This window comes from Lolium perenne, chromosome 6 (genome assembly GCF_019359855.2).
Source record: "Lolium perenne isolate Kyuss_39 chromosome 6, Kyuss_2.0, whole genome shotgun sequence".
NCBI lineage: Eukaryota > Viridiplantae > Streptophyta > Magnoliopsida > Poales > Poaceae > Lolium > Lolium perenne.
The window spans coordinates 27302811-27373926 of NC_067249.2; the positions used below are offsets into that span (position 1 = coordinate 27302811).

Consider the following 71116-nt stretch of genomic DNA (forward strand, 5'->3'; position numbering starts at 1 on the left):
CCGCATTCTTCCAGTTAAGTGACACACAGGCTCAAAAAGTGTGAAGTGACACACAGTTTCACTATTTGGGGTTATCTCCCTTTACTCTGTTTCGTATTCCATGAATACAACACCCTTCAACATTGTTTCTAATCTGCATCGTTTGGACTTCTAGGACTTATTCCGGAAGGAAAACATGTTTTGTTCATGGATAAGCTGGCCGTTTGGACAGATCATTAAACAACACAGCAAAGTATTAAGTGCTGATACCCGCAAAAAAAGTGGCAAGTGTTGATATTTTTTGTTATTTGTCGTGTTAATAATTACAATCATCAGTTTTTTAAGCCATTAAAAATTTCTCTATCATCATCGATCATAGAGTTATGTAGGCAACATAATTCACGGCTTTATGCTTTCTATAACAGTAACCAAGCGATTATCCTTTTTGTGAACAGTCACAAGGCCCTTTTTTTTAAATGAAATCAGGTAAAATAGTTGCCTTATATATTGCTATAGATGGTGTAACATGGAATGTAAGCAAGTCAAAATAAAAGGACGTTAATTACCAGGGGAGAAACGAAGCAATTAGTGATGTTATGCTCCATTAAAGACTCGCGCCATCCTTTCGCCCTTGGTCTTCTAGAAGAAAAAATGTCACTAGTGGTAAATTTGCTGTTGAAAATCTCACATTATATTCTTTTAAGATATTGCAGGCAATCAAAGTGCTATGAATGATCTCAAACACTTGGAAGATGAATTATGCGAGCAGGTTAACATGTGTCCCAATATTGAAGCTTACACCAGCAGATCTTGCATGATAGTGGCCGCAGAGCCAGGTGGCAATCGTCACCCAAAATCATCAGCAATAGTGCCATTTAGAGATCAAATGTATTATGTTGCTCATCCTCTGTAAATAAATAGTTGTTGCACTAACTATTTTTTAAATTTCATCCCTATATATTGTCTCCCACATTTATATATTTTCTACTCTGTAATGACTAATAGTATTAGGGTAGTCACTTTGCAGGGTGTATCTACAATCTACAACAATAATCTCCGCAGCAACGCGCGGGGTATTATCTAGTTTATGTAAAAGGGTTGTCTATTATATATCTCTACTATTAAGAGCAAACTGGTGAATGCCTGGTGTCACATTTTCAGGATGGACAATAATACCCTCACGTCACAAAGAAAACGCAACTAACAAAACAACTCCAGCCTCGAACGGCATGGCACATCACATCTTAATCCATACTTCGCGCTAATTAAGCTAACTAACTACTAGCTCCCGTCCCTCACGCGGAAAAAGAAACAAAGTTCCAATCTGCTCCTGTATTATGTCAAAAAAAAAAAGCCGTCGATCTGTTCTCCACCACTCAGGATGCAAACGGACGCTTCCGTGAAATCCGTTGCATCTGCCGACTAAGCCGCGCAAGCTAATTTATTTGTTCGTGGAGTCCGCGTAACCACGTTCAGCTGCTCGCGGAGTCCGCTGAACAATACGGACAGCCGAGGCACACTAGCTAGCTTTAATAGTTTGTCGCAGCTTTTCTTTGATCAAGAGCTCGTATACACTGCTAGCTTAGGCGCTGCCCTGCACACTAGCTACATTGATCAACAGATTGCAGTACATACTTTATCTTATATACACGAAATGATTCACAATTTATACTTCAGTGTTTGGTACAGACTATGAAAATAAAATAAAATAAAGTCTTCCAAATATCTCCATTTTGTTGAGTGCGGACGAATAGCGCCCGAGCTGGGGTGATCCGGAAATCAGGATACGGGTTGTGCGGCTATGTTTCGCTGCAGTGGCATTAAATGTTACATTGTGTGTCTCACAAGTACTACTAAATACGGGGTAGGATACATGGGTGAGGCCGTGAGGACGAGGAATATGTGGGTACGCATTGAATGAATCGGTTGTGAAAGTGTTCCATTAAATGAGGAGGGACAAGGTCGACGCACCGTGGAACAGGAACAGGACCTAATGAAGGTGTTCCACTAATATATTCAATCAGCTACAACTATTATAGTACATGCATTTTGGATATGCCTGGTTTTTTCATGCATGTTAGTGGAGAATTTCGTAAGACCTAATAAATTGCTTATTCGTTCTCAGTTAAGATTTCTGTTTACAGTTTGTACCATCGGCAGCGGAATCCTCTCGCACTAAAATTTGGCGCGCTATACGTTACTGCGATCGTGCTGTAAACGCTTGCCGCGCGCTGCGCTTATTTTCCCCCATCGGACGCTCTATTATGCAGCGCGTGCTTGGGCGTTAAAAATGTTCCTTCGCCGGACGCTCCATTATGCAGCGCGTAGCGCGGCGCAAATAACTTTTTGATCATATTTTTCTACGGAATAGATCAAACAAAACACGAAAAATTAACTGGAAATACGAAATATATTTGAAACTTCGACGCTACAATGACATTTTATTTCGAAACTACCCTAAACTATTCGGAGTCCCAGTCGAAATTCGACGAGCGAGTGGTGTCCGACACCGGAGTGGATGTCCACTCGAAGGAGGAGGAGGAGGAAGAGGAGGAGAAGACGATCGTCGATGGGCCGGCGCTGTTTTTCTTCTCCTCCGCCTTCCTCGCGGCCTTCTCCGCCCTCTCCGCCTTCCTCGCCACCGACTTCGCCCGCCGCTCATCGCGATCCGCCTTCTTCTTCTTCGCCGCCGCCGCCACCGCCTTCTCCTCCTCCTTCTTCGCGTAGAAGGCCTCCATCGCGGCGACGTCCTCCGGGAACTGCCGCGCCCACTCGAGGCGGAGGTGCTTGGTTACGGCGCTTGAGCGAACCCTGCGTGAATTCCCGTCAAGGATCGGTGGGGAGGTTATTGTGCCAGAGGTGGGGGTTTCGTTCGATTCGATTCGATTGGAGAGGTTTACGACTTCTACAATCTGTATTCATGGGAAAGGGGATCTGGGGTACGATATGGCAAAAGGTGTCTCAATGTTGATCGGGTTAAATGCATGCAAGAAATAGTCTGGGGCTGCTCGGTGAGTACTAATCCATTACAAGCCAGACAGGCGACTCCAAAAATGTGATTAAATAACACGGTGTCTATTTTGTACGAAGCGCTTTCAGTTCAATTTGAACTCCCTTGCTAGATGACACCAACTTATAGTTATTCAAGTAAGTCCTTCGATGCTGATACCACAATCTACAACTCTGCCCCATGGGTGCATGGGGCTAACATGCGGCACGGTGTCTCGGTGATATGGTGGCCATGTGCGGCATTTTCGTGTTCCTGATTGCCCCTTCCGGAAAAACCCAGTGGCTTCTCCCACTGAGAGGCCGGTCCGTTTGATTGTTAACGGAACTTCCCCCGGTATTGCAAGTGTAGGGGATGTGGTGGAAAATGTCCAGCAATTCGTGTGAGCCTAGGCGGTTCATGTCTCGGGCTGGTGGTCTGAGTTTGTAGTTTTGATGTTGGCTGATACATTAGTTGGTTTCTCCCATTTACACAGATAATATATATCTCCAAACAAATAGTTTCTCGGGGGTCTTACAGGTGGAATCATATAAAAGTGCTAGGTAGACATGGGAATGGGACCCGAAATAAGCATGAAAAGGTAGCTGCTAGCTTGTTCTACATCTATCCATTTAGGGCGATGCCGTCGATCTTGGATGCAACAAGGTGTTCGCTGGGCAGTTGGGACGCATTCCCTTGGATTTTCATGACTTGGTGTAGGAGCATGTGGCGGTGGTTATTTATATTGTCCTGACAAAAAAATGTTGGTGATTGGAAAAAAAAAACATGTTATGGATGAAAAAGTGGCATGCTGCTGGGTGTGGGGTGCAGTAAAGGCAAGGTAGCTTATTTCACCTTTGAAACTCCGATCTTCATGTCGGTGCCACCGAAATTCTTCACAAAGAATGTTGTGCATAATCCTAATTCATCCCTATTTTTTGTGCAAAAGTGAAAAATAAGGGGTATGCTCCCAACAAATCAATCAGAAATGAGGGTAGGTAATTGGCTTGAGAAACAATTTGTACCTGCTGTAATGGGTGTCCATTAATATTGGATATTTCTTTGACCAGCCATTCTCATCAACTGGCCAGACGGTGAAGGTGTTGAGGCATTCGAAAAGAGACTTGTGCAGCTTGTCGGGTTGCTTGGTCCAGGATCGATTCCACCAAACCGCGTACAGGTTCCCGACCTACCGCGTAGCACTGTTGCTTTCGACATTGCATCCGAGTTTTTTCACACGGTGATGGTGGTTGGCTCTGCCGTCTAGCGTATTGTCCAGATGCTTTACTACAGCTCCTACGGATACAGACCGTGACGTCAGCGAATGATACCAACGGTTTGATTCAGAGTAGATATCCAGATCACTCTAGCTCGGGCGTAGAAGGGAGTTTTCGCATTTTGTTGCACTTCACTCGTATTCTTAGTTGGTACGGTTGTTCAGAATCTGAACTTCAGATACATAACTTACAGTAGCTGCCCAAATGCAATCTAACCACCAGCTTCTTTAATCAAGTGCTAATCATCAGCTTGGTTGATCATCCATATTCTTCTTTGATGAAGCTACAAAATATAATTTGGCGAAGAGTCGGGCAGGCGGACCGCAAGCTCTCCTCTTGCAGTGTCGCCCCCGCTCGGGCTACACCGGAGGGCGCAAGTCGTAGCCCAATCTGGGCGTGTGCGGGGCCTCGGCTTCAGGACGTGGTGGCGGTGCAGGGTGCAGCGGCTGTGGTGGTCGGCAGGTATGCTATGTGGGTGCAGCTGTCGTGGTGGTTGGCCGGCATGGGTGGCCTCCTCCCCCGAGCCCATGCTGGCTGCCGGCGAGGTCAGTCGCCGCCAGCACCCCTCTTCTTCGACCGTGAGGTCGACACTACTTCATGCCTCCCTGATGGTAATTGAAGCCGGCAACTGCACCTGCATCCCTCGTCCCCAAGTCACCCGACTCCGGCAACATTGGAGTCACAGGGAAGGACCGCAGCGTGTGTGCTTGTGTGTTAGCAAGAGATATGTGGGTGACCAATATCACCAAGAATATATTAATATTTATCGGATAATCAGAAACCACGAGAGTGTTTGTCTGAAGTGCTTATAAACTTGTTGAATCCAGTGGGGCTGACTTCCTACATGGACCTTTCGCTTCATTAAAGCAAGACGTGAAATATGGCTCCATCCATCGGTTTGGTGGCTACTGAATCAGATTGAGGGGGAATAAGTCCATGCATGTCAAAATCTGAAACCCCTTGAATGGAATTAACTGAATATGACATAAGAGAGAATATGAACTGCTGCAAGTTGCCTCTAGAGATGGTAAATGGAAAATAGATGTCAGGGTTTGTAACATAATCACAAGGTTCATGCACTTTCACATGTGTGTTTTATAGTGAAAAATAAGTGTAAATATTTATTAATATTCCATCGCAACGAATGTCACTTTTAAGTGTTGAGCGTAATCGCACGGACAAAGTTGGAGTGAAATAATGCAAGGAGTCAAGCATCATCATAGGGACAAATGTGGATGTAGAGTGGAGAGAAGAAAAAAGAGTATCAAATATTCAAAAATTAATTCTCCAAGGTAGGAGAAGGTACATGGAAAAGAGATGCCAAGGAGGATGGCAACATAGCGGAGAACAATAACAACAACATGCAAAAGGTAGAGTGTTGTGGGGCTACCTGGTGAGTTCACCGGTAGGGGCTTCAATCGCGGAGATTCAATGATTAGGAAAATGTACGTATACGATGATGAAATGATGCAATATACGATGTTGCTGGTTGGAAGTAAAAAAAAAACATTGGCTCTATAGCCGATAAGAGAATAGATGGACATCCGAGAGGAGGAAGATACCTACATGGAAGAAAAATATATAATTTAAAAGGTTGTGATGCAGCAAAATTTGTGGGGAATTGATTATAGACTCATTGTTCGTGGTTTTAGTTACCATGTATGATGAATTAAGACGGGTTTATTAGCCTTTTCATATAAGTGGGACTGAGAGAGGGAGTAAATTGATTCTACGACGTGCCACTGTAGATCGGTGGCTGAATGAAGAAACAAGTCCGATACTTGTTTTGTACCATGTATGGATACCATATCAAATAAGGTAGCATTGTGAATCAAAACTTCTTTCCTACTGTATTCCTTTAATAAACATTTTTTTATTGATTTATAAACATTTTACAGAACGTGAGAAAAACAAGAAACTGTTGAGGTTGTACAACATAGCTATAATAGGACATAATTCTTGAACTAAAATTTCATGCGATAAATTTTGTTCTGCCAAATAGTTAAGTTTTTTTAGCCGTGGCGAAGCACGGGCATTCAACTAGTGGTTATTAATAAAAATAGGAAAAGGTGCTCTCTTTTTTTTTTTTTTTGAGGGAAAGGAAAAGGTGCTCTCGGGACGGTCGATCGGGGCATGTGCGCTCGCTTTGCTCATAGTGGGCTGACTTCCTGCTTCCGTCGGTTCGTGGGCCCCAGTTGGAAAAGAAATGGACTGTACGTGAGCGATCGGTTCAGAAAGGCGGAAAAGAGAGAAAATCTCTCAAATCGAATCCGCACGACGCCGGCGGCGGCGACGGCGAGGGGTGGCTCCTCGGGGTGCGACGAATTTTCCTCGCCTTTCGCTTGCCTTTTTCGTTCAATTTGCTGCTCGTCTCTTTCTCCCTCCCAACTCCCCAAAGCCGCCCAACTGGTCTCTCCTCTCGCGCTGCTGTTTCCCTCTCCTCCGCACGCACGCACTCCATCGCTCTCGCCCGCCTCCGCACAGCTCCTTCGGAGGCCCAAAGGGCGTGACCGCCGCGCCGCTGGATTTCTAGCCTCCTCCTCCACGCCATTGGAGCCTCACGCGACTGCCCGTCCCGTTCCTCCCCCCACCTTGGCCGGCGGCTCGTTTCTTGAACCGCGCGATCAGATCTTTCTACAGGTACCGTTCTTTAATGTTTTGTTTCCCCATAGATCTTCCCGGTGGTCTTTTTTAATCACCCTCTTCTGCCCAGTTCTTGTAACCTTGCCATTCCCGATTTCCCTCTGGATGCTCTGCTTTCTTTCTTTCGTTAGATCCTTCATGGTTAATCTCCGTGCTGTGCAGAGCCGGCGCCGGGATGGCCAAACTGATGGGCGGCGCTGCTGGCTTCCAGCAGGGGGCGATGCATGCGCAGAGAGCACGCATGCAGCCGTCTGGCCTGCCTCCTCTGTCCTTCAGAACGTGCGCCCAGCTTGAGATCTCAAGGTGAAGTCCCCCGCTCTCACAACCACTACTCTGCAGTATAGTACTACTTGTTTCAGATGGTCGTATGCTTGTTGTAATTCCATGGCCTGCCGTCTGAAATTGTTATGTACGACTTGGAGCCATGTTTACCATCCAAGCTGCTGAAACTTTCAACTTCTAAAAATCCTCCTCATTCTTTTCTCCGTGATTTTTTGTTTTGTTTAAATGAGTTCTTTCTTAAAAAGGCAATACCATTATCAACCAAACTTTAAGCTGATGATGACAGCATGCTGGTCATGTTGCAGATTCTGCAGTATCCCCCGTTTCGTGGGCGCGAAGGCCGTCAGTGTTCCCCAGCAGCAGCATGCGCGGCACAGGGTCGGCTCCATCAGAGCCTCTGCCCTCTCACGCTTGCAAGATGATACCACGAGATATTTTGATTTTGTGGTCATCGGCAGCGGGGTTGCTGGCCTCAGGTACGCTCTGGAAGTTTCCAAGCACGGCTCTGTGGCTATCATTACCAAAGCAGAGCCTCATGAGAGCAACACCAACTACGCACAAGGCGGTGTCAGTGCCGTTCTATGCCCCTCGGATTCCGTGGAAAGCCATATGCAAGATACGATTGTTGCTGGGGCTTATCTCTGTGATGAAGAGACCGTCAGAGTAAGTCCAGCATCTGTCATGAGCGCAGTGGTTGCTTTCTTGTCTGTCGTTATACGGGTGAATGGATCCTTACCTGTGATGAACTTTAATTCATTCTTCTTGATCAATGACCTCCTTCCTCAGATTGTATGCACAGAAGGTCCAGAGCGTGTCAAAGAGCTAATAGCCATGGGTGCTTCATTTGACCATGGCGAAGATGGCAGACTGCACCTTGCAAGGGAAGGTGGACATTCTCATAACAGAATAGTGCACTCCGCTGATATGACGGGAAGAGAGATCGAAAGAGCACTGCTTCAGGCGGTTGAAAATGATGAAAACATTTCTTTGTTTGGCCATCACTATGCAATTGATCTGTTGACCTGTCAGGTTGGTATTTATGCTTCTTATGCATTCATTTGCTGATTCATATGCTGCGTCTTGTTTCATTGTCAAACCTTGTGTGTAATTATACTGTTGATTATTTGATGGATAGTACCTTCTTTTTGCTAATAATGTTGTTCACCTCCATTTGTTGCATCTATGTGCATGCATGTGTTTCCATTTTCCCGCTATTACTTTGGAAACTTGACCGTTAATTAGGTGATATCCTTCAGACTAATAAGACCACATGAAACCAAAAACTGGACTGAATATTGGTTGGCACCTGGTAAGAGTACGTGGCAATAATTACTCGTAATATTTTATACAAGCTGCTAGTGGACTTGGCTGGATGAAATTGTTGGGGATTGGTCATTTTCTGCTTAAGACTGAATAACCATTTCCTTATAGTGACTTGACAAGCAACAACTCGTCGAATAAAGTAGTTTGTAGCCAAAAAAACTGAAGTCTTGTCATTGAACTGCTTTGTTTTCAGGAAACAGACTTGGAAGTGACAAGGTACTGGTGATAGATGTCCTGTTGGTTTCCAAATGTTTGTCGATAGTGACATATTAAGTGCAACCTTTAAATGTTTTTAAGTAATGCTAAATAAACTGTAAGGCACCTTTTCTAGATTTGATGTGGCACTACTTGGCTTGACAAGTTGTCACTTTGTTTTTTGCGCCTATTTTTCATCTTTCATTTATTTCGTTCCAGTCACATTCAACTTCATGGGTTGTTTTGACTGAGTTACTCCATGACCCGAACAGTTCATGTTCCATAAATGGAAATATGTTTGCTATGTACAAATGCACAATTAGCACCTCATATTGGAGTTTCCATTCGAACCACAGTGTCTGAAGTGAAGTGTTTTACCGCAGAACAATGGCGAAATATATTGTTATGGAGTGGATTCATTGGACACCAAAGCTCAGAAGGTACATCAACTGGAATTCTTATGTCCTCCTCAGTATCCTTATTTTCCCCTCTTGTCATGTTTGTCATTTCCAGGTTACTTACCATTTTCATCAAAGATTACTTCAAGCTAGATCACTTGGGTCTTATCATATTATGTCATATACAGGTAGTCCGTTTCATCTCAAAAGTAACATTGCTTGCATCTGGAGGAGCTGGCCATATATATCCCACAACAACCAATCCACCGGTACTTTAAGCACCCGTTCTTTGTTATCTTTGAATATGGTGGATTTTCTTTAATGCATCTCAGTTTATCTGATGTCTTGAATTACAACATAGGTCTTAAATGGTCTAAGATAGATGGACATATGACTGTGGCATATCATCTGATTTGTCTTTCACATGAAATAGGTTATTTATGCAATGCTCACGATTTTCCTAAGACTTTTTAAATCTCAATGTTTCAGGTGGCTACTGGGGATGGAATCGCAATGTGTCATCGCGCTCAAGCTGTGATATCCAATATGGAGTAAGTTTTCTGCTGTTTTGATGTATATTTATTCCGTGTTAACTGAGTTACTGACCCATGCTTCCCTGATATTTTTTTTGAACGGGTTGCTTCCCTGATCAGTTTTGCACTAGTAGCAATGTATTGATCTCAGTTCCTTTATTTTTCTTCATTCCACTTTCGTAACTTTATTCGTATACAGAACTCTGGAGTTAATTGATCTCAGTTCCTTTATTTTTCTTCATTCCACTTCTGTAACTTTATTCGTATACAGAACTCTGGAGTTACATAATAAAATGTTGCTATTTCGCAATGGCAGGTTTGTGCAGTTCCATCCAACTGCACTAGCAGACGAAGGCCTCCCAGTAAAACCAGCTAAAACAAGAGATAATGCATTTCTTGTAACAGAAGCAGTCAGAGGAGATGGAGGAATTCTCTATAATCAATCCATGGAGAGATTTATGCCTTTATATGATGACCGCGCAGAGTTGGCGCCGAGAGACGTGGTCGCAAGAAGTATAGATGATCAACTGAAGAAGCGTGGAGAGAATTATGTCCTTCTGGACATCAGCCACAAACCAAGAGAGAAAATTCTTGCTCATTTTCCCAACATTGCAGCTGAATGCCTGCGGCATGGTCTGGACATCACACGGCAGCCCATACCTGTCGTTCCAGCAGCTCATTACATGTGCGGTGGTGTTCGGGCTGGCTTACAGGGGGAGACAAGTGTGAAAGGCTTGTATGTTGCTGGTGAGGTTGCTTGCACTGGATTGCATGGGGCTAATCGTCTAGCAAGCAACTCATTGCTGGAAGCATTGGTATTTGCTCAGAGAGCCGTGCAGCCCTCTATCGATCACATGGTTGATGTGGATGCTGACCCTTACCTCGCGGCGAAATGGGCCCGTCCTGTGCTCCCTATCTCTATTAGGGACAGTTCACTCTCTGACATCATTGATAGGACAAGGAAGACCAGGATGGAGCTGCAATCCATAATGTGGGAGTATGTTGGTATAGTGCGGTCAACGAACCGGCTGAAGAATGCGGAATGGAAGATTGGTGATTTGGAGTCAGAGTGGGAGCAATTTTTATTCAGGAGGGGCTGGAAGCCAACCACGGTGGGGATCGAGGCCTGCGAAATGAGGAACCTCTTTTGTTGTGCAAAGCTGGTAGTAAAGAGCGCGCTCGCGAGGCGGGAGAGCCGTGGCCTGCACTTCACAGAGGACTTCCCATACCTAGAGGAGAGCAAGAGGAAGCCTACAGTGATCTTCCCTACTACTATACAAGAGCTGACATGGAGTTCAAAGCCATTGCAGAGGCAGCTGCAGTGCAAATAGTTGGCTAAGACTCAGACCATCTGAGTTGCGAGCTCGAAGATTCATTAATTGATTACAATTACTAAACTATGCTAGAGTAGCCTTTTAATCTGGCAGTATACTCCAAGCTGGAGTTGTGATAGATTCTTCAGTTATAACTAGGCTGAAGTAGCCTGTTGTATCAGCATATTTTCTTATATTATCTACCATTCCCATCAGCTTCAGGTGTTGTAACTCATAAGCTGTGAGTGGGATCGTGAAAGTTGTTCTGATACTCGTGTAGTATAGGGCTGCAGATGATTGTACACATTGATTCGATTTAAATGGCTAGACTTCCATCAAACTAGATGACATCAATCTTTGTGATCAGCATATATAGATTCTCGTTTTGATAACTTTGGTCTCGGTTATTCAAAGCGCATGATGATCACGATTTGAGTGATCAGATTTCCTTATTTTTGGCTTCTACCATGTACATAAGTGTTTAGTTTTGTCATGTGGAAATATTTGGTATGACAAGTACATTATTATTGACTCCATTTGTTATTACCGTGGTAGCTAAAAGCTCTGGAAAGATATTTAAAAATCTGACACAAAACCAGTGCCAATGGTGGCAAAGTGAATTTAGTTTTGCAGTATCCTCACATTCTATTCATATGGCTGGTAAAAGGAAGCAAAAACATAAATAAAAAATAAAATGGCCCAGTAACCCCTTCTAAACCATTAGCCAGATCATTGGACGCACTTTACATGCTTTTCTCAGCGCTCAAAGTCATAACAAGGTCAGGATATGTAAAATGATACATACAAGCATAAGAATAATGGCTAATACAATATCATCCTCACAGCAAGGTGCTACCAAGAAACACCCAGCTAATAATACCATATAAATCAATTGACCCAATACTCTAGCTTCATGAGGAATGACCAACTGTAGTGTTTGGTGCTCTCTTTCTCCCTGATGTACACCAATACCTCACATTTTATCAATAACTAGATGACCTGTTGCGCTATCGCGCAAATGGCAGAATCCAGACAAAATTTAAATTATAAGATTTAGCTTATTTTAGTATTAATAATTAGCTTAAAATTTAACTGATTAGTATAATTGTAGACACACCATTCTATCAAGATGCTGCAATAAGATATGATAATTTTAGCGCAAAGCCAAAAGTGAAACAGTAGCTCATATATTTTTCAATGAAAAACCCAAGACCAGAGTGCTAAAGTTGACCACTTATTTTCAAATCAAGCCAGGAACTTATGGGATGGCAATTCAAGGTAGGAACTTATAGGATAGCAATTCTGCATTTATTCATTTCATCTGTAAATTATACTTTTTGTCTGTGGTCTAATACAATCCCAGGAACTTATATGATGGCAATTCTTCCATTTATAGATGACCCGTTGCGCCCCGGCGCAAAGGCAAAACGGGACATTAATCAAGCCATAAGTTTTACACTAATTGGTTGCTCCATGTTCATAAGTCAATAATAAGTTACTTTGGCACTTAAATGAGATGATGTTTAGATTCACTACACATTACAGTGCAGGCACAAAAACACATAAGCCCAAAGACCTAAATATCAAAGTCTGATTAGGCATGGGAAAACATACCAAATTCACAAAGATTGCCACAAAATAAAGTATTCTAAATTCTCATTACTTTATTTGTTTCCATCCAAACTCAGCAAAGTTTGTCCAGATTATTTTGCTGCATTGCAGAGAATGGTGCCGTTTCAGAAACCATAGCAGATGCTTGTTGCATCTTAATACAAAGATGAACTACTAAGTCTTCTCGTATTGGCTGCTTGCTGCTTGAGCTCACTCAAGCTTGTGGATGATCATTTGTAAACTGGAAAAAACAACAAAACAAGATAAGACTTTCTGATGCTCGGAGGAAACAATAATATAAGTGCATAATAGAAATGCTCAATATATCATAACCACATAAGTATATTTTCAAAGAATCATGCACTAAGAGATTCATCTCTATGTGCACTGTCCGCAGAACAAATATATACCGGAACACGCATACACAACAGCATATGCGTGCACCATTCAATGGTCAATAAGAATAAGTCATAAAGTAATACAAGAAAATAGTCTTCCTTCATGCACTGGTACATGCATATGAATAGCTCCAATAATTAAGGATTTTATAACATAACTGAAGGGTCTCGCTGTTACATAAGAATCACAGTTCAGCAAGCTCCACGGACACAATTAAAGAGGTTGGAGAAAACGAAATACATTTGAAGGATAAAAGTTTGAAAGCAAAATCTATAACCTGGAATGGAGACATTGGCACATTGCACATTACCAAACATGTTCTAAATATATCTTGGGCATCTACTTTATGCCTAACTAACATAAAGAGCACTTTACATGGTAGGAAAATGAAAACATTGGAAAAAAAGATTGGTACCAGTTGTAGATACAACTATCAAAAGGGTCAAATAATTAGAGGTTGGGGCAATTCAAAGGTCCATGCAGTCACACAGTGGTGCGACTGGGCTAGTCATTTTCTGTTAGGAGGGTTAGAGGCTTGGAGTAAAATAGTTATAAAACAATTAACAGAAAGTAGAAGCAGATGATATATCAATGTCGAAATATTCAGTCACAAGAGTTCACCATAAGCACAAAATAGTCGACAAACATACATCCGTTGGTGCACTCTAGTACATAACAATACATGCATGCCAGTATCATGCAGAAAGAGGTTCAATGTTATTTCAATGCATAAGAAGCGCAATCTATTCTATGAACACATAAAAAAATCTAAAAGCATATATGTAACTCTTAAAATTGATTAGAGCACCCATAAGTAACTCTTCATTCAGTCAAATGTCATACAGAATACATGTATCGGTCAGAACAATAGTCAACACGTTTAGATACAAGCATAGGTCAGAACAATACAAAACACATTAGGAAATTATCCAAGCATGCCCCCAATACCTACAATGGATAAAAGGACTAATGTTCCAAACAAAAATACGGGATTAACCTTCTAATCATGCTCTGCCAGAAGCATGTGTAGTACATATATCGCTGCATAGTTTTATAGCGGCACATCCGAAGATAGAGAATGCATTAATATGGAGTGCTTTGAATTTTCAAATAGAAGAACATACAAACCACCAGAAAGATTGCATTGAAAATGTAAGCAGAGAACTTAAAATGTCCTATTTTTTTTTTCAATTAACACAAGCAGATAATTTAAGGAAACATAGTTACATGCATCTGGTCTATCAATAATAGATGAAAGAAAAGCTGAAGTGAAACAAGCCCTCACATAAGCAAGGATCAAGCATGCCTTAGGCTTCCATCAAGCAATTTTTTTATCCATCGACCACACCTACCATAAATAGGGAATAAGGGGATAAAACCAAGCTAAGCATCAATTCTTACCAGGACCAAAGCAAAGGGGTACCATACAAAATGATAACCTACATTTGATACTCAATTGAATAAACCACTTAACGTGGTATATAAAGTTTTAAGGGAAATACACCAAATCCTAGTTTGATAAGCTGTTTCACGAAGCAGACATGATACGAACGGAAGTTACCAGACATTAATCTTCAGTAGAGATACCAGGACGCACATGAAAAACGTAAATTCAGAGACATATTGCATTAGCACCAAGTTCTTTGAAATTAGCAAATCGTTTAAACATCTCATCTTAATCAAAAGTAAAAAAAAAAAATACACTTTCAATCTCTTTTAGATCAAAATCTCAGAACTATACGTCTATGCCTCGAAAGCACCTAAAAATGACCAATCTTAACACGTTGGACCTTTAAATCATTACCTTATGGATGGGATCAATGATATCCATTTATAGAAATATGAGAATATCCATCACATGATATCCATGAACCTAGAAGAATAAGATGCAATAAGTACCTATAATTGTACACCCATTATGCGCAAAAGTCAAATGAACATTCATCAATCATATTCAATTCAGATCTGACCTCACATAAAAGAATGCCCTCTTCATGAGACCATGCACCTTTGTTGCCCTCCGTGCTCAAATAATTGTGCCCTTCACAGCAAATCGAAATCTTTGGTAATCAAATCATTACCCAAGATGCCCTATTTCAAACCATGTCACCTATCACCCAAATAGCAGCCATATTCAATCTAGGAACACTCCCAGCAGTCTCATGTTTGAGGCAACACAAATAAGCCTACAAAGTAAGAAACAAAATAATGAATATCGAGAAGAGAGGAATACCAGTAGCAGCAGCGCCGTCAAGAGATCGAGAGCTTAAAGGAGAACACAACTTAGTTGATGTGGTAACCAACCCAGAACAGCAACAATCGACCCAAAAAAATTTCCCTTCCTTCTTGCTCCCTGCCACACTGGACTTCGTCTGGTCCTTCTGCCGAGGCCGCGCCGCCTCCCACACCAGGGCCACCCTCACATCCAATTTCTGCAGGTAGAAAACTTCGCCTCAGTACTAACATTGCTTAAAATTTTAAATCAGTAAATGATACAAATCTTCAACAAACCATGCAAGCTAAAAGCAAATAATCTAGTACCTCGACCATTTCCTTCTAATAATTGTCACAAATACATGACTGTGCTTATAATTTAGGCCTCAAATGACCTAATAACCCTCAGATAACCCGTTGCGCTATCGCGCAAATGGAAAAATCAAAGCAACATTTAAGCTATAAGTTTTATCTTATTTTAGTATTAAAAATTACCTTGAAATTTAACAGCTTAGGTATAATTGTAGAAACACCATTCCATCGAGGTGCTGCATTAAGATATGACAATTTCCATTAAGATATGACAATTTCAACGCCAAGGAAAAAAGAAAAATAGTAGCTCATATAACTATTTTCCAAGGAAAGATCGAGGACCTTAATGATGAAGTTCTAACACAATCGCATAGTGCAGCAAGCGCGACCAGCCATTTTCAAACCGCCACCAAGCATGCATTAAGCTAAAAACAAAATAAAAACAAAAAATAGTCTTGCATAGAGCGTACACTGCATATACGTCAAGCTACATAGCATGGATCTCTACATAGGTAGTTAGGAGTAGTTTGTACGCTTGATTGCTTCACAGCCCTGCTCCGCAGCTGCAATTACATTCTCCGTTACGACATGTCCAACAAATAAACCTTTGACTGGCCAAGACTCACCCACCTTCTATCGACACCATTGATACTCAAGTTCTTAGATCACAAGATGCCTTTAAATATATCAATATAACAGAGACTTCACTTTCCCCCTTTTCCACTTTAGTGAAAGCAAGAAGAATAAACAAATTAGAACAAGCTAAATGCAGAAACAAATGTAAAATAAAAGAATCTTTGACACTCTTTCGGTAACTGCTTGTAGCTTGTTACCTTTGGCACTCTTCCTGGACCAGTATCTTAGAAATAGCGAGATATGATGTGAAAAATAGAAATGATGAAACTGGTCTTGGTTTATTTTTCAATAGTATACACTATTTGTAGAGTAAAAAACCAACAAATTTGTTCGAAGATTCCTTTAACTTGTTGTTCGAATATTCCTTTAACTTTTTACTTTGGTTATACAATATAGATGAGCACGATATATACATTACAAAAATTAGTAGGAGATTAAAAGCAGGCTGAAGATATTTATGCCCATGCCCAAAGGTATATAGTAAACTGAATTGTTACGATAATACCTTGGTTTCACACATACCCTTGAGCTTGCCCTCAGACTCCTCCCTGCAAAGTTGTTAGAAGATCAGTACTCATTACCAGAGACAACCATCCATTTTACGCAATACTGAATCTACAACCATATACATTGCTCGCAACCTCGATCTGCTCATAGGTGGTTGCCTTCTCAAGTCTCACGGTTAGATTAACAACAAAAATATCAGCAGCTGGGACACGGAAGGCCATTCCTGTCAACTCTCCGTTAAGGACTGAAGCACCTTGCCAGCAGCCTGTGAAAGGTCAACCAGTCAAAACAAAATCTATGTAAGAGAAAACAAACCGGTGAGAACTACAATGCAAGAAGCATACCATTCCGCCAGATTATACTATCCACACAATAAAAGAAAAGGCAAGCTGGATTATACTAACCTTTGCAGCTCCAGTGCTGGGAATGATGTTGAAGCTAGCAGCTCTTCCACCTCTCCAGGCCTTGCTAGAGGGACCATAAACAGTCTTTTGGGTAGCTACAATAATTAAAATTCAAACACATCAGACTAACCAGAGAAAGATAAAAAAAGTGTTCGCTCAACCTAAAACCGATCAAATGCTTACTGGCCATGGCATGAACAGTGGGCATCAAACCCTCAACGAACAGTCGAGAGTAGGAGGAGGCGAGGAAGAGGAATTGTCGCTCGGGAGGTCCCTGCTGCTGCCGCTGCCGTGTCCAGCCATCGCTGTTGCTGATTGCTCCCTGCGGCCACCCCTTCCGTGTCCAGTCGGCACCATGGCTGGGTCGCCCGCCACCGCCACCGTGGCTCTACAACATTAAACTGAAACTGGAAATTCTGTTTTGAGGAGGTTTTAGGATGGCACCAGTATGATATTTCTCACATGGAAAAACACCTACATGTATTCAATTCTAATGATCAATACTAAACCTGAGTAGTTCATTTATACTCTGTATGTGTAACCAACATATTATGTAACCAATTGGTTGACACATCATTGTATCACCAATATAAACAAGTGTAGGATTTATTAATGATTTCATGAGATGAATAAAATACATACTTGTGAAGGGGAGATGAATCTTAACCTGAGATTGAAGAAAGAAAATAGGATGAGCTCACCTTGGATCTGCAATAGCACATTTAGGAATCTATATTTGGTAATACACAAAACAAAATCACATCAAGTTGTAGGTGACACATAACCTACAGACGAAAAGAGGAGCTCACCTGCAGTAGCCGTACAGAGCAGTGCTTAACTCAAGGCAACTGTATAAATGTCTCACCCAGCAACCCACCTAATTCAAACCGTTAGCCAGATCATTGGACGCACTTTACATGCTTTTCTCAGCGCTCAAAGTCATAACAAGGTCAGGATATGTAAAATAATACATACAAGCATAAGAATAATGGCTAATACAGTATCATCCTCACGGCAAGGTGCTACCAAGAAGCACCCAGCTAATAATATTATATAAACCAATTGACCCAATACTATAGCTTCATGACGAATGGCCAACTGTAGTGTTTGGTGCTCTCTTTCTCCCTGATACACACCAATATGTCACATTTTATCAAAAGTTCAATCTTTTGGAACGACACAAACATAGCAAGGCCCACCCAAAGCTCCTGTTGTCCATCATATATGAAGTATGAAGCAATCTTGGACACATGGAATTATACATGAAAACACCCAATCAGCAAGCTCACAATCCACCCTAAATTTTGCACTGCTTCGAGAAATGTCGAACTAGACAATATATCTAACTACCAATAAACAGCAACTAAAAATTAACAACCATAATACTTGATTCATTAGACCAATCATAATAACAAAGCATTTGGAGAACATCAAGATAACGAGAGCATAACCATGCTAAGGAACAAGTCATGAGGAATAACATTAGTGCTCATGCCAACTGATACCATAGTATCAACTACTCTGAATGCTTTCTCCATCTTGGCGACTAAGCAATATTCATCGATCATTGAAGTAAATATAACAGGATCGGGCCTCTAACCAGCACTGATAATAAAGTCAAACATAATATGTTCTTCCACTACTCTTCTGTGGCCTACGACGAATATCCTTGTTCTTCATTTCGGTAAACAATTCGTTGGCTTTCACCAAATCACCTTGTCTAAAGTAACCCTTGATCATGCACTCATAAACATCAGTGTCATGTGGTACTCCCATATCAATCATCTCACTGAATTTGTCCATGGCATCATCCATCCTGCCCATTCTGCAAAATGCAGCTATCACAATTAAATATGTGATCTGATCAGGGTTCACACCATGCTTCAACATATCTTCGAAGACAAGCATTGCTGTGTCCATCTTTCCGCACTTAGCATATGCACCAATCAGTATGTTGTAAACACCGAGACTGGGTACAACTCCGTCTCGTACCATCTGCTCACGGAAATTATTCATATCAACAAGGGATCCTTCTGTAGCATAACCATGAAGCATAATCCCATATGAGACAGCATCAGGTTTATGGCCCTTCTCAGCCATGGAATAAAATAATTCTGCAGCTTCTTTGATTCTTCCGGTCTTGCAAAGATAGTCCATGAATGAGTTGCAAGTAAAAACGTCCCACATGATACCTTGAGTTCTCATTTCTTCCAACAACCTAGCAACTTCTTGCAACTGGCCCAAAGTTGAATATCCATGGACCAGGCTATTATATGTCACGGTATTCGGCCGAACACCATTATCGACCATTTGCCGAAGGACCCCCTCTGCCTTGTCCATTGCTCTTGCTTTGCACTGCCCATCAATAATGGAATTATATGTCACCACATCAGGCTCAATCCTCTGCTGTATCATTTCATGGAATAGATCACATGCTTTGCTTATTTCACCCACTTTCAAGAAGCCATCAATAAGCGTGCTGTATGAGACAACATCGGGTTTATGGCCCTTCTCAGCCATGGAATAAAATAATTCTGCAGCTTCTTTGATTCTTCCGGTCTTGCAAAGATAGTCCATGAATGAGTTGCAAGTAAAAACGTCCCACATGATACCTTGAGTTTTCATTTCTTCCAACAACCTAGCGACTTCTTCCAACTGGCCCGAAGTGGAATATCCATGGATCAGGCTGTTATATGTAATGGTATTCGGCCGAACACCATTATCGACCATTTGCCGAAGGACCTCCTCTGCCTTGTCCATTGCTCTTGCTTTGCACTGCCCATTAACAATGGAGATCCAAAGCTTTCCTTATTTCACCTTCCTTCAAGAAGCCATCAATTACCGTGTTGTATGAAACCACGTCGGGAGAGTGGTCAGATCCTTTTTTGGTCATCATCCGGAGCAGGTCAAGCGCACGCTGGCTCCTCCCGTTGTTGCAGAAGCCCTTGAGAATTATTGAGTAGGAAATGACATTAGGCAGATCGTCGGGCATCTTGTGTAGCAGCACGTCCAGAGCCTCCTCCGTTCGCTTCATGTCACAGAGGCACTTCAATAAATTGTTGAAAGTAACAACGTCCTCCCTGATACCTGTCTTGAGGAGGTGCCCGAAGAAGGCAGGCCCTAGGTCCGGGCGGTGGGTGTGGCAGCAGCAATAAATCAGTATGCTGTATGTGTAAATGGTGGGTGCGGTCACCGGACGTTGGCCTGCTCGGGCCATTTGTTGGAAGAGGGCGATGGCGAGGGCAGGGCCATCGGGGCAGGCGATGGAGGGCGGGGCACGCGCGAGGGCGGCGAAAAAGCCGTTGAGCGCGCGTGCTGGTACCTTGACGGGTTGACGAAGCAATTTGCCGAACAGTTGGTGCGCAAGGTCCGGACTGAGCGTCTTCGAGGCCAGGCGATCCTTGAATTCGTCCAGCAGCTGATAGCCGGGTGAGGGGACGGGGTCGTAGAGAGAAGGGGAGCGGGGTCGGAAGCGTGGCATTGCCGCCGCCGCCGCCGCCTAGGATAGGAGGTCGCGCTCCCTCCTCTAGCGGCGCGGAATGCGGACGGCAACGACCAACCGCCGGCCCTCGCCCTGGTGGAGGACGACGACGGAAGACTCCGCAGAGCTCTCCGTCCTTCCTGCAGCGGCCGTGAATGCTGGAGCGCGCCGGCGACGAGGAACCGCCGGCGCAATCCCTGGTGCTGGTGGGAGGAAGGCGGAAGTGGGTGGGGAAATTTTGGATCGGAACGGGATTCGATTTGGAGGTAATGGTGAGTATCATGCATTTTGGCAGAGATTGGGAAGAGTTCGTACCTGGAGCATGCGTCCTGCATTCTGCTCCTCTCCGTATCGGCGTGAGTGTCGTCCGCTCCGGGTCAAACCGTCCAAAAGTCCTGTTCAAAACAAAAACAAAAAAATCGTCCAAAAGTGTAAAATAACCGCCTTTTTTACACAGTTTCTTTTGTTCGATTTCTCGTTCGCCGATCAGATCCCTTAAAAACCATACAAATTTAGGGCAATGTTTGATTCATAGGAATTTCGAAATAAATGTCTACATATTTTGAAATTCATTTATTCATCTATCTACCATACAATATTCGTGGCTTTCAATAAAGTGTATGTATATTCCGTGCAATTAAAAATATAAAATATATGAAATATTAGTAAAATGTGTATGTATATATTATACTACCTCTGTTCATAAATAGATATCTTAGACTTATCAAATTTTGGATGTATATAGATACTATTTAGTATATAGATACATCCAAATTTAGACAAATATAAGACATCTATTTATGGACGGAGGGAGTATTAAACATTCACAAACTTCAAAGAAAATGTTCTTGTGTATCTAAAAAATATAGTGTATTTACCGAGACTACTGAAAACATAAATACTCCCTTCATACCAAGTGATTCAAAGGATTCAAGAAAAAAAAAGTAAGAATAGGGAAAAGTCAAGGCTATGGAAAAAAATCATATGGGAAGGAATCTCCAATGGGGGCGACGCAAATGGCCGTTGAGTAGTTGTTTGCGTCCGCACAGTCGAAAAATGCGTCAGGGAGCAGGCCCAACGCATAGTGATCGGGTTGTCGGCTGTCCGCAGAGACACAAACACTGCCTAAATATGCGTTGAATGGACGTTGCGCGTCGCGCCGAATGTCCACCGAATCTCACGTAGGACCTGTGCGTCTGTGGCTCGGACGCCACTAACATTCCCACCGGTAGCCATTCCCAGCCTAAAATATCAAAGTTGACCGGCGCCAACACTCTAGCCCATTGTGATGGACGTCCTCGTTGCCGCAGCCACCATGGATTCCCAGTAAACCCTCGCAGCCATTGCCTCGGACTCCCCCATAGCCACCACCACAGCCCTAATGGAGACCGCATCGCCAGTCGACTCAAAGCGTGCCGCCACCGGCGGCCGGGAAGCTAAGCCGAAGGCGCCAAAGAAGCTTCTATCGAAGGAGAAGAAAGGCGTCAAGGCCGCGAAGCGTCGTGGCCGGCACAAAATTCTGAAGGAGAGGAATGCAACGGTGGCGGCCGCCCAGGAGGCGCAGGCCGCTGCCCAAATGGCGTGGCAGATGCAGGTGAAAGCCGACGTCCACGTAGGCCTCCATCCGAGCCTAGCGGAGGCCATGCTCTTCATCAAGCAAGAGAGGATCGTGGGCGTCGCTCTACTGGCCTCGTCGGTGAGCTCGGTAAGTCTCCGTGGGCTGGAACGCTTGCACCCTCGCAGGTCCATGCGTCCTCGAACGCCTGCACCCTCGCAGGTCCACGCGGCGTCGCGGTTTGCCTCCAGCGCTGCGTCGGTCCAGTTTTATGGGGCTCCGGTTCCCGCCCTGAACCGGACGCCGAGGAGCGGTGACTCGTGCCCAGCCGTGACACAAAAGACGCGACAGGTCCCGGAGGAGAGCATGCCGGTGGACTACACCATGTTTGAGGAAATGACACCATCTGCCCCGACGATGGAAGACCCGGTACGTTTGCTCTCTCAGTGTCTCGCTCTGCAGTGTCATTCGTCTGACGTCCGGTGATTCGTAGGCCTATTGGACGGGACACAACGAGGGCGATATCCAGGCCATGATTATCCGTGCCAAGGACGGCTCCGCGCCCTGCGCGTGATCCTCCTTTGCGTGCCGCTGCGCCCAGGCAGGCCCTTTCGCCCGCCGACACCGCCGCCCCATCGCGCGCGCCCCCCACGCCGGCGGCTATGGACGCCATGGCGTCGCGCGTCATCCTGTCGCGGACGGTGGAGATGGAGCGCGCCGAGGAGGCCCTGTGCCGCTCCATGGTCGCCTCCATCACTGGCACCAGGTCGGTGGTCATGGCGAGGGAGGTGGAGAATGTCCTATGTGACTCCTTCGAACTGCGCGACGGCGAGTTCACAATGCACCTGCATCACCCGGAAGATTTCCTCATCATCTTCCACTCCAAGGAGGCTCTGGATTGGATGGCTGGCGACCACTTCATCAACGGGCCCGGGTTCTGCCTCTCGGTCCGCCCCTGGTGCAAACTGGCTCACGCCGGCTCCGGCCACTTCGAGTACCACGTCGACCTAGAGATTGACGGCATCCCACCGCAAGCATGGCACCTCTCCACAACGGAACACATCCTCGGAGCTAGTTGCTGGATCGAGAAGCTCTACCCCACCACTCGCACGCGTGACGACCTCGCCACCTTCCGCCTCTCCGGCTGCTCCCATGACCCGCAGGAGATCAAGTGCTCCTCCACCCTGGAGATCGTCGAGCTCATCCCCGCCCAAGGCACGGCCTCGTCCCCGACTGTGCGCACGCTCACCTACCCCATCTCCGTCATTAAGAAAACGGGGGAGTAGAGCGAGTCATGCGTGAGTAGGTCATGCAATTATCCGCCCCCTCAATTGTTTTTTCCAAGTTATTTACGCGATAAGTTTGTTAGGGGACACTTCGCACAAGGGAGATATTTAGGGGAGAATTTACGCTGCGGAAGGGTTTGTTAGATGTTTGTTTCCGATAACAACTCGTGGTTCACAGTTAAATAATTTGATTGCGGTGGCATTTCTTAGGTAAATAGATGGAAGTGTGACATCGCGGAGAGTGTGACATCGCATGTTTCACTTTAATAGTAAAGATGTAAAAAACAAAAAGTGCACCATGTTTATTATTCTATTTTGTAGCCAACACATTAAAATAGAAGGATGCACAAACAAAGATACAAACGTGTACACATCGAAGACCCAGCTTGCATCCATGGTTATCGGTGTAATTGTACATAAGAACCTTGAAAGGATGGAAAAAAAGAGATAAGAAAACTTTCAGGTACGAAGAATCGGAGACTGCCATCGCCAGGAAATATTTGCCCTTTTGGGTTCGAAACCGCCTGCACACATGAAGTCCTTCTGTTTGTAGGCTGTTTACTATAAAGGAGTTATTGCACACGAGATAGATCTCTCCATGAAGACCATCCTGTGCGAGATGATGAATTCTCTTGGATGATGAATTCTCTTGGATGGCCTGAACCTATATTTAGTGTTACTTCTGTAGGGACCAAACTATATGTCTGTGAGACAACTCTTATTCGAAGGCAGAACTATGGTGACAACCTGACCGCCAATGTCAATATTGTTGGGCCAGAATCATGTTCTCAAACTGATGCTTTGGAGAGCGCCTGTAGGGCAACCATCTTGCTTATGGAAAACAAAATGGGGATCTGTTTGGTAGGTATGAACTATAATAGAAGATCAGAAGTAGAGCTTTACATTTCAAAAGCTGAAGCTGCTGTACAGGCTATTACTTCGGTGGGTAGCGAGATACTGAATGAGTTTGGATTGCTCTTTTTTCCTTTATCGATCTCAGAAGAAGGGCTTTGTAGCTCTTCATCACACCTTTTAACTCACCATAACGAAGATCTTCTACCTCCACGTCTTCGGTTGTTTCGATGTGTCTGATACTTTCCCTAGCAGCAGAATCTTCTGCCGTCTCAAAATCAGTAGCTGGAGCTCCTCCAATTTTGAACTGCTGAAACAATTTCCCTGGTATCTCCGAAGGACCGTAATAGGTGACGATGGCTGACACTTCGCCATCTTCATGTGTATGGGAGGTGTATCTTGCATTGGGAAGACCCAGGTCATGTAACATAATACCAAATATTTTTTTTAGAAACTGGGCAAAAGCTTTGCCCCAATCGATTAATTAAGAAGAAGAGTTTTGACAAGATAGTCCGAACAAGTACAACAAAAACATGGAATGCTTAGCACCCACGATAACCCACAAGCGGGCTTCATTCTTAATTTTTTCTAAGATAACGGCGACGGTGGCATGCTTGTTGTTGAAGACCCTTACGTTGCGCTCATTCCATAGCTCCCAAGTGACAAGGAGAGCAAGCGAGGAGATGGCTTTGCGGTTGGGCATTTGAGAGTTCGGCATGTTGCGCCACCAAAGCTCAATGGAGAGACCCACCCAATCCCCCGGTTGAATGACGGAGTTATGGAACCATTCGGCCACCTTTTCCCAAAGCCGGGTGGAGAATCTACAATGGATGAAGAGGTGGTTGGCTGTATCCATGGTTTGTTTGCAAAGGGGGCATAGGCCGCAATTTGGCCACCCACGTTTTTGTAGACGGTCGGCGGTCCAAATACGATTTTGGGTGAGGGCCCAAGCGAAGAATTTAGCTTGGGGGGGGGGGGGGGGGGCAAGCCTTCCAAACCGACTTGTGGAGGAAGGAGGTGACGGACCCCAAAAATTGCACCTCATAGGACGACTTGGCGGAGTAAGTGCCGCTTGCCGTGAGGTTCCAAGTAATGTCATCATCCACCGCCGCATCAAGGTGCACATCTTGGCAAAGGACCCAAAGATCGATGAATTGTGCGAAGTGATCCATGGAGAAATCGTCGCCCAAGTTGATAATGCTAACCCGAGCATTTGCATTTAAGGCTTGGTTGACATTCCACTTTTTGCGCTTGGAGGTAGCTAAGATGAGCGGTGCGATGTTCTTGGGCTTTCTACCCCCTAACCAAGGGGCGTCCCAAAAAGGGGTCTTCTTCCCATTACCAACGGTGATGGTAGTCGAGGCATAAAAAATGTCCATGTCATAGTCGGTGCATGGGTTGCCATACCCCACCAAAATCTTTGAGGGGTCCTTCCACTCATGTCAAGGTCTTTAGACGGAGAGTCGTGGCGAACTGTCCAAATCTTTGACCCCAAGACCACCAAGTTTAGTGGGTCGACAAATTGTTTTCCAATTAACTTTGCATTTTACGCCGGTGGTTGTTTCCTTAGCCGATCATAGGAAGGCTCTTTGTAGCTTGTTGATGAACTTGATTGTGCCGGGGGGATGGCAAGGGAGTGAGATAGTAGGTTGCTTGTGAGGTGATGACCGACTTGACAAGAGCCGTACGCCCGGCCGTGGTGATGAATTTTCCGCTCCAAGTGGGGATTACGCTTGAGTTGCCAAACCGAAAGAGGTAGACCAAGGTATCTCATGGGGAAGGTGGTTCGGGCCGCCGGAATGCCCTCAAGGATGTCATCAAGGTTAATGTCCCCGCAACGAATGGGAACCACGTAACTCTTGAGGAAGTTTGTGCAAAGGTCGGTGACTTCACCAAAGCTATGGACGATGGATGCCAAATTTTGAATGTCTTCCTTGACGGGGGCAACAAAGACAGCCGCATCGTCCGCGTAAAGCAAGGTGCAGAGAATGCTTCCGCGCCCCCTAATTTTGTGAAGGAGCCCATGGGTCGTGGCGGGATCGAGGATTTGGGCAAGAGGGTCGATGGCGAGCACAAAAAGGAGGGGTGAGAGGGGATCCCCCTGCCTAAGACCCCGGCCATGCATGATGGGAGAGCCCGCAATGCCATTGAGAAGCACCCTAGAGGAGGCGGTGGTTAATAGAGCGGTGATCCAATTGCGGAAATGGCTTGGGAACCCGCGCCGTTGGAGGAGGTCCACAATGTACTCCCAACGGATGGAGTCGAAGGCTTTCCTAATGTCAAGCTTGAATAGGAGTGCGGGCGTCTTGGAATTGTGTAGTCGTTTGGCGAGATTTTTGACATAGAGGAAATTGTTATGTATGCTTCGCTTTTTGATGAAGGCACTTTGGGCATTGGAGACGAGGTCATCCATGAGAGATCCCAATCGAAGGGCAAGCACTTTCGCAATAATCTTGGCGATCCCATGGATGAGGCTAATAGGCCTAAAGTCCGAAATGTCGTCCGCCCCGTCCTTCTTAGGGAGGAGGGCAATGTTGGCGGTATTTAGCCAATGAAAATTTGCGGCATGTAAGTTCCCAAACTGGTGGATCACCCTCTGACATCGGATTTGATAATGGCCAACTTGCAAGGGATCTTCACATGTGGAACTGGCGGGTGGTCCTCATTGGAGCTCTCGGTCGGTGGCATACCATATTGTTGCTGTTAATAGAAATAAAGGGATTGTCCGTTAGTGACTTTGCAAAAATCACATAGATCAAACTTAGTTTGTTGGGAAGCTTGTTTTCTGTAAGCAACATGCCAACTTAGTGTTTTCCTACCTAACTTTCATGAATCATAATATCCTACAAAGGGTATGAAACACCAACACGGACAGCAAGATAGAGTAACTAATAGCATCAGTAGGTCTGAAGTTTAACTAACCTTTCTGACAGTATACTGGAGTACCACAGTATCAGCAGATTCATATAATGGGACTAACGGGTCTGGTTTGGTAGCACCTATAAAAAAAAGACGTGCTAAATGTGACGATGAAAGAACTTAAGAGCACAGTAATATGTAAGCAGAAGAATGATGCATAGAGACAACAGTTTCTATTTACTTGGCCGTGTAGCATTGAGTAAATCACAGCAGTGGGGGCTCAAATATAAATCATATTTGTTTCATTAGGCCTACAAACAAAATGGTGCGGCTGGTTCCATCAGCTAGGACAAAAAATCAAAGTTAACCTGATTTACTACATATCATTATAAGTAGAATACGTATTGAGCTTTTTATGAGATCTACATCCACTTTGACAACAATTATACATAAGTCATGCTGAGAAGAAAAAGAAAAATGGACACTATGAGAGAACTATTTTTCTCCGATCAAACAATAATTGTCCATATTGGCAACACACTGGGATGGGGCAGGAACAGATCCATATTACGACCATTTAAACCCTGGATATGTCTCATGTATTTATATCATTCTGCGTCTTTATTCCATTTGGTATCACATTTTTAAGTTTGTAATCCTATATTTTGGCGTAATGCAGACACCAATAAGTAAAGGACACTAAAACAACAAGCTAATATGGCAGATGTAACAATACATAATTCACAATAAGTAACTCATACAATCTGTAATGAACCACTGAAACAAGATATGTTCATACTGTCTCTGGACGTTGGATGGGTTGCGCGGATTTCTGTAGAGCACGTCCGCACATGTGCTGCAGTCTAAAAGCTGGGCTTGTTTTAAGCTACACGGCATGGCAACGGGAGCGAATATAACTAACTAACTAACTTGATTACACAGGAAGCGAGAAGCTAATTTGAGAAAACCATAGTATGACCAACACACAGGGGTCGGAAATGATAGGGAGAACTTCACAAAAGGGATATACAAAGATCGCCACAAGCGATAAAAACAGCTTCAACCAATGGTTTGTACTTTCTAAAGAACTTTAAAAAGACCAACTAAAAGAGGATAAATATAGAGGCATATAAGCTAATAAATTAGGCAGTGAAAATCCATACTAAGAACCTGAGTCAATGCAACACCTCACCTCACCAGCCAAGCTAGAAATGCAATTCTGGAAATGGAACAAAAAGTGAGAACCAATGGTCATACCAATATATTAAAAATATGACTAATAATCTATCTAGGCCATCGTGAGTAAATCGCATGCATCAAAGGCAAAGGAAGAGAAACATACTTTAGGCTCTTTTAATGCTGCATCTGATAAAAGGTTGGCTTTGTCCAAGGAAGAATTGTCTAGACTATTTTCATATTCAGTAAGCTGGTCTGGTAAAATTCCAGAAGATGGTGGAGAAACTGATGGAACTTATACTTGACTGTGACTTATTTAAAATCCCAGAAAATCCATGGGTGGATCGAGAGCTTCCTCGGTACAAGCCAGCGGTGATGATCAAATACAACATCATCTATGTAAGCTATGAATCACCTGCAAGCAGTTATGGGATTAGCCTGTGATAACGTTAAAGATCAACTTAGAAAATGCAGCACTTGCATAGATTTCGTAGGACAAATAGTTTTGGCCAGTTGGACGGTAGATAAGTCATATATACAAAGTATGGAAATGCATGGGACATCAAATAAATAGTCAGGGACATAGAAATATATAATACATAACATCCAACTCTACACGAATTAACCAAACCAGATAAGTACCCGCAGCTCAACTATCTATACGTAGTCATATAAAAGCTGAGAGAGCAATCCAACGGAACCACAAAAAGCATATATTGCATTTTCTGACCAGCGAGATTAATACACTCAACATGAGAGAACTTTCCATGCATTCTGCAAGTAAAAGACATGAGGTAATATCAAAACATCTGTTCATGACATACAAAATAGCACCATGGATGGAGAAACAATGCAAGCAAATGAGCACACCTGTTACAGAAGTTATCGGTATCTGATAGGCCCTTGTTGATTTACTAATGGCATGCAACACTGCAATTGATACCCAGCCCTGTAGAATAGAGAGGCATATCCCATGGACGTGACAAAACATATATTGAGAAACGTAAATGTTCCATCCACAAGTCGATCATATAAACATACTAACCATCATATGTCATCACCTTTGAGCTGACAAATAAAACTATGACAGGTCTTTGTTCACCAAGCTGTACGACTTCATCTGCATCCAAATTAAAAGTCGATTCACCACACATCATAACACTGGTCTGCTGACCTTGGCGAGGAGAATCAAGCCTCCGTATCATGCACCAATTTACCAATTTACTACATAGCATCACCATGTCGATCAATTGGTTGGGGCCATCAAACCACCTACTGGGATTTATAAAGCTGTAAATATGTAGCAACTAAATGTTCTTTATACTGTTATAGTCATACCCAACTATTGTTCAGATGTAACTGAAAACAGAGGTATGTAACTGCGAATAACCACTCTGTAGTGCTCAAGGTTAGAACTTAAAAAGGGAACTGAGCAAATACTGGCACTTGATTAAGAATATACTTAGACTCTTCTAACAGCAGTAGCTAATATTTCCTAAAAAACCATTAGCTAACAACAAAAAATTATGCCTAGTAAGCCATTCTGCAAATAAGATGGAAAATTACAAATATCTATTTTATTCAAATAATATCCAAGAGCAGATAACTCTAATTCTCACACGCAACATATATGCAGGTAGAAAGGAAAAACCTTGCTACTGTGACCAGGTTCGATCCTTCCTCTTTTGTTTCATGCCAAGAAAGGAAAAAAATTAGTACCATGCCAACAATTCAGAGCAGTGCACTCTGAATAATTACAGAAGCAAAGCACTCTGAAATTTATAGCAATCTATATTTGGTAATACACAAAACAAAATCACATCAATGTGTAGGTGACACATAACCTACAGACGAAAAGAGGAGCTTTGCTTGATTCATTAGACCAATCATAATAACAAAGCATTTGGAGAACATCAAGACAACGAGAGCATAACCATGCTAAGGAACAAGTCATGAGGAATAACATTAGTGCTCATGCCAACTGATACCATAGTATCAACTACTTTGAATGCTTTCTCCATCTTTGCGACTAAGCACATCGATCATTGAAGTAAATATAACAGGATCAGGCCTCTAACCAGCACGGATAATAAAGTCAAACATAATATGTTCCTCCACTACCCTTCTGTGGCCTACGACGAATATCCTTGTTCTTCATTTCGGAAAACAATTCGTTGGCTTTCACCAAATCACCTTGTCTAAAGTAACCCTTGATCATGCACTCATAAACACAAGTGTCATGTGGTACTCCCATATCAATCATCTCACTGAATTTGTCCATGGCATCATCCATCCTGCCCATTCTGCAAAATGCAGCTATCACAATTAAATATGTGACCTCATTAGGGTTCACACCATGCTTCAACATATCTTCGAAGACAAGCATTGCTGCGTCCATCTTTCCGCACTTAGCATATGCACCAATCAGTATGGTGTAAACACTTTGACTGGGTACAACTCCATCTCGTACCATCTGCTCGCGGAAATCATTCATATCAACAAGGGATCCTTCTGTAGCATAACCATGAAGCATAATCGCATATGAGACAACATCGGGTTTGTGGCCCTTCTCAACCATGGAATAAAATAATTCTTCAGCTTCTTTGATTCTTCTGGTCTTCCAAAGATAGTCCATGAATGAGTTGCAAGTAAAAACGTCCCACATGATACCTTGAGTTTTCATTTCTTCCAACAACCTAGCGACTTCTTCCGACTGGCCTGAAGTGGAATATCCATGGATCAGGCTATTATATGTCACCGTATCAGGCCAAACACCATTATCGACCATTTGCCGAAGGACACCCTCTGCCTTGTCCATTGCTCTTGCTTTGCACAGCCCATCAATAATGGAGTTATATGTCACGATATCCGGCTGAACACCATTATCGACCATTTGCCGAAGGACCACCTTTGCCTTGTCAATTTCGCTTGCTTTGCACAGCCCATCAATAATGGAATTATATGTCACCACATCAGGCTTAATCCTCTGCTGTATCATTTCACGGAATAGATCACATGCTTTGCTTATTTCACCCACTTTCAAGAAGCCATCAATAAGCGTGTTGTATGAGACAACATCGGGTTTATGGCCCTTCTCAGCCATGGAATAAAATAATTCTGCAGCTTCTTTGATTCTTCCGGTCTTGCAAAGATAGTCCATGAATGAGTTGCAAGTAAAAACATCCCACATGATACCTTGAGTTTTCATTTCTTCCAACAACCTAGCGACTTCTTCCAACTGGCCCAAAGTTGAATATCCATGGATCAGGCTATTATATGTCACGGTATTCGGCCGAACACCATTATCGACCATTTGCCGAAGGACCCCCTCTGCCTTGTCCATTGCTCTTGCTTTGCACAGCCCATCAATAATGGAGTTATATGTCACGGTATCCGGCCGAATACCATTATCGACCATTTGCCGAAGGACCACCTCTGCCTTGTCCATTGCTGTTGCTTTGCACTGCCCATCAATAATGGAACTATATGTCACCACATCAGGCACAACCCCCTGCTGTTTCATTTCATGGAATAGATCCAAAGCTTTGCTTATTTCACCCTCCTTCAAGAAGCCATCAATTACCGTGCTGTATGAAACCACGTTGGGAGAGTGGTCAGATCCTTTTTTTCTCATCATCCGGAGCAGGTCAAGCGCACGCTGGCTCTTCCCATCATCACAGAAGCTCTTGAGAATTATTGAGTAGGATTTGACATCAGGCAGATCGTTAGGCATCCTGTGCAGCAGCACGTCCAGAGCCTCTTCCGTCCTCTTCATGTCACCGAGGCACTTGAATAAGCCGCTGAAGGTGACAACGTCCGCGGTGATGCCTGTCTTGAGGAGGTGCCCGAAGAAGGCAGGCCCTAGGTCCGGGCGGCGTGCACGGTGGCAGCAATCAATCAGTATGCTGTATGTGTAAATGGTGGGTGCCGTCACCGGACGTTGGCCTGCTTCAGCCATTTGTTTGAAGAGGGCGATGGCGAGGGCAGGGCCATCGGGGCAGGCGATGGAGGGCGGGGCACGCGCGAGGGCGGAGAAAAAGCCGTTGAGCGCGCGTTCTGGTACCTTGACGGGTTGACGAAGCAATTTGCCGAACAGTTGGTGCGCAAGCTCCGGACTGAGCGTCTCCGAGCCCAGACGATCCTTGAATTCGTTCAGCAGCTGATAGCCGGGTGAGGGGCCGTGGTCGTGGAAAGAAGGGGAGCGGGGTCGGAAGCGTGGCATTGCCGCCGCCGCCGCCGCCTAGGATAGGAGGTCGCGCTCCCTCCTCTAGCGGCGGTGAATGCGGACGGCAACGACCAACCGCCAGCCCTCGCCCTGGTGGAGGACGACGACGGAAGACTCCGCAGAGCTCTCCGTCCTTCCTGCAGCGGCCGTGAATGCTGGAGCGCGCCGGCAACGACGAACCACCGGCGCACACCCTGGTGTGAGGAAGGCGGACGGGGCTGGGGTTTGAGTGGGGAAATTTTGCATCGGAATGGAGGTTTGCGTGTGCATCATGAGACTGTGGGAAGGGTTATTCTCCTACAACGAGGCGACAGTTGAATATAATCTACAGTAAAGAAAAAACAACCGGATAGATATATAAAGCATTGGATTAATAAAAAACCAACCGGATAGATAATATTCCACTCATCCTGATTGGTAATGTCAACCGTTCTAGCATTTATACAGTGAAAATACTTTTATACTTACATGTATATGTATAAGTATTTCTGTCACCGTTTGTATGGTTACGAAAACTTTCTGTTTGTGTGGCGACTCTGAAAAGATGCTCTTCTATTCCAAAAGCAAATGTTCACGACTCTGAGAAAATGTCCGTATATTTTAATTTGGGATAATTATGGTCAAAGAAAAAATATTTAAGTATTTCGTAAGAATGTTCCTGAATTTCGAAAGAAATGTTTTCACATACTTAAATTCATTTATTCATCTATTTACCATACAATACTCACTACTTTCAAATAAAGTGTATGTGTACTCCATACAATTATTAAATATAAAATATATGAAATAACAATAAAAATGTATGCATATTACATTAAGGGTTCACAAACTTCAAAGAAAATGTTCTCGTGTACCTATAAATATATTGGCATCAAAACATAAATAAGAAATATAAAAATATTAATTAATCATGAATTCCGAAATTACAAAACATGCGTCCACGCAGATTGTTTCCAAAATAAAGTTTATTTTATAACAATAGAAGGGTAATGATCTCATGTATTGAAGATAAAACTACAACTTGGACTTCACAAGCCTCTCGCCGGCATCAGCAACTCCTCCGATGACCAGGGTCATGGACCGGTAAACCATTATTTATAGAAGTACCGTCAGCATATGCCTCACCATGGCACCGATAGAGGAACCTCAAAAACCTAGAAAACCTAGGACTAAAACACACACAGATAAGAACTTGACCTCCCCTTCCCCTCGCGATGCCAGGATGACGATCAGAGGGAAGGGGGGCAACAAACGCAGACGGCGAGAGGAACATGAACCGCCTCGAGCAAGCGGTTGTTTCTCGCGAGACGAGAGCGAGTGTATCTGAAACTGGCCGAACTAGTACAGAAATGAGAGGGGAGTTGTGCCAAATGAACTATATTCGGTGTCATAATTTTGGCCAAAAATTAAGGGCAACAAAAGACGAGCAAACAAGAAGCTTTATTTATTTATTATTATTAGTTACAAATCTAGGTTCTACGAAGGCGTACCCAGTGCTGAAAGCTCTCACAAATTGTGTGGTCTGGAAAAGGGTATTTCTATTTTCTAGGCTGCCTTTCTCTTGCTTTTTATTATGCAAGGAGGCTGATTTGACCAAATGTAGATTCTATGAAGCCAAATTTAAAATTAGAAATCACAAATAAACTACAAATGGAATTTTGGCTGGATCCACGTGCATCTCTAGGAACTAGGGTGCCCTCGTCCTTGGTAAAAGGAAAGAAAAAAAAACACGACCGCTGGCCTTGCTCCGAGGGACAGGCAAGGACGGAGCCAGGAATTATCTACAAGGGGGGCCAACTGAGCATTTCTTTTACATAGAGGGGGCCATATGGGTAATTTGGAGAATATTCTACATTTTTTACATAATTTATAGGGGCGTTTTAACAAAATTTCCATTGTTAGGGGGGGCCATGGCCCTGGCTGGCACCCCCCTGGCTCCGTCCCTGACAGGTCCTCATAGTTGCCGACATTGGCCCATGGATACCTTAGTAAGGATGTGTCTTCATTGTGACCAAAATGTACTTATGAATATTTTTTGTTACGACCAAAAATTGGTCTTTGTTTGGACTAGCCAATCTTTGCATTTCAATGCTATTTTATCACGTCATGTTCATTTTTTCTATTGCCAATCAAAATCTCAACCAAAATTTTATCTAGCCAATCTTTAGTAGGGAAACAATTGGTTTGGTATTTGTTCTCTGTACATTACATTTAGTTCATCCACGATACATATTGGTTCTTTGAAGCAATTAGATCTAGATTTTCTAAATGTAGAAATAACAACAGCTCTAGATCATGTCTTGACCAAAACAACGTATATTCTTGAAAAATACTGGTACTTCGGTATTATAATTTTGAAAAACAATCACAGAAACTTACACCAACAGCAATGGACACAGATATATCATTACCGGAAGTATAGAATTGAGCACTTGCTTTCATTCGATCCATTTACAACATAACAAAGTCTGCACTGAAATTTTTGTCCACAAATGAAAATTAGCAACAGGTTATTATTATTACAAGCAGCTAAAGATCTCGGCGGAACAAATTGTACGCAGAGATGAGGGAGTTGATGGCAAAAACCATGAATGCCAGGAAAGATATGACGATGGAGCTGTTCGCCATTTTCGGGAAAGGATCGTTCCCCCAGTTGTCAACCCAATCGCTTACCCGAGCAGTTGCTGACGATGAGGAGGATATCAAGAGGTATGCCAACACCTGCAATACAGATAAAAAAAAGGAATAAATCAATATTGGTATCTCCATGCAGCGATTCAAGAAATTACTACTCATAACAGTGTTGTGCAGGACATGTTTATCTCAAGCAAAAGGGAGTAGAAAACTAAGAACCAATATGTTAGCATGTAGTCTGTAGAAACAACCAAACATGAAAGCTCTGGAAAGCTACAAGATGGAATGCTAAACAAAGTCTGAGCCAGAGGATTTGGTTTAACTGTGACAGAGTGAATTATGTTTTAGGGATCTATGTATCTCAAGATTTAGCTGGCAGCAAGCAGAAAAAAAAAGAATAACATGTAACCAATGCATAGTTTAAATGGCATATTCCTCGTACTTTTTGTCCTTTTCTTAGTTTATTCGTACAAGTACCCATCTAAACCATTTGCCTGATCACTGACAGATATACAGGACATGATGTGGTAGTGCTCATAACCAGATCCATATATCCACACATGAGAGAAGTATCTCTGACTTAAACTGAAATAATATATACAAGGATACACCTAAGGGCTAATCCAGTATCGTCACAATGAAAGTTCTAGCAGGAAGCACCCAATTAACAGTATCCTCATGAAAACCATTTCTCCCGGTACTAAAGCTTCACAATCAATGACTAACTGCAGTGTTTGACTGTTTGGATTTCAGAACACAGTCGTTTGTGACAGAAAATGAAAACTTGTCCCTTTTTCTTTGGAAGACATCAATAACTCTCCAATTCTCAATTATTAAAAGTTCCCCCTTTTCGAATGAAACAAACATATGAAGACCTAACCAAAGCACTTGTTGTCCATCGTATATGAAGTATGAAGAGCACTCTAGGCCACAAGGTAAAATGCATGCAACACCTAATCAGCCAGTTTACAATAAGCAGCCATGGTACATCGAAGTATTACTCAAGTAGAACCAAAACAAATACTACTAGTGTCGCCCGTAAAAGTTGAACTAGACTTGTATCCAACTACTGTACCATAAACAGCTAGTAATAATAATATGGCTTCATTCAGATTTCTCAATATTTGGTGCGAGTTAGGACACTCAGAATGTGCGCATTTGGAGCATATCAAGGCGATGAGAGTATAAACATGCTGACCAAGATTGCAGAACAAAAAGAAGCACAAAGGAGTAAATCAATAATCACAAGAAAGAGATCTTCAGGAGCTTAGACTTTGCTTCACGGTGATGACTTGGTACCTTATTACCGTTATTCCATTGTAACACCACCTGGCTTGCAGGTTGCACAATGCTAAAGATACCTACGAAAAGGAGCAAGAGGCTCTGAGAGGCAAACCTGATCCATGGCGAAGTCGAAATAATCGCCCTTGGGCCGGGGAATCAAATGCTTCTTCCTCGTCAAGTGTGCGGCGATCGCGAAGAACTGGAACACCGAGTACAAGAATCCGATCACGTTCACCGCCTCCGAGTACCTAATCAGCAGCATAACACAAGTCGCGCAAAGGGACTTAACAATCCAGGAACCCTAACCCAACACCAGGGGATTTGGTGACTTGAATTTTGGAAGGGCGATTTTTCTTATTTTGCTTACCGCAGCTGGGTGTAGTTGCTGTAGGAGTCGAGGGCCCAGCCCTTGCGGGTGTCGGCGGCGAGCACCGCGAGCGCCGCCAGGCAGAGCCCCGCGGCCGCGACCCGCGCCACCATAGCCGTCCGCTGCAGCGCCGCCGTGCGGCGTTGCCTGTACATGACGTCGGGCACAACCCTGCGGTCCCGTTCGGCGGACCTAGCCGTCGCCGACGTCGGCACCGGCGGCGGCCCGCCCCGCGGTGGCGGCGAGGCCTGCACGTGCGGCAGCTGCGGCCGCAGCTTCGGCTCCGGCGGGACCCACTGCTGCGGCTGCGGCCGCGTCTGCGGATACAGCGGTGGCGGCTGCGGCTGCTGCTGCCTAGGCGGAGGAGGGCGGCGGCGGTCCTTGGTGCGGGTGCCGTTCCAGGAGTACCACGACCGGCCGTCTCCCGCGACCTCGGAGGTGCGCTCCGCGGCCCGCGGCGGGATGTACTGGGCGGCGTTGGAGATGGCGACGGTGGTGGTGGAAGGCGGAAGCGGCGGGGAGTCGGGGTCCTCCTCCTCTGACCAGTCGCTGCCGCCCGCGCGCTGCTGCTGCTGCTGCTGCGCCGGAGGCGGCGCCGGCGCCACGGGTGGATTCTCGGGATCGCCGCCGGCTGCGCGCGGCGGCGGCGACGGCTGTACCTCGGCCATCAATTTGGGGAGGATCGGTTGGGCTGGGAGGGGAGTGGGGGTTTCTCTGTCGAGCGCTTTGCTTGGTGGTGGTGCTGGGTAAAGTTGTGAAAGAGTTGGGATACTTGGATTGGAGCATCTGTGTACCACCGCGTGCTGTGTGTAAAGTGATTCTACTATCTATAGCTTTAGCCGCCACACAATTCAGCCAAAATTCTTGTGTTCCAATAAGTAATTTATACACTTATTCTAATAATTATTAGCTTTAGCCGCCATGGTTTGTAAAAAATAATTATACACTAAGGTACGCCTTTGCATACTCTAGAAAACAAGTATTTTTATACACTAGTTTTTTTAAAAAAATCCCTGCAAAACTAAATTCGTAAAAGTTTCAACAACTTATGAACCCTACAGTTGCACAACAAATTTCAGTTATAATTATTACAAACTAAAGATAAATAGAAATCTTAAAATTAAAAAAATGACTCAATCGTAAAGTGGGCCCAACTTCAAATTAATTACACGAATGTGAGTTTTAGTAGTACCAATTTTGTAAACTGTTTTCTCTCCCATTTCAAGCCGCTCACACCGGTGGCTCCGGAGTGTCCAACTCTAGCCGCTGCAGACCATCGCTTCTGATGTCTTCTAGTCGCCAGTCCTGCCGATGCTGATGGTGGGCGAGACCACCGCGCCCTGATAGACCCTCTTCGCGCGCGAGGGTGGGGGGCTTCACTTGGGCGGTACGAGATGGACGCATGGCGGAGCCTACCAAGGAACTCCAATGACGTGATGCCATGGTGCGGTGGCGCCTCCCTCGATGCGCGGGTGATGACAACACTGCATAGCTTGGCCAGGAGCGGTAGGAGCACCCAGAGTGCGTGGGCCAGAGGTCACCTCACTGGAGGTCTCACGGATGCCATCCTAGAGGTGCCAACATGGAAGAATAAGGTGGTATGCGACCAATTCGGGCCCTTCTGGGTCCTTTCTAGACAATAGGGGGCCATGGACGTGGCAGTTGTTTGCTTGGAGGTGAAACAATTGATGCTCGTGGTGCAGCCCTTTTGGGTGATGTAGACGGAGGTCCGGAAGTGTTGCTTTCTCGCTTGTGTCGGAGATTCGGTGGACTAAGATGTTATGGCTACGTTGGCGAGGTGTTGAGAAGACGACGGTGTGAATAACAAGGATGGTTTGCCCCAATATGGTATGTAGGGATGAACGTGCACGATAATTCGAACAGAGGTTTGCCTATATCTTCGGTCGGTGTAGGTGGCGACGATGCTCGTGGGTGTCATTCTCCTCTTTGGAGGCATCACTAAGGTTTATGTGCACTTCTCTCACTCTCATTGAGGTTTGGTAGATGTCTCCGGGAAAAAGTTTAGGTGCAGAGTTGGATTGGAACGTTGATGGCCCTCCGTTGGGAGAGTCATGTTTGGAGACACGGCTTGGAGGTTCTAGGTTGCGCTCCTTCGGTGCTCGCCGTTGTCCAAGGTTGATCTTCAGGGGCGCAATGCATGATACCGCTGGGAAGTCCAAGATGATGCCATCCACTTGCCCTCTCATTTAGGCCTCAAGGATGGTTGGTGCATCGACATGGTAAGTACAGTTGAAGATGTTGATCTTCTGAGGCCACTGATGTCGATCAAGATGCGATTTTGTTGCTCACTATAGAACGTGCTCTTTTGTGTTGTAGTAGTAATATCCGAGGTGGCGGTCTTCGGACATGATCTCTTTTGAAGTTCGTAATACACTTGTTTTCTTCAACCTGTTATAGTATTTAAGATTCTGCCTTCCATGAAAATACGGTACGCCTTGCCGTACTCTCAAAAAAATACTCCCTCTGTTCCATTCTATATTGCCTATTTTTTTGGCACGGAAATTAGCGCTAGAGTATTTTTTACACAAGACTCCTAGCTGAATGATTTGAGATCAACGTAAAATTTGGGAAATTCATATCTTCCTAACTTACCATAACAAATTTGGGTGCTGAATGATTTGGGAGCTGAGCTGGGAGGGGGTAATTGAAAAAAAGCTAAGCTACAACCTTATATTCTGAAATAAATGCCAAAAATCTATAGGCACTATTGAAAGGATCGTATGCCGCACCTAGAGGGGGGGGGTGAATAGGTGCTAACCAATTTTTAGTTCTTTTTCAATTTAGGCTTGACACAAAAGGTAAATTCTCTAGATATGCAACTAAGTGAATTTACCTATATGACGAGGCTAACAACTAAGCAAGATATATCTAAGCAATATAGAGATAGAATAGGATAGAGGTAACCGAGAGTGGAGCACGCGATGACACGGAGATGATTCCCGTAGTTCCCTTCCTTTGCAAGAAGGTACGTCTACGTTTGGAGGAGTGTGGTTGCTACGAAAGCCAAACCAACAGCCACGAAGGCTTCACTCAGATCTCCGGTGAGCAACGCCACGAAGACCTAGCCCACTTCCACTAAGGGATTTCCTCGAGGCGGAAACCGGGCCTTTACAAGGTTCTTGGGGCACACATCCACAACCAAATTGGAGGCTCCCAAATCTGTTACAACACAACAATCAACAATAATACATCAACACAAATCAACTAGGGAACCAAATAGGAACACTAGCATGAGATCCCTCAAACAAGAGAGGGGGAAATGAAGAACGCTTCGGTGAGGATGTAGATCGGTGTCTTCTCCTTCGAATCCCCAAAGATCAAGAGCTTTGGTTGGGGGAGGAAGGAGATCTTGCAAATCTTGAGTTTCTTGAGGTGGCTCTAATGGTGGTGAAGCTTGGCAGATTTTTCTTGCAATGATTGAGCAACTTGTCCCTTTGGAGAAGAAAGCTATTTATATGGGTGGAGCTTTCAGATCTGACCGTTGGGGACGAATTCCACTTACACCGGAAGTTCCGGCCAGGATGGCCGGAAGTTCCGGCTTCCACCGGAAGTACCGGCCATTCGGGCCGGAACTTCCGCCCTTGATAAAATTCCTGCAAAGCAAAAGAAGGGGCGGAACTTGGGCGGAACTTCCGGTGGCCGGAAGTTCCGGCCAAGTTCCGGAAACTTGCGAAAACCTTACTGGACTATACTGAGCCACAAACTCGGAATTCCGGAACTTGCCCGGAAGTTGGGCGGAAGTTCCGCTGACCGGAACTTCCGGCCAACTCCACCGGAACTTCCGGTCCTGAAGAGACATCCTGAGCACGACGGCGCTGAGAAGCTTCTGCAGAAAAAGTCAGGCCGGAACTTCCGCCAGATTAGGCCGGAACTTCCGCCAGATACAGAAAACCTGCAGAACTTCAGAACAGCAAAACCAATACACCGATCCAACATAACTTTTGATGGCTTGTACCTGTCTACATCAACACACATAAAAATATACATAGTGTTGACGTCAAACACACAAAACCCAAAAGGGCGTGAAATGTTCTTTCAATCTCCCCATTTTTGGTGTTTGATGACAACACAAGTATTTGCAAGGAATAGATAATGTAAACAACAATGTGAGAGATATAGAGGAGCTCCCCCTAGATATGAGCAATGGTACATAAGAAGCTCCCCCTATATCTTGCATCCGTCTTCCAAGGGTTAGCAATACAACATAGTGATAAGCATATGGATAATAAGATCATGCACACATAGATAACCAAGGAAGACTCACATACGGAGTTTACCATACACAAATAAGGTTCCAAGCACATAGATAGAGTTTACAAACCAAATAGCTAAGACATAGTGTTATCACCAAAATTTGACCAAATCGGAGGTGGGCCACGATCAAGATGAGCCTGAAGGTTATATTTGGAGAGAACACGAAGATCGGCCTTATATGCGAAGTTGGGCTAGATTGCCCATTTATCTGTAATATATTAGATCGTATGTTAAGTTAGGAGTTAGAGTTTTACCCGTGCACGGTTAGGTGCACGCCTGAATTAGAAAGTCCACTGGACTATAAATATGTATCTAGGGTTTATGGAATAAACAACAACTCACGTTCAACCCAAAACAAACCAATCTCGGCGCATCGCCAACTCCTTCATCTCGAGGGTTTCAATCAGGTAAGCGACATGCTGCCTAGATCGCATCTTGCGATCTAGGCAGCACAAGCTCCACGTTGTTCATGCGTTGCTCGTACTGAAGCGTCTTTGATGGCGAGCAACGTAGTTATCATAGATGTGTTAGGGTTAGCATAGTTCTTCGTATAACATGCTTACGTAGTGCAACCCCTGCATGTCTAGCCGCCCTCACGCCTATCTCAGGTGTGGGGGTGGCACCCTGCTTGTTCATCATCTAGTAGATCTGATCCGTTACGATTGCTCCTTGTTCTGCAAGGATTAGTTTAATATCTGCAATAGTTAGGCCTTACAAAGGGGGGGAGGATCCAGCGGCACGTAGGGTGGCGTTCGCAAGTCCTAAACAGGATGTTCCGAGGATCAACGTCATGTTGGTTTTTAGGCCTTGTTTAGGATCGGCTTATGAGCACCGTGCGTGGCCGCGAGGCCCAACCTGGAGTAGGATGATCCAATTATGCGGTGAAAACCCTAAATCGTCGTAGATCTCATTAGCTATATTTTGATCAAGCAGGATCACCAAGTATTCGTGCACCCCGTACGAATCATGGGTGGATCGGCTCTTTGAGCCGATTCACAGGATAACCTGAGAGCCGATCGAGGCTCGTATTTAATGTTTACGTGTATGCCATGCACGAACTAAGCGAGGCATCCCCATCACCTTCCTGACCAGGTATAGGTCAGGTGGCACGCCCTTGCACTTCGCATCGCCGCGTGTGACCAGAAGAGCATTGCGGGCCATCGCTCGGAGGGGTCTCAGCCAGCCGCAGCTCTAGGCTCTTCCCGGCTCTACCTGTGTTGACAGGCCGCTGCCCGCCGGTGGCTTTTGGCAGTCAACACATTCTGGCACGCCCGGTGGGACATCGAGCAAAGGAAAGCCGATGACGAAACATCGGCTGGTACGAACACGGTGCTCGTCCTCCCGACGGAGCCTAGTGCTCCAGGATTACATGAGGGATATTACGAAACCTTCATGGAGCGCTTCGATCCAGCGAGTCGGCCAAGATTATTCTCACTACACGGCCTGCTTGGTTTCAACGGTGATCTAACAACCGGCGGCCACGTCGGCTACACGAATCCCAACGGAGCCGAGGTACGAGTATGGCGCATTGGCATAATACAAAGCCGATACCTGCAGTCACCTGTCAGATTCGGCTCGGGGGAGGCGCATATGGTTATCAGACAGACGCATGGGCAAGAAAATGTCGGGAGCCGATGGAAAATCGGCCAGTAAAAAAAAAAAGTGTAGCAAGTACAGAAAGATCCAGTCCAATGAAACATCATTTGTCTCTGAAGGCCCCATCAAGAAACACACCGAGGGCGAGAATGGCGTCGACACGGACGCGATCCGCCTCAGCAATCTCAGCCTTGTCATCTTCGTCCTTACCCGTCACCAGCTGATGGCTCAGGGTACGGATTTCAGCCAGATCGGTCTTCAGACCGGCCGTGAGGCTTTTTGCTTCGTCTTGAGAACGGGCAACAAGGGCTTCCTTGTCCTGGATGAGCTGTTTGGTCACCCTTACCCTCTCTTCAAAATCCTCCAGCTCCTTGCGCAGGGTCTCGAGCTCAGCACGAGTAGCAGAAGTATCCGTCTTGGCGTCCAGAGCAGCCTTCTTCTCATTAAGCCGTCGACATCTTTCGGCGATATTGGCCCTCAGCGGAAGTTGGGAGTGGCGAAGAGCAATCCTTTGGCGAGCCGATTGCACCCTTGACTTAAAGACCGGCAGGGTAACAGCGGGCGTAGCTTCACTTGCAGGGTCATAGGGAGATGAAGCTGGATATCCTCGAGAATGCCTTTGGCTTCCTCGGAATCTTCAATCAAAGTCTCAGTTGGGGCAGAAAGCAAATCTTTGAGACGCTGGAGTGGACCACGGACCGTACTAGGGATCGGCTCCCCACCTGCCTTGGAAGAAGTTGGTTCGATGGATTCTGGATCGAACGAAAGCAAGCTCGAGAGATCATAACCCTGGCAGGGCAAACAAAGTGAGTTTAGCAGGCAATGGTGGAATTGATGGGGCCAAGGAGGAAAGACATACCTCTCCCAAGGAAGAGGGAACAGCCGATGCAGTGACGATCGGCTTTTCTCATGGATCGAGATGGGTTAACCATTTGGGCAGCCGCCACCGCCGGGGTGGCCAGGTCCAGAGTGGCGGACGGCATCTGTATCTCCTCGACGTCTCCGCTGGAAGTTTCTTCGGCCTGCAAGAGGAAATGATTAGCCGATCTGTACGTAACGACGGGAAAACATTAAGTATGATCAAGAAGATGATTACATTTGAGACCTCCTGGCTTGATGAAGAGGGTCGTGGGTTCTTGCGAGCCCTTTTGACGCAGCGCTTCTTTGTGTGTGACCCCGATCTGTTTGGGGCTTGGGGGGCAGGAGGTTCAGTGATCGATTTTTCCTTGGGAGCCGGCGCTGGTGAAGCCGTCTGGCTTTGGGTGGTGGACCTCTCGGAATTGCCCGAGCTTGAGTCCCCTTGACTGGTTTCCTCAGCTCCGCTGGAGGTTCCTTCAGTGGAAGGCTGTAGGAAAGAGCATGAGCGTATTATAAGCAAATGATTGAAAGCGGACAAGCGTCTGCAGTGGTCGGGATCGACTTACACGCAAGCTTTCGTGAGCCGGAGCTTTACGCTCGAGTTTTTCTGGCAGCCACCTTCCTCACCGCCGTCCTCGCCTGAGTCGAGGCTCGGGGGGCAACCGGTCCCGAAAATGCTTTACTCTTGGGAGCCGATTTCGGTGAAATCGGCTGACCCTGCATTATGACTTTCTTCAGAGATGGCGAGTTCTGGCAGAAGAGAACCACTGGTGCAGGGGGGAGGAATACGAAAGGGGAACCGTCGGCTTGAGTGGGAGCCGGACCATCTTGTTGCTGCCAGGAGAAAGGATTAGGTTACAGATAATCGCCATAAGGCGGATACAGGAAATGCTTGATGGTACCGGTCCGCAGGGATGTCATACTCGGCGTCGAGCTCTCTCAAGAAGCGGTCCTAGAGCCTTCCGGAAGACGTGGGTCTTCCACATAGACCACCAAGTTTCAAAACCATCGGTGGTGAAGGAGAAGCGGAGGTCGTGAGGAATTGGGATGGCCAAAGCATCAAAGAAGGTATAACACCTTTGGGCGGTGATGATGTCAGGCAGGTCAGCTCTACTTGCTGTCAGATGATGTAAGAAGAAGTGTGGAGGCACCTGTCCGAGACCAAGCTGTCGGGCTGCCACTACCGGTTGGTAGCACTCATAACCGGGCTTTGTGATCCGGTTTGAGGTACTCATGCCAACATGGAGGAAGCAAGGGCGAATCATGATGGAGTATAAATGCTGTGTGCCGGCGTCATCGGCAAGGTCACCCAATCGGAAAGAGACGGGGTTTTCAAAGTTTGCTGATTCAGTATAAGGATCAAACAGGGGGTTGTCCAGACCTTGGAAGAAAATCTTGAACCACCCCGTCGTTTCCTTGGGGATCAGCTGCTGCCCGGGAGACCATACATGTGGCTTGGCCGTAGCTGGTGCATCGGATTTCCTTTCCATTCACATCCGGAAAGGTGCAGTGGTCGGTGGTGGGAAGTCTGGTATCTGGTTTTGGAAGTATAGTTGTGCCCACAGCTGAATGAACCACCAGGGGCCGCCAGTTTTGACTGTCTTTCGATGGAACAGTTTGACAGACATCAGTTGGAGGGATCGATAAATCTCTCCAAGGAATAGTTTGCCTAGGCCGAGTTGGGTGCCTTTAGCAAGTTCATAAGCCAGGGAGAGGTAATTCTTGGTAGGAGCAAGTGATGGGCCGCAGAATATGAAGTGCTCCAGCCGTAAATTCAGAAAGGCCGTGTGCTCCCTCTCGTCACGGGGCCTTTGTTTTTCATGTAACGATTGAGGTAGGCACCCCAGCTGGTACACTCTTTTTGGAGGAGAGGGTGAAAGGGACTTTTGGCAGCTTGAATGCGAAGGGTGGGGGATGCAATGTCCAGCCCCGTGATCATAGCCACATCCGGTAGGGTTGGTGTCATAGGGCCATGACCAAACATAAAGCGATTCAAAGGCATCGGACTTAAGTAGCCGATGGTTTTCAAGATGTTCTCGTTCTTCTCAAGAGGAGATAATGATAATGACAGAGCATCGGCTATCCCTATGGTTTCCCAAGTGGCATAGTGGGATTTTGATACTCTATTGTACCATGCCACCCAACCTTCAGGAGGATTAGGCCGTGCTCGTAGGCAGTCGGCCCAGAAGTTAGATCTAGGTTTTGGCTCACAAAGGGGATTCTCGTTAGCTTCACACGAAATTAACAGGTGGACTCTCGTAAGAACGAGGACCGAGGCACATCGAATTTGCGAGAGAAGGGTGTGGCAGAAGGATATCTGAAGCCTAAATTAGTAGCGGAGCGAAACATTAATTCAGGTGTTTGCCATTAATCTCATGTCAAGTCGAACAGCGAGAGGGGGTTGAAGATTACCTTCAGTCCGGAAGCTGTGGTATCGGTGTTGGATGATTCCGCCATGGGATGCGTTGAAGGAGCCGGGGGCGGCGTGGCCGAGATCTGTGTGGATGGTTGTGGGTTGGAGCTGTTCAGGCGGCGATTTGGGGATCTGAGTTCGCCTTTTCAGATGGAGGTCGTAGGTTACCGTTTGGAAGGGCGGTTAGGTCGACGTTCCTCGTATTTTTATAATGGAGACCGATGCAATGTCGTCGGCTCTCTTTGGAGACTGCGTGACTTTGACCATCGGCAAAACAATTGATTGGAGAATACTTCTTCATTAACAGAGGAGGGTTTGTTGCAATGAAGAGCCGATGGTTCAAAGAGGAACAGAAGAAGAGCCGATTGCTCGCATCTTGCTGGTGCTATGTCACTAGTCCTCGCTGCCTTCGTCGTCAGCATCGCAGCTGTCACCGGCACTGTTTCCGGAGAATGCCTCGTCACCGCTGCTCTAGCCCTCGACTGGAGTTTTCTTCCTCTGCGTCATCGTCATCATCCTCACTAAAGTCCCACTCGGACTCCGACATTGGCTCACTTGGGGGAATAGATTGGAAAGAAAGGTCGGTGGCCAGATCAGAGGATGAAGAGGGTTGATTGATTGTCACGGTTGAATAATGGGGAGCTTGGCGGAAATTTAACGCCATTACGGTTTCCAAGGAAGTGATGCAGAGCTATCGAGTTTTCCGGAAGAGCTGACAGGGCATAATGATGACGGAAGCTGCGACGACTCTGCTATATCATGACATGACCCGACGAAGGAAAGCATAATGATTTTGGAAATGTTATTTCCAAAACCAGGGGGGCATGTGTTATCACCAAAATTTGACCAAATCGGAGGTGGGCCACGATCAAGATGAGCCTGAAGGTTATATTTGGAGAGAACACGAAGATCGGCCTTATATGCAAAGTTGGGCTAGATTGCCCATTTATCTGTAATATATTAGATCGTATGTTAAGTTAGGAGTTAGAGTTTTACCCGTGCACGGTTAGGTGCACGCCTGAATTAGAAAGTCCGCTGGACTATAAATATGTATCTAGGGTTTATGGAATAAACAACAACTCACGTTCAACCCAAAACAAACCAATCTCGGCGCATCGCCAACTCCTTCATCTCGAGGGTTTCAATCAGGTAAGCGACATGCTGCCTAGATCGCATCTTGCGATCTAGGCAGCACAAGCTCCACGTTGTTCATGCGTTGCTCGTACTGAAGCGTCTTTGATGGCGAGCAACGTAGTTATCATAGATGTGTTAGGGTTAGCATAGTTCTTCGTATAACATGCTTACGTAGTGCAACCCCTGCATGTCTAGCCGCCCTCACGCCTATCTCAGGTGTGGGGGCGGCACCCTGCTTGTTCATCATCTAGTAGATCTGATCCGTTACGATTGCTCCTTGTTCTGCAAGGATTAGTTTAATATCTGCAATAGTTAGGCCTTACAAAGGGGGGGAGGATCCAGCGGCACGTAGGGTGGCGTTCGCAAGTCCTAAACAGGATGTTCCGAGGATCAACGTCATGTTGGTTTTTAGGCCTTGTTTAGGATCGGCTTATGAGCACCGTGCGTGGCCGCGAGGCCCAACCTGGAGTAGGATGATCCGATTATGCGGTGAAAACCCTAAATCGTCGTAGATCTCATTAGCTATATTTTGATCAAGCAGGATCACCAAGTATTCGTGCACCCCGTACGAATCATGGGTGGATCGGCTCTTTGAGCCGATTCACAGGATAACCTGAGAGCCGATCGAGGCTCGTATTTAATGTTTACGTGTATGCCATGCAGGAACTAAGCGAGGCATCCCCATCACCTTCCTGACCAGGTATAGGTCAGGTGGCACGCCCTTGCACTTCGCATCGCCGCGTGTGACCAGAAGAGCATTGCGGGCCGTCGCTCGGAGGGGTCTCAGCCAGCCGCAGCTCTAGGCTCTTCCCGGCTCTACCTGTGTTGACAGGCCGCTGCCCGCCGGTGGGTTTTGGCAGTCAACACATAGTTCGACACCATAAAGATAACTAGAATCACAAGCAATAAAAACCAAAGCCAACACGAGCTTGTGACTCCCCCATGCAAATACCCACCGAAGAGCAACCTAACAAGGTCTCACTCTCCCCCTTTGGCACCAAAGCACCAAAAAGGAAAAGGAGAATCTACGCGCCCCAAGGGTCGGCGTTAGCCCAGCCGGGAGGGAGGTTCGATGAAGCGCCGGGATAGGGAGGAGTGTGAGGAGGAGACTCGATCTCAAGGCCATCCGGAGGAAGAGGGACACCAAAACGAGAGACCCACTCAGCTTCCGGAGTGACATTCTCCTCGGATCCGGGGGGAGACACTTCCACCTCAAGTGCCCTCATGATGCTCTTCTGACGAACCCTTGACTTCTTGGCTTCAACATGCTGCTGATACTGACGTTGGTTGACTGCAGAGGTGAGGCAAAAGATCTGTCTCATGCGGCGTGCTAGCTTGGAAGCCCAACTAGGTGGCTTCTCATCCATGGGGTTAACATCTTCAAGAGGAGAGTTGTGGCGCTTGGCCCTCAATGACTTCACTTCATGGGATGTGAGAGTGAGTGGAATGGATTGAACGAGTCTAGCATTGCAAGTATCCATCCAAGTGTCCTCAATGAGCTTCATAATGTACGGAGCAAAGGCGGGAAGCTTCTTCTCCATCACACATGACCACATCTCATGATAGATGTAGTCCATCACATCAAGCTTCTCACCGGTGCCCTTCTTAGCAAAAGAGTTCGCCATAAGATCCACTTCATAAAGATGTAGCTCATCAAGGTTGCCACCCTTTGGTCCAATGGTTTCCCGGTAGACTCTAAGCATAATATCCCAAGTGGGGAGAAGATCCGCACTCTTGCCCGGAACACCCCAACCGGGGATGTAGAGGTGCTCCAAGACTTCCCTTTGTTTGAGCCCATGAGCTATCATGGCACCTCCAACCATTTGCATTAACACCCGGGTAGCGAGGGTATCCAAGGGCGGCTCCAAACTTTGCCAAGTTAGACTCAAGGAGCCTCTCATGAGTCATCCACCGAAATGTTCTTGCTTCATCTTGCTCAAAGTGGACGGTGGCATAGAACTGTTGAATCAACCCAACATCATAGTCCTTGTTGAGCTCCATAATGGGATAGAGCCCAAACTCTCCACACATAGTATAAGCTTCTTCAAAGTACTTGTTAGCGGCCATCTTCCCGGTGTCAATAGCATGTTGAGGGGCTACCCCCTTCTTGAATGGAATGTAGATCTCATAGAATATCTCCTCTTGGGACTTGTTGTGGAACCGCTTATCCCCAACCCTATTGTTCCGAGGGGTGAGGTAAGGGTTCATGTCACGGAGCTCCTTGTACTCATTATATTGCATGCCCTTCACGGATATATGTATGTTCTTCCCACGAACAGCCGGTGACTTGAGCCTCTGAGCAGCTGCAGCTTGCTGGCGAGCGGTGAGCTTGGATGGTCGGGTTTGCTCAAGCTCTTCCTCAACCTCATCCACATGATCCTTGCCTCTCTTCTTGGAACCACCTGATAACGGAATCAAAAAGATAGGAATGATGAATGAAAGCACATAAGCAAGGAGGCCAAACACCAGAGCATGCACAGGATATCGGGTAACAGAAGAAAAATCGCCAGGCCGGAAGTTCCGGTGAGAACCGGCGGAAGTTCCGCCCCGAGCGGAAGTTCCGGCGTGAAGGGCCGGAACTTCCGGCTGTTCGAAAACAGCGGCAGTTTCTCACCAGATCTGAGGCAATGGCTAAGAGAACCGCATTACCACGACATCCTAAGCACAATCTAGTAGAGGAAAGGCATCTAGAGGATTTCTACCATAGCTTTGCCTAGAGTATGCCCTATATTTCATCTAGTGAGGTCTACCCACACATAGAGAGGGAGAGGGCACAAACCGGGGGGAGCCATGGAGGAGAAGAGGGAGAGGATGCCGATCCACGGAGACGATCCGGCGGGGAGCGCCGGAGGAGGGAGATCCGGCCGGAGGAGCAGCAGCCGTCACAGGGGAGGAGCACCACCAAATAGATCTTGGAAAGGGGAAAAGTGAGGAAGATGGAACTGCTCACCCGTTCGGCCCAGCTTATATAGTGGCCACTTAAGGCCGGAAGTTCCGCTCGTTGGAGCCGGAACTTCCGGTCTCTCAGAACCACCCAGGCTGGACACGAACAGTGGCTGAACTGGCGAAAGGATACCGGCCGGAAGTACCGGTCGAAACGACCGGAACTTCCGGTGGAACAGGAAACTGTGCCCAAAAACAGGATTTTGACACGAACAAGGTGCACTTGGAGAAGGTGAAGGATATGTCTTAGATGAGATAGGCTTAGGACAGATACGCCAAACTGTGAGATGGTACATGATCACTCATTTTTGCAAATAATGCAAATGAAGGCCAAAAATGAGTGATTTCCCATAAACAAGGAGATGTCAATAAAATCCAATGAAGATCTAAACAACTCCAACTCTTCACGAAGAAGAGTGCGGTGGCCTAGGCCACCATATATGAGTGTTATGATATGGCACCGCGAAGATATATCTTGGGTCCAAACCAATACTCATCATTTAAGCTCACATATCAACATATGATATAACGAGAATGAAATCTTTAATGTTGGCATTATGGGGGGAGGGATAGCTCAATAATTTAAACCGCACTCCCCCTATCTCCATGCCCACATCTAAACCAAATAAAGTTTTGAGACGAAGGTGTGTTTGCAAGATGATCAAGCTATACTCCTTGAATCAATGATATTTAGCTCATTCCTCAAAAAAGTGAACCTTGCTTCATCAAGAAGCTACGTGAATATATTGGCAAGTTGATCTTTGGTAGGAACATAGATGAGTTCAATATCACCACGGGCAACATGATCCCTAATGAAATGATTCCGGATCTCAATATGCTTCGTTCTTGAATGTTGCACCGGATTATAGGCAATCTTGATAGCACTTTCATTGTCACATAATAGAGGCACTTTGTCACAAATGACACCGTATTCCTTTAAAGTTTGCCTCATCCATAACAATTGAGTGCATCCACTTGCGGCGGCAACATATTCGGCTTCGGCGGTGGAGAGAGATATACAATTTTGCTTCTTAGATGACCAACACACCAAGGACCTACCAAGAAATTGGCAAGCCCCAGAGGTTGATTTCCTATCATCCTTGTCTCCCGCCCAATCCGCATCGGTGTACCCATTGAGAATAAAACTTGAGCCTTTGGGGTACCAAATACCATATCTTGGGGTATCAACCAAATATCGAAAGATTCTCTTGAGAGCTATCATGTGGCTCTCCTTAGGAGAAGCTTGATACCTTGCACACACACCAACACTCAACACTATGTCCGGTCTAGATGCACAAAGGTAAAGCAAGGATCCAATCATGGAGCGATATGCCTTTTGATCCACCTCTTTACCATTGGGATCAAGTGCAAGATGACATTTGGTAACCATAGGAGTGGCAACACCTTTCATCTCGGTCATCTTGAACCTCTTGAGCATGTCTTGGAGATATTTTGCTTGGTTGATGAAGGTTCCTCCTCTCAATTGCTTGATCTCAAAACCAAGGAAGAACTTCATCTCTCCCATCATAGACATCTCAAACCTATCGGTCATAAGCTTTGAGAATTCATCATTGAAAGCTTTGTTAGTAGAGCCAAAGATAATATCATCAACATATAATTGGCAAACGAAAAGCTCCCCATTGACCCTCTTAGTAAAAAGAGTGGGATCGATTAGCCCAACATCAAACCCACGGTCTACCAATAATTCCTTAAGGTGCTCATACCAAGCTCTAGGAGCTTGTTTGAGACCATAAAGAGCTTTATCGAGCTTGTAGACATGGTTAGGGAAGTTGAGATCCTCGAAACCCGGGGGTTGCTTAACATAAACCTCTTCATGCAAAGGACCATTAAGAAATGCACTTTTCACATCCATTTGTTGTAACTTAAAGTTATGATGTGATGCATAAGCAAGAAGGATACGGATGGACTCAAGGCGAGCCACGGGAGCATAGGTTTCTCCAAAGTCAATTCCCTCAACTTGAGAGAACCCTTGAGCTACCAATCTTGCCTTGTTCCTCACAACATTGCCAAACTCATCTTGCTTGTTCTTGAATATCCATTTAGTGCCAATAACATTGCGGCACTCCTTTGGCTTCTCTACTAAGGTCCACACTTTGTTGCGCTTGAAGTTGTTGAGTTCTTCATGCATAGCTTCTATCCAATCCGAATCTTCAAGGGCTTCAAATACTTTCTTGGGTTCCACTAAGGAGATATAAGCATGATGGTTGCTAAAATTAGCCAATTGCCTTCTTGTGGAAACCTTTGCCCTTATATCACCAAGAACCTTATCATGAGTGTGATCACGAAGCTCAAGGTTCCTATCTCTTCTTGCTAGACGACGGGCCTCGATCTCCTCCTTGGTTCTTCTTGGCCTTGGAGGTATCACTTGATCAACTTGATCTTTTGGGTCCCCGTCTTGACCTTCAACTTGAGCAACTACAATTTCTTGTGAGTGCTCAACATCATGTGCTTGATCTTGGACATCATTTGGTGCGGAGCAAATATCAAATGGATACTCGTCGGAACCATCATGAATTCTTGGTTGATCTTGACCTTGATCTTGCCCTTGATCTTGTCCTTGATCTTGCACACTAGAGGGAGGGTTTTGTTCTTGTTCTTGGGTTGGTGCAACATTTGCTTCACTTGATGGGGTTTGTTGATGTTGAGAAGATGAGGGCTCCACCGTGGTAGAGCATAGTCCTTCCCGAGATGCCACACCGTGTCCCTCAATGGGGCGGAAAAATCCCACACCCATTCTTACTATGGCATCTTGAGGTATTTCATCACCTGCACAAACATCAACTTGCCCCACTTGGGAGCCATCATTTTCTTCGAACCTCACACTACAAGATTCAATGATAATCCCGGAGGCTATATCAAAGATTCTATAAGTGTGAGACTCGGCACCGTAACCAACAAATATACCCTCCAAAGCTTTAGGAGCGAATTTAGATAAACGAACTCCTTTGATTTTGTAGAAACACTTACACCCGAACACCTTGAAGTATGAGATATTAGGCTTGTTCCCGGTGAGTATTTCATATGGAGTCTTGTTCAAGCCCTTGCGGAGATAGAGCCGGTTGGAGGAGTGGCAAGCGGTGGAGATGGCTTTGGCCCAAAAGTTATAGCGGGATTTATACTCCGCCATCATAGACCTTGCCATATCCATAAGAGTCCGGTTCTTCCTCTCCGCAACACCATTTTGTTGAGGGGTGTAAGCAGCAGAATATTGATGACGAATCCCCTCATCACTAAGAAAATCATTGAGTGTGTAGTTCTTGAACTCGGAGCCGTTGTCACTTCTTATTGCCATAATGAGGAGGTTGTGTTGGCGTTGCACCTCGGTAGCAAAGTCAATGAATATTTGTTGAGTCTCATCTTTCGTCTTGAGAAAGTAGACCCAAGTGTATCTTGAGTAGTCATCGACAATCACCAAGCAATGTTTCTTCGCACCAAGACTTGCATGAGTAACGGGACCAAAGAGATCCACATGAAGGAGCTCCAAGATCCTCTTGGAAGAGATAATGGTCTTGCTTGGATGCGGAGAGTCATGCATTTTGCCTTCAACACAAGCCCTACAAACACGATCTTTGGCAAAAGACACATTTTCCATTAGTCCCACAATATGGTTCCCTTTGTGAAGACTTTGCAAAGTTCTCATGTTGACATGGGCTAGGCGGCGATGCCACAACCAACCCACGTCCGCCTTTCCGAATAGGCACATCGCACTTGACGTGGTGGTCCTCGAAAAGTCCACCACATACAAGTTGTGTTCGCGATACCCAACGAATGCGACTTTTAGAGTCTTGCTCCACAAGAGGACCACAATATCTTTATCAATAAAGACGGCGAAACCCATCTTGCCAAGGGCGGAAACGGAAAGCAAATTGTAACCAAGGGTTTTGACAAGCATGACATCCACAAGAGTAATGTTGTGTGCAACCACAACCTTGCCAAAACCCAATACCTCGGATGTAGAATTATCGCCAAAGGAGACGGTGATATTATTTATGTTGGGCCTCAACTCCTTGACGAGGTTCTTGCCGCCGGTCATATGACTTGTACATCCACTATCAAGTACCCATTTTGAACCTCCGGCGGCATAGTCCTACATGAGATCAATTCTTGATTTAGGTACCCATTTTTCAATGGGTCCTCTTTTGTTAGCAACAAGGGTCTTTGGAACCCAAATAGACCAAGCAACATAACCATCATATGGACCAACATATTTAGCATAAACATCACCATAATAATCTTTAAAGAGAACATAGTGAGGGTTATCTATTCCCGCACCATCATCATTAATGGTGTTGCCCTTTCGGGGTTCACCATTAGCTTTCTCATGTGCGGGCTTGGTCTTTTTCTTGTTTGCCTTTTTAGCCTTGGTATTAAAACCAAGTCCCTCCTTCCCATTGTTTGACCTTTGCTTACTCAAAAGATCATCCAAGGAAAGTTTACTTTGGGGAGAGGAGGTCCTAGCAAGTTCATCTTTCAACCTAGCATTTTCCTCAATTATATTTGCATGATCACATGAAGGAGTAGAGGTACTAGGTATGTCATATGAAGCAAGCCTAATTTGAGGTTGCTCATAAGACTCGGAGAGGAGAGAGTATTCACTCTTCAAGGCTTTGTGAGCCTTGTCTAGTTCATCTAGATCCTTCACAAGTTTCTCATGATCAACACCAAATTTGGCCTTTTCCTTTATAAGCACTTTAGTCTTAGCTCTAGCAAGATCTCTAGCTTTAGTGAGCTTGTTAAGTTTCTCTTGAGGTTCTTCAAGACTTTCTAGCTTCTCTTCAAGAGATGCTATGGTTTCTTGACATTCCTCAAGAGCATTTTTAAGAGCATGTATTTCTAGAGAGTCTTCTCTCTCTATTTGGAACTTTTTCTCAAGAGTAGCATTTAGTTGAGCCATACGAACCATGAGACTTGAAACATGCTTCTTAGTGTTACCTTGTAGGCTACTAATGAACTCATCAAACTCTAGCATCTCTTGTTTCACTTTTAGACTAGCGGGGTCAACCCCTAGATCATTAGCAATGTTAGGCATAGAGGGGTTAGGAGATGATACCTCGGAAGATTTAGCCATGAGGCAACTTTCTTCCTCCACATGAATGACCTCATTGGGAGATTCGCTTGTTGATGAAGAGTTAGTAGCGAGGGAGGCAAGGGCAACCAATCCATTTGAGGTTGCATCTTCTTCATCATCAACATCTTCATCTCCGGAGGTGTACTCTTCTTGAGTTGATAGCACAATTGATGTGTCCAAGGTGGACCTTGCCATGAAGCAATGTGCATTCTTGCGTTGAGGGTTCTCATTGGGTGAATCAAAGAGAGAGGAAGAGGGAATGTTGGTGGTGACAATGGCGGCCACTTCTCTTGAGCTTTCCTCTTCATCATCATCACTAGCACTTGCAATCTCATCGGAAGAGTATTCTTAATTAGCCACTAGCACAATCCTTGAGGGCCTCTTGCCCTTCTTGTTCTTGTTGTAGAATTTCTTGTTGAGGGGCTTTGAATATTTGCCCTTCGAGTCTTTGCTCTTGTCCTTGGGGATGAGCCTTCCACCATGAGTCTCCCTATTCTCATAGGGACATTCGGCAATGAAATGGCGCTTGTCATTGCAATTGTAGCAAGATCTTGTTCTTGGGCCCGAGCTTGAGGGACCCCTTGAGTTGTTTCTCTTGATGTTGTCCTCCTTGGCCTTGGAAGGATCAATCCAAAAGGTGTTTGCATGGAATGCCATGTGGTCATGGTAGTGGTGTTCCAAGTCTTCCGGATAGGTCATGCTCCAAGATGCCCTATAAGATTCTTGAGGAATCACTTCTTGCACGGGGTTGACCACCAAGGCAAGGTTGGACCCTTTTGTTATCCCAATGGCACGATTGCGGGAATCATGAGAGTTTTGCTCAAGGACCTTGAGAGCTTGCATCTCGTGCACGACTTGTTGAGAGGTGAGAGAGGCATAGCATTCTCTTCCGACAAGAGTCTTGACATCAATAGGCTCGAATGGCATCATGCACTCAATGTACTTCTCCTTGATCCAAGAGTCATTAATGTGAGAGGCACCAACAATCCGGAAGGCGTCGGCAACGGTGAGAAGTCTTCCATACATGTCTTCATGATCTTCATCCGGAAGCCTCATGAATCCTTCGGCTTTATTCCGAAGAGCATTATACTTGTTCCTTCTTGTGCTCTCGCTTCCAATGCAACTCGCGGCCAAAGCATCCCAAGCATCCTTGGCGGTGGTGAAATGCCGAACACGAGCCAACTCCTTTGTCCCCACGGCGGTTTGAATCATGTGCAAGGCGGTGTTGTTGAGTTGACTATCAACCGCTTCTCTTCTAGTCAACTTCTTGGGGTTGTAAGGATTGAAGCCTTCCTCGATGATTCTCCAAAGTTCATTGGAGGCACTGCGAACATGAGAGCTAAACTCAAATTGCCAAGTATCGTAATCATTAACGGAAAACTTAGGTGGGTGATACGTCTCCGACGTATCGATAATTTCTTATGTTCCATGCCACATTATTGATGTTATCTACATGTTTTATGCACACTTTATGTCATATTCGTGCATTTTCTGGAACTAACCTATTAACAAGATGCCGAAGTGCCGCTTGTCAAGTTTCTTGCTTTTTGGTTTCAGAAATCCTAGTAAGGAAATATTCTCGGAATTGGACGAAATCAACGCCCAGGGGCCTATTTTTCCACGAAGCTTCCAGAAGTCCGAAGATGAAACGAAGTGGGGCCACGAGGCGCCCGGACTACAGGGCGGCGCGGCCTAGGGTTGGGCCGCGCGGCCCTGTCATCTGGGGCCCCTGTGCCCCCTCCTGACTTGCCCTTCCGCCTACTTAAAGCCTCCGTGACGAAACCCCCAGTACCGAGAGCCACGATACGGAAAACCTTCCAGAGACGCCGCCAACGCCGATCCCATCTCGGGGGATCCAGGAGATCGCCTCCGGCACCCTGCCGGAGAGGGGAATCATCTCCCGGAGGACTCTACGCCGCCATGGTCGCCTCCGGTGTGATGTGTGAGTAGTCTACCCCTGGACTATGGGTCCATAGCAGTAGCTAGATGGTTGTCTTCTCCCCATTGTGCTATCATTGTCGGATCTTGTGAGCTGCCTAACATGATCAAGATCATCTATCTGTAATTCTATATGTTGCGTTTGTTGGGATCCGATGAATAGAGAATACTTGTTATGTTGATTATCAAAGTTATATCTACGTGTTGTTTATGATCTTGCATGCTTTCCGTTACTAGTAGATGCTCTGGCCAAGTAGATGCTTGTAACTCCAAGAGGGAGTACTTATGCTCGATAGTGGGTTCATGCCTGCATTGACACCGGGACAGATGAGAAAGTTCTAAGGTTGTGTTGTGTTGTTGCCACTAGGGATAAAACATTGATGCTATGTCTAAGGATGTAGTTGTTGATTACATTACGCACCATACTTAATGCAATTGTCTGTTGCTTTGCAACTTAATACTGGAGGGGGTTCGGATGATAACCTGAAGGTGGACTTTTTAGGCATAGATGCAGTTGGATGGCGGTCTATGTACTTTGTCGTAATGCCCAATTAAATCTCACTATACTCATCATGATATGTATGTGCATGGTCATGCCCTCTTTATTTGTCAATTGCCCAACTGTAATTTGTTCACCCAACATGCTGTTTATCTTATGGGAGAGACACCTCTAGTGAACTGTGGACCCCGGTCCAATTCTCTTTACTGAAATACAATCTACTGCAATACTTGTTCTACTGTTTTCTGCAAACAATCATCATCCACACTATACATCTAATCCTTTGTTACAGCAAGCCGGTGAGATTGACAACCTCACTGTTTCGTTGGGGCAAAGTACTTTGGTTGTGTTGTGCAGGTTCCACGTTGGCGCCGGAATCCCTGGTGTTGCGCCGCACTACATCCCGCCGCCATCAACCTTCAACGTGCTTCTTGGCTCCTCCTGGTTCGATAAACCTTGCTTTCTTTACGAGGGAAAACTTGCTGCCGTGCGCATCATACCTTCCTCTTGGGGTTCCCAACGAACGTGTGAGTTACACGCCATCAAGCATATTTTCAAGCGCTCGTTGTCGGGAGATCAAGACACGCTGCAAGGGGAGTCTCCACTTCTCAATCTCTTTACTTTGTTTTTGTCTTGCTTAGTTTTATTTACTATTTTGTTTGCTGCACTAAAATCAAAATACAAAAAAATTAGTTGCTAGTTTTACTTTATTTGCTATCTTGTTTGCTATATCAAAAACACAAAAAAAATTAGTTACTTGTTTTACTTTACTTAATATCATGCATGTTTTTATTTCACTAGTTAAGCATAATGGAAAACAACAAAAATATGAGAGATCTTTATGAACTTTATCTTGAATTAGGACATGATGTGTTTGAAGAGAGAATTAAAAAACCCATGGAACTTTATATGTATGCTAATGGGAATGTTATTACTATGAATGCTTTGAACACCATTGTTGCTAATGCTATGGAAAATTCTAAGCTTGGGAAAGCTGGCTTTGATGAGCATGATCTTTTTAGTCCCCCAAGCATTGAGGAGAAAATTTTCTTTTATGATTACAATATGCCTCCTATATATGATGATAGCTACTTTGTTGAATTTGCTCCCACTACAACTACTAATAAAATTGATTATGCTTATGTGGAGAGTAATAATTTTATGCATGAGACTCATGATAAGAATGCTTTATGTGATAGTTATATTGTTGAGTTTGCTCATGATGCTACTGAAAGTTATTATGAGAGAGGAAAATATGGTTGTAGAAATTTTCATGTTACTAAAACACCTCTCTATGTGCTGAAATTTTTGAAGCTACACTTGTTTTATCTTTCTACGCTTGTTACATTATGCTTCTTGAACTTGTTTATTTACAAGATTCCTCTTCATAGGAAGCATGTTAGACTTAAATGTGTTTTGAATTTGCCTCTTGAAGCTCTCTTTTGCTTCAAATACTATTTCTTGCGAGTGCATCATCAAAACTGCTGAGCCCATCTTAATGGCTATAAAGAAAGAACTTCTTGGGAGATAACCCATGTGTTATTTTACTACAGTACTTTGTTTTTATTTTGTATCTTGGAAGTTGTTTACTACTGTAGCAACCTCTCCTTATCTTAGTTTTGTTTTTTGTTGTGCCAAGTAAAGTCTTTGATAGAAAAGTAAGTACTAGATTTGGATTACTGTGCAGTTCCAGATTTCTTTGCTGTCACGAATCTGGGTCCACCTCCCTGTAGGTAGCTCAGAAAATTAAGCCAATTTACGTGCATGATCCTCAGATATGTACGCAACTTTCATTCAATTTGAGCATTTTCATTTGAGCAAGTCTGGTGCCATTTTAAAATTCGTCAATACGAACTGTTCTGTTTTGACAGATTCTGCCTTTTATTTCGCATTGCCTCTTTTGCTATGTTGGATGAATTTCTTTGATCCACTAATGTCCAGTAGCATTATGCAGTGTCCAGAAGTGTTAAGAATGATTGTGTCACCTCTGAATATGTTAATTTTTATTGTGCACTAACCCTCTAATGAGTTGTTTCGAGTTTGGTGTGGAGGAAGTTTTCAAGGATCAAGAGAGGAGTATGATGCAACATGATCAAGGAGAGTGAAAGCTCTAAGCTTGGGGATGCCCCGGTGGTTCACCCCTGCATATATCAAGAAGACTCAAGCGTCTAAGCTTGGGGATGCCCAAGGCACCCCCTTCTTCATCGACAACATTATCAGGTTCCTCCCCTGAAACTATATTTTTATTCCATCACATCTTATGTGCTTTGCTTGGAGCGTCGGTTTGTTTTTGTTTTTTGTTTTGTTTGAATAAAATGGATCCTAGCATTCACTTAATGGGAGAGAGACACGCTCCGCTGTAGCATATGGACAAGTATGTCCTTGGTTTCTACTCATAGTATTCATGGCGAAGTTTCTCCTTCGTTAAATTGTTATATGGTTGGAATTGGAAAATGATACATGTAGTAATTGCTATAAATGTCTTGGGTAATGTGATACTTGGCAATTGTTGTGCTCATGTTTAAGCTCTTGCATCATATGCTTTGCACCCATTAATGAAGAAATACATAGAGCATGCTAAAATTTGGTTTGCATATTTGGTTTCTCTAAGGTCTAGATAATTTCTAGTATTGAGTTTGAACAACAAGGAAGACGGTGTAGAGTCTTATAATGTTTTCAATATGTCTTTTATGTGAGTTTTGCTGCACCGGTTCATCCTTGTGTTTGTTTCAAATAAGCCTTGCTAGCCTAAACCTTGTATCAAGAGGGAATACTACTCATGCATCCAAAATACTTGAGCCAACCGCTATGCCATTTGTGTCCACCATACCTACCTACTACATGGTATTTTCCGCCATTCCAAAGTAAATTGCTTGAGTGCTACCTTTAAAATTCCATCATTCACCTTTGCAATATATAGCTCATGGGACAAATAGCTTAAAAACTATTGCGGTATTGAATATGTAATTATGCACTTTATCTCTTATTAAGTTGCTTGTTGTGCGATAACCATGTTCACTGGGGACGCCATCAACTATTCATTGTTGAATTTCATGTGAGTTGCTATGCATGTCCGTCTTGTCTGAAGTAAGAGAGATCTACCACCTTATGGTTAAGCATGCATATTGTTAGAGAAGAACATTGGGCCGCTAACTAAAGCCATGATCCATGGTGGAAGTTTCAGTTTTGGACATATATCCTCAATCTCAAATGAGAAAATTATTAATTGTTGTTACATGCTTATGCATAAAAGAGGAGTCCATTATCTGTTGTCTATGTTGTCCCGGTATGGATGTCTAAGTTGAAGAATAATCAATAGCGAGAAATCCAATGCGAGCTTTCTCCTTAGACCTTTGTACAGGCGGCATAGAGGTACCCCTTTGTGACACTTGGTTAAAACAGTGCATTGTGATGATCCGGTAGTCCAAGCTAATTAGGACAAGGTGCGGGCACTATTAGTACACTATGCATGAGGCTTGCAACTTATAAGATATAATTTACATGATGCATATGCTTTATTACTACCGTTGACAAAATTGTTTCATGTTTTCAAAATCAAAGCTCTAGCACAAATATAGCAATCGATGCTTTTCCTCTATGGAGGACCATTCTTTTACTTTCAATGTTGAGTCAGTTCACCTATTTCTCTCCACCTCAAGAAGCAAACACTTGTGTGAACTGTGCATTGATTCCTACATACTTGCTTATTGCACTTATTATATTACTCTATGTTGACAATATCCATGAGATATACATGTTACAAGTTGAATGCAACCGCTGAAACTTAATCTTCTTTTGTGTTGCTTCAATGCTTTTACTTTGAATTATTGCTTTATGAGTTAACTCTTATGCAAGACTTAATTAATGCTTGTCTTGAAGTGCTATTCATGAAAAGTCTTTGCTTTATGATTCACTTGTTTACTCATGTCATATACATTGTTTTGATCGCTGCATTCACTACATATGCTTTACAAATAGTATGATCAAGATTATGATGGCATGTCACTCCGTAAATTATCTCGTGTTATCGTTTTACCTGCTCGGGACGAGCAGAACTAAGCTTGGGGATGCTGATACGTCTCCGACGTATCGATAATTTCTTATGTTCCATGCCACATTATTGATGTTATCTACATGTTTTATGCACACTTTATGTCATATTCGTGCATTTTCTGGAACTAACCTATTAACAAGATGCCGAAGTGCCAGTTGCTGTTTTCTGCTGTTTTTGGTTTCAGAAATCCTAGTAAGGAAATATTCTCGGAATTGGACGAAATCAACGCCCAGGGGCCTATTTTTCCACGAAGCTTCCAGAAGTCCGAAGATGAAACGAAGTGGGGCCACGAGGCGCCCGGACTACAGGGCGGCGCGGCCTAGGGTTGGGCCGCGCGGCCCTGTCATCTGGGGCCCCTGTGCCCCCTCCTGACTTGCCCTTCCGCCTACTTAAAGCCTCCGTGACGAAACCCCTAGTACCGAGAGCCACGATACGGAAAACCTTCCAGAGACGCCGACAACGCCGATCCCATCTCGGCGGATCCAGGAGATCACCTCCGGCACCCTGCCGGAGAGGGGAATCATCTCCCGGAGGACTCTACGCCGCCATGGTCGCCTCCGGTGTGATGTGTGAGTAGTCTACCCTTGGACTATGGGTCCATAGCAGTAGCTAGATGGTTGTCTTCTCCCCATTGTGCTATCATTGTCGGATCTTGTGAGCTGCCTAACATGATCAAGATCATCTATCTGTAATTCTATATGTTGCGTTTGTTGGGATCCGATGAATAGAGAATACTTGTTATGTTGATTATCAAAGTTATATCTACATGTTGTTTATGATCTTGCATGCTTTCCGTTACTAGTAGATGCTCTGGCCAAGTAGATGCTTGTAACTCCAAGAGGGAGTACTTATGCTCGATAGTGGGTTCATGCCTGCATTGACACCGGGACAAGGATGTGACAGAAAGTTCTAAGGTTGTGTTGTGCTGTTGCCACTAGGGATAAAACATTGATGCTATGTCTAAGGATGTAGTTGTTGATTACATTACGCACCATACTTAATGCAATTGTCTGTTGCTTTGCAACTTAATACTGGAGGGGGTTCGGATGATAACCTGAAGGTGGACTTTTTAGGCATAGATGCAGTTGGATGGCGGTCTATGTACTTTGTCGTAATGCCCAATTAAATCTCACTATACTCATCATGATATGTATGTGCATGGTCATGCCCTCTTTATTTGTCAATTGCCCAACTGTAATTTGTTCACCCAACATGCTGTTTATCTTATGGGAGAGACACCTCTAGTGAACTGTGGACCCCGGTCCAATTCTCTTTACTGAAATACAATCTACTGCAATACTTGTTCTACTGTTTTCTGCAAACAATCATCATCCACACTATACATCTAATCCTTTGTTACAGCAAGCCGGTGAGATTGACAACCTCACTGTTTCGTTGGGGCAAAGTACTTTGGTTGTGTTGTGCAGGTTCCACGTTGGCGCCGGAATCCCTGGTGTTGCGCCGCACTACATCCCGCCGCCATCAACCTTCAACGTGCTTCTTGGCTCCTCCTGGTTCGATAAACCTTGGTTTCTTTCTGAGGGAAAACTTGCTGCTGTGCGCATCATACCTTCCTCTTGGGGTTCCCAACGAACGTGTGAGTTACACGCCATCAGTGGGTCGCCCCGGATGTTTATATGAGGATGGGGAACCGGTATATCGGGTGATTGGAAAGGTGGAGGTACTCGATTGTAGCTCTCACTCCCACTAGTTCCCTTGGGAGATGCAACGGGGGGTTTGATAGTGTTTAAGTTATCACCATTCATGGGTGCGGTAGCGGAGGGTAATACCGAAGTATCACCCTCTACAACCGCATCCGTGATATTAACCTCTATGGTGGGAGCCACGGGACGGGGAGGGGTCAAAAGCTCGGAAATCATCTTTCTCATGCTTTCCATTTGAGCATCCATGTATGACTTCAACGAGTTGATGTCATCCATGGTGACCGGCCTAGTCTCCCCTTCCGATGGTTCCTCGTCCGGCATACTCTTAGGCGGTTAAGCCCGAAATAAGAGCCGAGGCTCTGATACCAATTGAAAGGATCGTATGCCGCACCTAGAGGGGGGGGGCTGAATAGGTGCTAACCAATTTTTAGTTCTTTTTCAATTTAGGCTTGACACAAAAGGTAAATTCTCTAGATATGCAACTAAGTGAATTTACCTATATGACGAGGCTAACAACTAAGCAAGATATATCTAAGCAATATAGAGATAGAATAGGATAGAGGTAACCGAGAGTGGAGCACGCGATGACACGGAGATGATTCCCGTAGTTCCCTTCCTTTGCAAGAAGGTACGTCTACGTTTGGAGGAGTGTGGTTGCTACGAAAGCCAAACCAACAGCCACGAAGGCTTCACTCAGATCTCCGGTGAGCAACGCCACGAAGGCCTAGCCCACTTCCACTAAGGGATTTCCTCGAGGCGGAAACCGGGCCTTTACAAGGTTCTTGGGGCACACATCCACAACCAAATTGGAGGCTCCCAAATCGGTTACAACACAACAATCAACAACAATACATCAACACAAATCAACTAGGGAACCAAATAGGAACACTAGCATGAGATCCCTCAAACAAGAGAGGGGGAAATGAAGAACGCTTCGGTGAGGATGTAGATCGGTGTCTTCTCCTTCGAATCCCCAAAGATCAAGAGCTTTGGTTGGGGGAGGAAGGGGATCTTGCAAATCTTGAGTTTCTTGACGTGGCTCTAATGGTGGTGAAGCTTGGCAGATTTTTCTTGCAATGATTGAGCAACTTGTCCCTTTGGAGAAGAAAGCTATTTATATGGGTGGAGCTTTCAGATCTGACCGTTGGGGACGAATTCCACTTACACCGGAAGTTCCGGCCAGGATGGCCGGAAGTTCCGGCTTCCACCGGAAGTACCGGCCATTCGGGCCGGAACTTCCGCCCTTGATAAAATTCCTGCAAAGCAAAAGAAGGGGCGGAACTTGGACGGAACTTCCGGTGGCCGGAAGTTCCGGCCAAGTTCCGGAAACTTGCGAAAACCTTACTGGACTATACTGAGCCACAAACTCGGAATTCCGGAACTTGCCCGGAAGTTGGGCGGAAGTTCCGCTGACCGGAACTTCCGGCCAACTCCACCGAAACTTCCGGTCCTGAAGAGAAAACCTGAGCACAGACGGCGCTGAGAAGCTTCTGCAGAAAAAGTCAGGCCGGAACTTCCGCCAGATTAAGCCGGAACTTCCGCCAGATACAGAAAACCTGCAGAACTTCAGAACAGCAAAACCAATACACCGATCCAACATAATTTTTGATGGCTTGTACATGTCTACATCAACACATATAAAAATATACATAGTGTTGACGTCAAACACACAAAACCCAAAAGGGCGGGAAATGTTCTTTCAACTATAGAAAGGAACGGAGGGAGTAATAGAATAAAAACAATAATAGATTGTTGATAAGTTCCATTTATACTCTCAAACTCTGTTGTATTGCGCTTTTCTACTTTCTAACATTTCACATGGCTTTTGTCGCATTTACGACACTCAATAATGTCTTACATTTACATTTATGGTTACGAACACCTAATTGTCACCTGAGACAGAATTTTCTGGGGCAAGAGAGGATTTTTTGCAACTAGTTGCCCATGCAACCGGTATTCGTGGGTTTTGGTTTTGGTAATGGTATGTCGTGTGTACACTTCTCGAAATTCACCGAATAATTTGATCTAGACAAAAGGTCACGGGAAGTTCTATTTTGTTACTCCTTTCATTTATAAAAGGATGTTGAAGGTTTGTCTAAATTCAAATATATCTAGAGACTCTTTACATCTAAACTTTTAACAAATTTGCGACATCTTTTCATAGAGCAGAGGTAGTATATGTTTTTGCATATGCACAAAGGCCATCATCCCTAAATTGTACGTATTTAGCAATTTTTGAAACAGGGATGCACGGGCAACTAGCTAACTAGTAGCCGAAATTACTTCACACCAGTCCTAAGTATCTGTTCGTTGTCACATGTAAGTGTGACGGAAGTTTTACTTTTTTGACACTGACATGATGTTCTGTTCACTTTGTTGTGGGCTTTGTAGTACGACACCAGTCACAACACTACCAGCTTTTTTTTTTTTTGAGAAACACAGTACAAACGAGAAAGCGGAAGACTGAACCGGCGGATTGGATCTTGAAATTGACGAAGTCATCGCAGGCGCCTCGCTGTCGACGGGAATGTCGCCTCCCACTGAATGAATATTCCGCCTTTTATGAGACACACAGATATCAAACCTGGGGTTTGAATTCTGGTAGGCTGGGGATACAACCATCCTCCTAACCACCCAACCTCAGGTTGGTTCTCACACCACTACCAGCTAGGTTGACCATCTTTCCTGTTTCCTGGATTCTTTTCTCCCGCCCTCGGCTATGTGGTTTACGGCATCCTGCCCTGCATTTTTTTCTCGATGTTAACTCAAAATGTGGCCCGAACCAGGAGTGGCAAGGCAAGGGCGTGTGGATCGCTATCCGCACAACTGCTCCGGCGATGGCAGTGGGCGGGCAACACCACAGTAGTTTTCTCCTCCGCTGTTTCGATCAGCGTCGTGGGGGCCGGTCGATTTATTTTTTCATAGTGGATGTGTTCCTAGGGTTCTTTCTGGCACCAAGACGGTATTCTACTTGATGCGTTTACTCTCAAAAAAAACTTGATGCGTGTCCTCTATCATCCGGCGGAGTGTCGAGTTCTGGAAGGCTCCGTCGGCGAACTCCCTTTGACGCCTCATGCCTGAAGATTGCTGGAACAGATGTGATTCGATCGTGAACATCCATGTTTTTTCTAACCGTTTGGTTTTGGTTTCAGAAGTGAGCGGTGCGAAGCTCTGCTATATGTTTCCATCATAGGACATATCTTTTTTTTTCCTTCCATGGTGAATTCAGGGGCGGATAATGGCATGGAAGCTGAGACATGCCGAATAGTAATGGTGGTTGTTCGAGTCTCTGCGGCAATGAGGAACTTGCTTGCTGTTTCAGGATTCACAGAAGCGGCATTCTAGTACAGTAGGAACGATAGCACAATAGGAGTTCAAAATCTTACCTTTCAGAGTAAAAATCCAATGTCTCGCCTTAATTGGTTGTGCCTGACAGCCTTGTTGAAGGCATGGTTTTGAGAGTGAAGATTTTTTTAGGGTGAAAACCTATGATCTATGGTTGGCAACGACGGCGCTTGTGCACCAGTATTTTTTTGGAGGTGTCGCTTTTGGAGAATTTAAACTTCAAGTGTTGTATTGGTGGTGTTTGGGGTTCTACAAGGACCGGAACACTGTAGGGGGACTTCTTTTTCTTCAGTTTCTTCTTCTTTAGATGTGTGCATTTGTACTGTCATTAGAGTGTTGCGTTATTGAAGACGCTTAGTGTAATTGATACACTCATGATATTGATATATTCCCTTTATAGGAAAGAATATGCACTCTCAATAGGCCCAGGGCACCACCTTTGGCTGTTAGAACCATATGATCCTGTAATTTTGCCAATGTTTCTAGCCTTTGATTAGTAAAAGCGAGCAAGTTACTCTAAAAAAAAGTAACATGAAAGATAATGTTTTTTATCACTTCTTTTTGCCAATGGCTTTAGTCTTTGCTGAGTGTATTTTACGGGTTTTTTTTTGCTGAGTAGTGTGTTTGCTGTGTGTTTTTAAAGCTCTTTGTGGAGTTTGATTTTTTGCGGGATTGTTTTCTTTCGTCTTTTCCGAGTGTTTCTTTGCTAAGTATTTTGTCGCTTGTGTTCGCCAAGTTTTGAACTAAAAACACTCGATAAACCGGTGGTATACTTAGCAAAAATATTTTTTCCGGTAGTGAGGATATGGTCGTTCGTCCTTAAGGGTTAGAAACTCGAAATAGCCTTGCCCCTAGCTAAGTGTTCTGTCCTTTGAAAGCAAATGATTTGTGGGTCGTGTTGCCACTCGGCTGTCAGCTGGCTAAATAGGCAAGTATCAATGCGAATTCATATACGCTGTTTGTAAATTACTTTGCATATATATGTACTGTAAAAGAAAGTATGCTAAGAAGATTTTTTTCACGTTTTCCCGGTGACACATGCATTTTTTCGCACGTTGTTAATTCATCCTCTAGTCTTCTGTGGATAAGTTCGAAAACTCTTCTTTGTTAATAGTTAATTCATCCATTGTGCACACAAAATATTTCCTTTAAAATGACGCGGAGCCATTACTACGGTCCACCGTTATTTTTGTTAACCTCTAATGAATCAATCTATATCCGAATGCGGATGCAGGCTGTTGTAGGTAGAGTAGCGCACAAACGCAATTAATTGGTACTGTATGGATAACTCCAGAATTTTCTTGGTTTACAAGACGCACGTTTTGCATCACATCTTAATTATATTTTCGGCTCAAATCACAAATCCTTCATATATGTAATAGCATTTGGCAATTTCTTACTATAAGCCTTATTTTGATCTCCTTGTACCTTGCTGAAAGCAGCTAGCTAGGTCAGCCATGGCTCATGTCCTTGTCGTGCCCATGCCCGGCCAAGGCCACATAAACCCTATGGTGCAGTTCGCCAAGAAGCTGGTGCTCAAGGGTGTAGCCGCCACCCTAGTCACAACCCGCTTCATCGCTCGAACAACCAGAATCGACGCTGGCCAAGTGCAGGTCGAGGCCATCTCGGACGGGCACGACGACGGCGGGTTCTCGTCGGCGGCGAGCCCGGAGGAGTACTTGCAGAAGCTGGAGGTCGCCGGCTCGGCCTCCCTGGCCGAGCTCATCAAGGCGCGTGCGGTGTCCGGGCGCCCCTTCACATGCGTGGTGTACGACTCGTTCCTGCGCTGGGCGGCGCGGACAGCGCGTGTGCTGGACCTGCCCGCCGTCCCGTTCTCGACGCAGTCGTGCGCGGTGAGCGCGGTGTACCACTACGTGAACGAGGGGAAGCTCCCCGTGCCGGCGGCCGGGGGTGAGAAGAGCGTGGCGCTCGCGGGGCTGCCGGAGATGGAAAGGTGGGAGTTCCCGACGTTCCTGTTCGGCGACGGGCCATACGCGTCGCTCACTATGCCGGCGCTCACCCAGTTCGCCGGCAGGGACGAGGATGACTGGGTGCTCTTCAACTCGTTTGAAGAGTTGGAGGCTGAGGTAAGTGGCAACTTTTATTCCTCGCCAAAGAGAAACATTCCCTTTTTATTAGGAAATTTGAAAACTTTCTAATACTGTACCTTCCTATTTTTTCCCCGGCCCAAACTGGGGTATACTATTTTTCGACTGAAAGCTCTAGATATCAGCAGGAAGGCTTCAAATTATTATTCACAACACTCTCGTTTGCTACTTGATCTTTTCCCAGGTCTTGGCTGGACTGTCGAGCCACTTCAAGGCCCGAGCCATTGGGCCTTGCGTGCCGCTGCCCACCGCGGAATCCGGCCATGCCGACCGCTTCACCTACGGCGCCAACCTGCTCGACCCGGCGGAGGAGGACACCTGCATCAAGTGGCTTGACAACAAGCCCCCGGGCTCCGTCGCCTACGTCTCCTTCGGTAGCTTGGCGTCTCTCGGCGCCGCCCAGACGGAGGAGCTCGCGCGCGGCCTCCTCGCCGCCGGCATGCCCTTTCTGTGGGTGGTGAGGGCCACCGAGGAGGTGCAGCTCCCGCGCCACCTCCTGGACCCGGCGACGGCGTCGGGCACCGCTCTCATCGTGCGCTGGTGCCCGCAGCTGGACGTCCTGGCGCACCGCGCCGTGGGCTGCTTCGTCACTCACTGCGGGTGGAACTCCACGCTGGAGGCGCTCGGCTTCGGCGTGCCGATGGTGGCGCTGCCGATTTGGACCGACCAGCCGATCAACGCCCGGCTCATCGAGGGCGCGTGCGGTGCCGGCGTGCGCGCGCGCCGCGACGCTGTCTCGGGGATATTCCTGCGGGACGAGATCGAGAGCTGCGTGCACGCCGTCATGGATGATGATGGGATCGCAGCTTCCGCGCGCGAGGCGGCACGGCGGTGGAGCGACGCGGCGCGCGCGGCGGTCGTCCCCGGCGGCAGCTCTGATCGGAACCTGGACGAGTTCGTGGAGTTTGTGCGCGCCAACGCCGACAAGAATAAGAAGCCTCTTGGATTGGAAAACAGCGAGACTAGAGCAAGCAGGGCTCAAGACGTGATTTGCATGTGAAACTACCGTTGTGATTCGTGCTAGGTATCTCGTCATACATGGCTTGTTTCATGGCATGTCGTTGATACTTGAATGAGACCGTAATGATATTTTGTATTCTTTTATATATGAGACGAGATTGAATTGCTGTAATTTGTTTCAAAACAACTCAAATAAACCAAGTATGATGTTGAACCAAGGGATTGACAAGTAATGAGCACGGTGAAAGAATTAATTATGACGTGAAGGTGTCCACAAGATAGGGCAATGGAGAAAGGCTATGTTGGCTTTTTGGAAAATTTGGAAAGAAAGAAACGCCCGCGTCTTCCGCAACATTTCCATAACATCTAATATGGTAGTTACGAAAATTAAAGACGAGGCAACAATGTGGTGCCTAGCCGAGGCAAAAGCATTGAGTAGCGTTATGCTCTGAAAGTAGTTCTTTATGTATTGGCTTGGCTATGGTCAAGCTTGGTTTGTAAGAACTCGAAAAACCCTTCTCCTTAATTAATAAAAATGCTAAATCTTTTATCTTATTTTTAAAAAATAAGGCAAGTATGTGTGTGGGATCTATGAAAATGTTTCTAAAATAATGATATTTAGATACATCACATATTTGAAAGAAGTGTCATATCTGTATGAAATAAGTAAAATATGAAGAGAAATCTAAGCACAAATCAGGAGAGCCGCTAAGGTTTGATTCTTAACTGATAGCTAGGGGATGCGTTAGAAAAATCACGTTGATTATGCAACAGACTGCGGACCTTGACAACTTGATATTAGAATGGCCAGTGCTTGGTTTGGGTTTATTGGTCTTATGCATGTGGCAATAATTCCTTTTGTGTGTTTGTTCAAGTTTCTTGGGGCACACATCCACAACCAAATTGGAGGCCCCCAATATACGTAACAACACAACAATAACAACAAGCAAATCAATCACAATCAACTAGGGTTTCCGAAAGAAGCACTAGAAAAGGATCCCTCAAATAAATGAGGGGGGAAAGTAAATCTCTTAGGTGAAGATGTAGATCGGGGTCTTCTCCTTCGATTCGCCAAAGATCAAGAGCTTTGGATGGTTAGAGGAGAAGATCTAGTGAATCTTGTGTTTCTTGAGGTGGCTCTAATGGTGAATGAACTTGAGCAGAATTGAGCAGCATGTGGTGGAGGAAACCAAGCCGTTGCAGGAAGAATGGGGGCGGAATATCTGGCCTAAGTAAGGGCCGGATTATCCCCCCCTGATACGTCTCCGACGTATCGATAATTTCTTATGTTCCATGCCACATTATTGATGATATCTACATGTTTTATGCATACTTTATGTCATATTTATGCATTTTCTGGAACTAACCTATTAACGAGATGCCGAAGAGCCAGTTGCTGTTTTCTGCTGTTTTTGGTTTCAGAAATCCTAGTAAGGAAATATTCTCGGAATTGGACGAAATCAACGCCCAGGGGCCTATTTTCACACGAAGCTTCCAGAAGACCGGAGA

The 71116-nt window shown here is 45.1% G+C and overlaps 5 protein-coding genes and 1 pseudogene across 6 annotated transcripts; 2 read left to right on the forward strand and 4 right to left on the reverse strand.

Annotated features, from left to right (window-relative positions):
* Positions 1-6481: 6481 nt before the first annotated feature.
* LOC127308514 (L-aspartate oxidase, chloroplastic) lies at positions 6482-11274 on the forward strand. Of its 2 annotated transcripts, none has more exons than XM_051339352.2 (8): positions 6482-6882; positions 7048-7188; positions 7473-7860; positions 7954-8196; positions 9069-9125; positions 9272-9352; positions 9573-9634; positions 9933-11274. In XM_051339352.2, exons 2-8 carry the CDS (start codon positions 7061-7063, stop codon positions 10945-10947), a joined length of 1974 nt encoding a protein of 657 aa, XP_051195312.1. In that variant the 5' UTR covers positions 6482-6882; positions 7048-7060; the 3' UTR covers positions 10948-11274. The 2 variants fall into 2 exon arrangements, with proteins under 2 accessions (XP_051195312.1, XP_051195313.1); XM_051339353.2 differs by having other exon boundaries at positions 6484-6882; positions 7473-7830.
* A 1218-nt stretch (positions 11275-12492) lies between these two features.
* On the reverse strand, positions 12493-18550 carry LOC127308513 (uncharacterized; annotated as a pseudogene).
* Positions 18377-20867, reverse strand: LOC127308512 (uncharacterized). Its single transcript, XM_071821505.1, has 2 exons — positions 19830-20867; positions 18377-19465 (listed from the first exon to the last, which is right to left on the reverse strand). The coding sequence occupies exons 1-2, from the start codon at positions 20491-20493 to the stop codon at positions 18630-18632; spliced, it is 1500 nt and encodes a 499-aa protein (XP_071677606.1). The 5' UTR covers positions 20494-20867; the 3' UTR covers positions 18377-18629.
* A 9218-nt stretch (positions 20868-30085) lies between these two features.
* On the reverse strand, positions 30086-32716 carry LOC127308510 (uncharacterized). Its single transcript, XM_071821504.1, has one exon. The coding sequence runs from the start codon at positions 32441-32443 to the stop codon at positions 30317-30319; it is 2127 nt and encodes a 708-aa protein (XP_071677605.1). The 5' UTR covers positions 32444-32716; the 3' UTR covers positions 30086-30316.
* Positions 32717-34848: 2132 nt separating this feature from the next.
* Positions 34849-37535, reverse strand: LOC127308509 (CASP-like protein 4A2). The gene is made up of 3 exons (XM_051339342.2): positions 36732-37535; positions 36477-36612; positions 34849-35167 (listed from the first exon to the last, which is right to left on the reverse strand). The coding sequence occupies exons 1-3, from the start codon at positions 37397-37399 to the stop codon at positions 34976-34978; spliced, it is 996 nt and encodes a 331-aa protein (XP_051195302.1). The 5' UTR covers positions 37400-37535; the 3' UTR covers positions 34849-34975.
* Positions 37536-67963: 30428 nt separating this feature from the next.
* On the forward strand, positions 67964-69758 carry LOC127309757 (indole-3-acetate beta-glucosyltransferase-like). Its single transcript, XM_051340491.1, has 2 exons — positions 67964-68626; positions 68832-69758. Exons 1-2 carry the CDS (start codon positions 67997-67999, stop codon positions 69645-69647), a joined length of 1446 nt encoding a protein of 481 aa, XP_051196451.1. The 5' UTR covers positions 67964-67996; the 3' UTR covers positions 69648-69758.
* The last annotated feature ends 1358 nt before the right edge of the window (positions 69759-71116 follow it).

Excerpts from the sequence above, each read along its gene's own strand:
- LOC127308514 (XM_051339352.2), top strand. The coding sequence starts at position 7,061 with ATGGCCAAACTGATGGGCGGCGCTGCTGGCTTCCAGCAGGGGGCGATG. Across the intron at positions 7,861-7,953 it reads CATCTGTCATGAGCGCAGTG|ATTGTATGCACAGAAGGTCC; the intron begins GTTGCTTTCTTG and ends CTCCTTCCTCAG. Across the intron at positions 8,197-9,068 it reads TTGATCTGTTGACCTGTCAG|AACAATGGCGAAATATATTG; the intron begins GTTGGTATTTAT and ends GTTTTACCGCAG.
- LOC127308512 (XM_071821505.1), bottom strand. The coding sequence starts at position 20,493 with ATGCCACGCTTCCGACCCCGCTCCCCTTCTCTCTACGACCCCGTCCCC. Across the intron at positions 19,466-19,829 it reads TGATGGCTTCTTGAAGGAAG|TGGGTGAAATAAGCAAAGCA; the intron begins GTGAAATAAGGA and ends GCTTCTTGAAAG.
- LOC127308510 (XM_071821504.1), bottom strand. The coding sequence starts at position 32,443 with ATGCCACGCTTCCGACCCCGCTCCCCTTCTTTCCACGACCACGGCCCC.
- LOC127308509 (XM_051339342.2), bottom strand. The coding sequence starts at position 37,399 with ATGGCCGAGGTACAGCCGTCGCCGCCGCCGCGCGCAGCCGGCGGCGAT. Across the intron at positions 36,613-36,731 it reads AGCAACTACACCCAGCTGCG|GTACTCGGAGGCGGTGAACG; the intron begins GTAAGCAAAATA and ends GCTGCTGATTAG. Across the intron at positions 35,168-36,476 it reads TCGACTTCGCCATGGATCAG|GTGTTGGCATACCTCTTGAT; the intron begins GTTTGCCTCTCA and ends TCTGTATTGCAG.
- LOC127309757 (XM_051340491.1), top strand. The coding sequence starts at position 67,997 with ATGGCTCATGTCCTTGTCGTGCCCATGCCCGGCCAAGGCCACATAAAC. Across the intron at positions 68,627-68,831 it reads TTGAAGAGTTGGAGGCTGAG|GTCTTGGCTGGACTGTCGAG; the intron begins GTAAGTGGCAAC and ends ATCTTTTCCCAG.